This window comes from Emys orbicularis, chromosome 5 (genome assembly GCF_028017835.1).
Source record: "Emys orbicularis isolate rEmyOrb1 chromosome 5, rEmyOrb1.hap1, whole genome shotgun sequence".
In the NCBI taxonomy this organism is placed as follows: Eukaryota; Metazoa; Chordata; order Testudines; family Emydidae; genus Emys; species Emys orbicularis.
The window spans coordinates 10,219,594-10,291,189 of NC_088687.1; the positions used below are offsets into that span (position 1 = coordinate 10,219,594).

Genomic DNA, 71,596 nt, shown 5'->3' on the forward strand with positions numbered 1-71,596 from the left:
CCTGGAAACTCACCCCTTTAGATGAGGGTTTCCAAAACCTGCCTGTTGAGGACTGTATCTTGGCAGAGTCCTCCTGTCAGCCCACTCCTTCCGCTGCATTCCCCCTGGCTTGGACTCAGAACCTCCTTTTGAATCAGCTTCCCAGCCTACCAACCCCTTCATCCTCCCCCGGTGAGTCTAATAACCTCACACATCTGTCTGTGCTGGCTGGGAGAGAGAGGAGCTTTGCCCCACCCACTCTACACAGTCCCAGGCACTTAGAGGAACAATGGTCGCTCGGACAGAAAGGCCCAGACCCTCAGATGGTATTTAGGTGCTTAACTCCCATTGAAATCAAAGTTAGGAGCCTATATGCCTTTGAGGATCTGAGCCTAACCATTCCCCAGGACTCTCTCCCAAAGACTGTTTCAATTATTTTTCCAGCCTTCATCTGTTTTCCCAGGACACGTGGAATAGGATAACTGGCCTCCAAAGCTTCCTCCTCTGACCTTAAAGGCATTACCTGTTACTATGTTCCGTTCTAGTCACCTGTTTTTCAAATGAAGGCAGGCTACTGGTGTGTATAATTTCTGTTCTCTTTATCCCATCCCAGATACATCCAATAATTTTTTTTTTTTTTGGACTGATGCTGCACATTGAGGAAAGGCATTGGTGGAGCTGTCCACAGAGATCCCCGGTCCCAGGTGGTTACAGTTAACTCAGAATCTAGCCTGGCGTAGGAGTAGCTCACATAATCCCCTCCAATGTGCATTACTTTGCATTCACTACCTTGGTTAGGTCACTCTGAAATTGCGGAATCTAACTAGGTCTCGACACAATTAGTTAGGTTCATCATCTGCATATTTCACCACTGTAATCATCACCTCCCCCCTTCCAAATCATTAAATATATTAAACAAAACAAAACACAGTCCTAGCATCGACCCTCGTGGCAATCACACTTGAACTTGGGCTAGGATACAAATTGGCCCTTTATTGATTGGTTGAAGCAGAAAAGCTAGTTTCTGATCCAGGACAATATTTTGGCCTCGCACAGTAGGACTATTTAGGCTTGGTCTTCACTAACACAGCACGAGGTTATCTCATTGTAAAATCCTAAATGGGGACACAGCATGTGTCGTTTTTGCCACAAGGCAGCTTGGCAACGTCAGCACTAGAGAGTTAGTGACCCCACAGTAGAAGCCAACATTTTTGCCAGTGAAGACATCGCTTTTTTTTCCCAGTAGCCTTTTTTAAGGGACTCAGGCAGAGGCCCTTTGGAAATCCTAATTAATTACGGCATCTGGTTCTCCTTTATCCACTACTTTGACATGCGCAAAAAATTCTAAGAGGTGAACCCCAAAGAATGTCCAATTGAATCAACTGATTGTATAGACTACTACTGTACTATAAATGTGTATTGAGTAACATCGCTTATGAAAGCTGGTGCCACTCTGGGGATCAGTATCATTGTGAAATGCACGTATTAAACACTATGTGAGGAATTATGGAGGCTCACTGATATTAAGGCTTTGAAGTCTGTGCCCAAACAAAAGGAGAAGCAGGTTTTCTCCCAGACAGAAGGGAAGGTAGCTAGCTACCTGTCTTCAATGTAAATTAAGCACTATGGAATCATAAAAATGGAAGCCCTATATACAGAATGATCAGCAGGGGGATGGGAAATCAACAGGAAGGGAAGAACAGCAAGAGGTCAGCCTGCCTCTTGGAGAGAGAGACAATGAATTTGGGGGCATATAAAGACAAGCAAAAAGACATTTGGGGATCTGTCAGTGAGGGGACAAAGAGGGTACAGCACCCTTTGAGCCTAGCATCGTTGGGTCCTCTGGTCTGGAGGACAGGGGATGCTGAGAACTCAATGTAAGTAAGGAAACATGGAGGCAAAGCTTGTAACTTGTTAGAATTACATTTTAGTCACTAGAAAGTGTGTTTGGTTTGTAATCTTTCCTCTCTCTTTCACTCTTACTGGTGATCACTTCAACCTCTGGTCTTGATAGTAAACTTAGTCTTGTTTTATTACCAACCCACCTCAGTGCAGCATATGAAACTGAGTGGTGGGTCTTCAGCCCGGTTGGGGGGTGTGCTCTGTCGCTCTAGGGGCAGTGAACTTGAGAGCTTCTGTGAGGGCCCAGGGAGGGCCTGACCCCTGCAGAGGAGGCAGTTTTGGGGAGACTTGGGACTGGAAGGGCTGCTGGTGTCACGCCGCAAGGAGGAAGCTGGCTGGTGGGAGCCAGCGTCAGGCCATGGTGCTAGGAGCAGGTCTCTGAGCCAAAGCTGCCAATAATTCCATGCACTGGCTTCTTTAGACTGAACTCGTCGGAAGAGGGACACTCTCTTACCGTGAGTCCGTACAGCACCTTGCACTCAATCTCAGTTGGGGTCTCCGGGTGCTACTATGATACTAATAGGGGACATTTGCAATGACATCTTAGTATATAAATTTGCCATTCCCAGCAGCTGTACCAGGGGCCTGCTGGACATCCCATTGCAGGAGGTGGCATTTCGCCCACCGAGCAATGAAGCCTGAGCATTCCAGAGCCTCTTATAATTTCCACTGAATCACAAGCTGCATTTAGAAATATTAATAGCCTGATGCTGTCTCCACTTCCATCAACTAAGAATTTTAAGAGCCAAGCACCACAATGATATTTTCAACCTCCGTCCACTTCACTATCAACCTCAGCCTGAGAGGCATTAGTCCATTTCATTTAAGAAACAGGATCCATCTTTTTTCCCCCCTCCCAGGAAATGTTTTATAAAAAATGGCCTCATCATTCGATTATTGTCTGAACTACATGGGATGAGAGAGTCAGGTCTATATCCAGGCTAGTTTTTCATTTCTGCTATGTTATGTGGTCCATAAATTATACTTCTACTAAGCCATAGTTGTGTATAGCTCATAGGCTGTGAAGGGCCATGTATATGCAAAACATACTCCGATCTTCGCATGAAAAGCAAAAATACATAGAACTAAAGAGTACAATACTGTAGAACCTGCACTTACTGGACTGATTACACTTCTTTACCATGCGTCTCAAAAAGAGTGAAGGCTCAGGGAATGCACTCAAAAAAATCCCTGTGTTTGTTTAGGCCTTGTCTACACTTTGGATTTCCTGACAGCTTCCCACTTATATGTAGCATGAGCGGGAGTACTCATGGAGGCTGTTGCTGGTGTTTAGACCACTGCTATCTCCATCTGCTCTGAGCACGCTTGGACAACACTGGTTAAAATGCTGGTTGCCAATCTACGCTACCCATAAGGGGACTGCTTGGTGAAATCTTAAGTGCTAGTGTGAACAGTGGTAGGCCCTCTGCTACGAAGTGTGAGTACTCTATTGCAGGCAGCAAGACCACTCATTTGCATGAAGGTCAACATTTGCTGGATTAGCAAAAACAACGAGGAGTCCTTGTGGCACCTTAGAGATGAACAAATTTATTTGGGCATAAGCTTTGGTGGCCTAAAACCCACTTCATCAGATGCATGGAGTGAAAAATGCAGTAAGCAGTATATATATATATATATATATATATATATATATATATATATATATATATATATATATATATATATATATATATATATATATATATATATATATATATATATATATATCACAGCACATGAAAAGAGGGAATTGCCTTACCACGTGGGGGGGGTCAGTGCTAACGAGGCCAATTCAATTAATGTGGAAGCAGCCTATTCTCAACAGTTGACAAGAAGGGGTGAATATCAAGAGAGGGGAAATTACTTTTGTAGCTAACGAGGCCAATGCAATCAAGGTGGACATCAGCCATTTCCAACAGTCAATAAGAAGGTGCGAGTATCAGCAGAGGGAAAATTACTTTTTGTAGTGACCCATCCACTCCCAGTCCTTATTCAGGCCTAATTCGCTGGATTGAAGCCTTCTTTAATCCAAAATATTAAACCAGTGTCTTATCACGCATGAACCACTAGATGGCACTTCAGGAGGACATGACTCCGTATCAGAACTCCAGGTGGGGAGGCTACAAAAACTACATGAAGGTAGGGTTGAATAATGAGGTTGATTCATGCCATATGATCAGACACAGCAATCCAAGACTTGCAGGAGGAGTGTTGTAGAAACAGTGTTCGTGATTTAAACAGTGACCACTGAATAATGAAACTGGAATCAAGCATTTGAGTCTCATTTTTCAAACAGGCACGATACAAAATATGTTAAAAATAGGTTTTATTACTGGCCCTGCTGCACGACACCTTGCTACAGAATTAGTGCACAGCGTGAGGTGCCAATCTGTCCACTAGGTGGCACCTCTAACATCCTGCTTTGAGAAGAAACTTTGATGCTGCGAGTCTCTTTTAAAGGGAATGGCCCAGCTCCACTGCCCTTTTGGCAGCTGCAGGGGCCGGACGCAGATGGGTAGCTAGTGCCTCAAAGCGTGCGAACCTTCCTGCACCTGGCAGGGGGCTGACTTTCAGAACCCGGGCACTCATCTCCTTCTGACAGTTTCAAGGTGGACTCCCAAAGCCATTCTCTCTTGCAAACTTAAGCCAGTAATTTGGAAGAACTGCCTTGCCTAAAACGAGACTGATCATTTGAAGGGACACCTTGGTTCTTGGGAACATTACAAGCCACTTTTAGTCCAAACTGCTGACCGGCCCTCTAACCAGACACCGTGTTCTAAATATTATTTAGAACAAATAAAGCCCTGGGGCCAGCATATTAAACCTACTGTTCTTCATACCTTCGTATAATGAACCATGAATTACACTCCGGGAACCATATAGAAGCAGAACCTTAATATAAAGGGTTAGCAAATTTGATCAGCATGTTACAGGCATGAATAGTGTCCATTATAGATTATAAGCACAGTGATTGGTGTTCGGGTGGTTACAAGCAATTTATTCACGTCTAACAACCTGCAGCAATGGATGCCCATTCAGGGTGGTCCAACCTTTCCAGTGCTAGGTTTGGGGCACCTCCCCAGGCCACATACAGAAATATAAATCTACGTTCTAGAATCAGATCTTGCTTTAGGATTTAGCCATTACAGCATTCTTGGGGTGAAGAACTGAAAGAGGAGAGCTCACCACTCAGTGAGAATCCGGAGGAAAAGGTTCTCCTCCCAGTAGCACCCCAATGTCAATATTACTAAACTAGTCACAGTGGCGAGCTGGAGCCAGTGGCCAAAGGTGACCTGTCACGGCAATAGCACGTCCAGGCATTTTTCAGATGGTACATTTGCCACACTCACTCCTGACTTAGAGAGGAGCCTCTGCAGCAGCCTCACTCATTGGTGTTGCCAACTGGCATAATCCTGGCGGCATTTTCCTTTGGTAAGAAACAGATGGAAGCTGCCATTCTTATTTTCCATTCTTGCTCCGTTAACCGAGTGCCCAGTGCCTTATGCAGAGTGTAATTAACATGCCCCAGGTACAGAACTAGGGGCAACATTCTTTTTTATTAGCTGCATCACTCAGTCATAACCTGTAATTACAAACTTCATGACGGCCTGGTGCTGGAGATTAGACACTTAGATTATGGACGATGCATCGGGTTCTCTACAACTACAGGTCTTGGACCTGAGATTTGCCCAACGGATACCTGAGGTGCTGGTTACAAAGGCTCCTGCGTGCAGGGCTAGATTAAAATCTCTTATTTTTCGGTATCATGTTACTCTAAGTAGCCTCCTTTAACCCAGTGGGCCCACTGGAGAAGTAAGGTAATAGTCCATAACACTCAAGTAACAGCGTCCAGTCCTGAGGGAGGATGTTGAGATTCTGGCAGGAAGTCACTGGCTAGAAGAAATTGTTCTCTGGCACCGCACTACGATGAAGAAGGGCTGTGGGAAGAGGCTAAGGAGACAGAGCTAAGAGGCCCACAGCACCTGAGGGCAACCTAGAAAACTGGGCTGGGTAAGGGCTGCAGACCTGCTTTGAATTCATGAGAGGGCAGCACCGTTCCCCATCACGGCAAAAAAAAGGTTTTCCTAAGAGCTGGCGCACAGCAGTTCTCTCGATCCGCCACTGCAAAGGCGGAGCGAGAGTCAGCAGGGGTGGTTCAGAACCCAGCCCCAAAACTGGGAGCGGCTCCAACATTTGGATGTCAGGCCCACAGACAAGCCGTCATCACTGGAGTGACACGATATGGTCCTCACTTGTCAGGCTTTCCACCAAACCCTGAATTTACAGGAAGCTTTCTATGGCTTTTAGAAAAGAGATTGAGGGTGTTTGAAGCAAAGGAAACACTAAGGGAAGTAAGAGGCGTTACAGCAGACATTCTTCTGTCTGAAGAAACGACACATTGTTTATTGCAGACCGCTCAGAAGAATGGATTCAGCATGGGGCACAAAGTAAGTTCTTTTAAGGAGCCTGGAACTGCTTACCTAAGAACATATACACAGAATTTAAGCATGGGAAACTCTAGCAGCATAAACTCAACAGCTCCTTCCTGAAGATTTTTTAAATGCATGGAGGAAAAAAAATACACCCGGGCTTGTATTGCATGGAGTCTGCTCCGATGGAATCTCTCTGTGCTGGAACAGGCTGCATTATGGAATCAGTTGTCGCAGTGTGAAACATGACAAAAATGACTGTTTTAAAATATCCCACAGGGGAAACAAACAATAACTAAAGGTTACATAGGGAAGCACCCCAGAGAATCAGGAAATGGCAAATTTCATGTTGCCTGCCCCGTTGCATGTATTACCACAAAGTATCTCTCGCAGAACCCCCATAACCTTACCTTATGTGTAGCATTTTGTACTTCTGTGCATGATATTTCAGGAATGCCACACATTTCTATGAAAGTACTTTGCACAATAAACCAAATTGAGATGCAGCTAATCTCAACAATAGGGGATAAACTCACCATCTTAATTAATTAGCCTCTTCGAGTTGGTATGGCTACTTCCACTTTTTCATGTTCTCTGTATGTATATATATCTTCTGACTAGATGTTCCATTCTATGCATCTGATGAAGTGGGCTGTAGTCCATGAAAGCTTATGCTCAAATCAATTTGTTAGTCTCTAAGGTGCCACAAGTACTCCACTTCCATCACTGCTGTTGCCAGTGATTGAGAAACAATGGAAGATTTCCCCCAAATGAATAGCACAAATGGTGCAAGACTTGGGGGTTTCTTCTTCTTAGGTCCTCCAAATTTGGGCCTTGATCACGCCAATATAACCCCCCTACCTGTACATACCAGGTCAGCAATGGCTAGTGAACCAGGCTCCAGCTGCAAGTGGAGATCAGCCAAGCCATGTGCAGCACCCATTCAGTCCCTTGTAGTGCCTATTGCAATTAGTACCATACCACTCCCACAGCTGTTCCAGTGAACTAATTGCCTTACAGAGAATTGTCCCATTTCCCTACCTTAATAAGAGACAACTGCTTAAACAGATCTTTGCTTGAGGTCCTCTTAGTCCTAACCATGTACCACAGGATGCCAGCCTATGCATAGCCCTGTATTGCTGCTCTGAAATGGAATGGAATCAGTGGGTCATTCAGTGCGTTTCAGGTATATTTTGCAGCCATGAATCAGTTAAACCACCAGGACTGGCTGAATTCCCTCCTGTTGAGTTAAATTCAATAAAGCTTTTACTTCAGCAATCTAGCTAAGAGCATATGTAAGATGGTACATAAATCTGCATTTAGTGCAGATTGTATTGTGTGCATTCTTTGAACTTGCCAGCACCGATATGATGAAGACGGTATTGCGATGACACCTCTTCCACTGCCAAATGAATTTTTTTTGTGGGGAGGGAAGGGGGGGAAATCCGGGACAGAAGAAAAATGGCTTTACCTGACAGTACCTTTAAAAACCAACTCGGGTTTATAATGAGGCAGCTGCTTGCGTACACCATCCTTTGCCCCAAAATGATCCTGTTAGATGTAGCTATTGAATTTAACAGAAAGCCAAAGCCTGCTTTCGAAGTGGGTGTTCAGGACGGACTTCTTACATTCATCTAGTTGAGATTAACCACAGCAGCTTTCTGGAATCTTCCGAGTAGGGGCCCACTCCTTCCATAAAGCTGATTGTGGCTCACCAGATGAGGCACTCACACTGATTTCAGACCCTGGATTGAACAGGCAGGGTTCCTGGCTCCATATGCGAACAACACTCATTAGGCGTTATGCGATTGTGCTACAGACAGGGGTATTCAAAGAGTTCCACAGCACGACATATATTTGGAAAGTATTTTAAACATGAGATTTCTGCCTTTCGTGTTTTTCCTAAGACAGGTAAGTTTAAACACAAGCATACAGTCAGTCACTCTTCAAAGCCCCTTCACTAACTGGCACACTCAGTTCATTTATAAGGAACTGCTTGTAAGGGCCCTGCTTGTCTGCTACAAGCACGAATCACATAGCTCCAGCTTTTGCAGAAGGTGCTGAACAGAAAAACGAATATTTAAAGAATTGGGGGGAGGGATGCAGGTTCATTCCCCCCCCACACACACACTTTAATACAAATCTTGCATAAGAACAGGATACCAAAATGCTATTTAAATTAGCATAGACGATTACGTACATCTTTGGTCTTCTACAGTGACTACATGACACTGATATTTAAAGCAGACTGCACACAGAGATAAACAATCTGAACTGCCCAATCGCTGATGGACTTCAGTATAATTTACCTGTTAAGATAAACTGTAATACTGCACTTGCAGCTTTACTTTCCTAATATAGAGATTTGAAGACGCCATCGCACACAGAAGATGAACTTGTTCAGTTTCCGCAGTTCTACCCTTTAAGGCAAGAATGCACTGAATAAAGTACGTACCGCTTTGGGGTAAGTTATAACACACTATATTTGCCTAACAGTACGTCCAAACAGCATGTTAACAGCTGGTAACGCTTTCAGCGCTAGCGCCAGGAAAGGTTTCGCCGTAGCAATGCCAGCGTTCTCCTTTCAAAACAGGATTTGGTGCAATTGCGCAGTAGACGCTTGACAGAGTGAAGGAGAGATTCCCAACTAGAAGAGATGCCTTGGGAGAATTCTAAAACTCAGCCACAGAACATACAGAACACTTCGCAAAATGCTAGTTAAGATCCACCAGGCAGCAAAATACTAACAAGAGAAGGGTATTGCCTGTGATCCTTCAGAGCAGAGTTTAGTCAGTAAAGACTTCTGGTTTTCTTGGAGTAGGGAGCACAGAGCTCTATTAAACGCTATTGCTCACCAGTCTATTTCCATTACCCTCTAGAGCAGAACTATCAAGGCGCACTCTGTCTGCGCACATGTATCGCTGGCTCACAGAATAATGAAAATAAAGGCAAACTTTAAAACACATGTTGCACTAGTATCACTACCTCCTAGGCACGGCTGCTGAAAGTTAAAGCCCATCTATGCTTTGGGCTCAGGGTCATGAGGAATATCCCAACAGTGCAGAGGTCATCTACTGAACATGGATCAAAGGACAACGATGCAAAGCTCCTGTTCAGCAAAGGACTTAAGCCTGTGTTTAAAGCTGTATTAACAGATACACAGTTACTCCAGAAATAAAAAGTTACTTTAGACAATGTACAGTGTAAAGTTTTCCCTTGGCTTTAATAATACCTTTTATACAGCATTTTTCATCCATAGATCTTAAAACACTTTTCAAGGGAATTAAGCATTGTTCTTCCCATTTTACTGATGGGGGGACTGAGGCACGGGGCAGGGAAGCGATTTGCTGGAGGTCACTCAGCAGGCCAGTGACAGAGCTGGGAACAGAACCCTTGTCTCTGGATTCCCAGGCCAGGGTTCTAGCCACTAGGCCATGCTGCCTCTCTCTATGAAAAAGGAGTCTGTTTTTACTACTCTGTTGCCTACTGCATGCAAAAGGCAGCTCCTGTTTTTGTGGACTGATACCTGGTGTCCTTGAGAGCTTTGCCCTACTATGTACTGGAGCTCCTGTGTGTGCGCAGTGACCCTCACCGGCCACTAGCAAACTCTCAAAGCAGCACTGGAAGCTTTAAGAGTGGCAGCAGCACCCACACCGCAGCCACCAATTGTTCCCCTCAGAGGAGAGGGTCCCCACAGTTGCTCTGGACGTGTTCACCGCTCGGTTCCTTGGGGCACCTATTTTTAAGCATTTTGAAACCAAAACCTCTCTGTGGGACGGAAGCCATCCTGTATGGCACTCTGCCCTGGTGACGGTGTCTTGACATAGGTTAATGCCACTATTCCCTAACAGACTCTGCTTTCAGTGCGTACGTACCCTCGAGCGACAGCAGGGAAATCCCCCTCCGGAAGACGAGTCACCACACAGCGCCCGAAAGCCCAATGAGCTCCGTCCGACCTGCGAGAGCTCCTCCACAGAACGTCTTTTCAAAGCGATGGCACCAATTCATCCCCAGGGTAACTGGCTTCACCGGGACGGTGCCAGGGAGAAGCAACCCTGTGTGTTTACACAGAGGCTGGTCTCTAATGTGCTGTGAACGTAGCTGCAGCAGACAGCTCTACGACTGCATCCGCTCACCCATGCTTCAAACACATTTTCTTTGCCTGAGAGTTTACAGCGCTGCAACGGCCCACTAGCCAATAGCCGAATTCTCTTCCGTCGATGAGCCACTTTCATAGTGCACCAATCGACTGCATTCTTTTGGCTATTTTCTAGGCAATATTCCTGTGTGTTACTCAATATGCAGACAACCACTGAGGTGTCAAAAGTGCAAGTGTCCCGTTCATATCAATGAGATCTTGCCAAGTTAAAATAAATTACAGGTGGATTTGATCCCGGCCACCTATTGCTAAGCTTGGAAGGATGAGATTTTTTGCTGGTAACTGTGGGTAAACATGGATTACCTTGTACACGTGGGCAGCGGGTGAACGCGACCTTGGGGGAGGCTAGCCACTGGCCCCTCCCCCTCTGCCCCATCCCTTCTGCTCCCCTGCCGGAGCACACCACACACACCCCCACGTGCCCCCGGCCCAAGCGTGGTTCCAGTGCTGGGCGGGCAGGCAGGCAGCCCCACAGGAGTGCCTCCGGCCCCAGCGTCGTCCCAAAGTCAGGAGGACGGGTTTCGCGGCATGTCGTGGCCTTGTGCACCACGACCCCCAGCCGGCCTGCCCAGCCTCTCAGCCATAGAAGGGAACAGCAGGCAGGAGGGAGCCTGGTGGAGTGTGGGCGGGGCCATGCCAGGCGGTTTGGGGAGGCACAGCCTTCCCCTGCCGACAATACCCACCGCCCATGATTGTACACACTCAAACGGTCGAAAAAAATATATCCATTGATGATCATCTAAATTTACAGATAGGCAAGAAAGAAAAACACTGCTTGAGAACTTGGAGTTTAATGCAAGGATATTTACTTTGTATATTTTGGCATGTGATGTTGACAATGTGTATTTTAATGGTTATAAAACTAGCTTTTTGAATCTCAATGTCTATTGATTAAATATTTATTGTCTGGCCCCTCCTATTGTCTGGCCTTCCCATAATTTCGAAAAAGATAAAAATAGGAAAAAAATCTTTAAAATAAACATTTATTACCTGTCAAAATCATAAAAATAAAAGTCTAACTGTCATGCCTACCTATAGTTAAGGGTGCCTCCGACTTTCCATTATACGATAGTCTTACAAAGTTACAAGCAACTGAAAACAAACTGTTTGGTCTGAGACTTTCCATGCTGGGTGTTTCTATTTTGGAAAGTTTCAGCTAAAATGGTTCAGCTGTTTCTGATGACAAGATTAGGAACAATTTTGTTTTGCCCAAGTTAAAAAAATTCTTACAGCTGTTAAATTGACATGCTCTAGTGCCTCCGTGCTTCGGGGCGGGGACTACAGTTTTACAGCTGGGGACCCAAGGCAGAGAGATTAAGGTCATTATCAAGTGTCCACTAATTTTGGGTGCCCAGTTTGAGAGGCCTACCACCTGATCTTCCAGAGAACTTATTATACAGCATTGGAGATGTTGAAAGCACATCTGCAACACTGGTCCCAGGTATCTCAAACAGGGCACCCAGAAAACAAGGAACACAATTCATGGCCAACTGAACATTTTGGTGTAAGTGACTTGCCCAGCATCACATAGGAACTCTGTGGCAAAGGAAGGGCTAGAATCCAATTCTCCGGGGCAGCATCTGCCTTAACCAGGAGCCCCTTCCTTCTCTCCCTGTAATTCCTGCCTCATCCACTACACACCTTTCAACTGCAACAAGAGAGGCAGGGGCCCGACAGACAACAGCCCCCTTCACTACATAACCGTGTTTCTCTCCTAGTGCACAGTCCATCCTGCGCACTGAATGAGGCAGGGTCCTGTGGAAGCAATGGCATGTGATCAAACAGTAACATGGGTTGGGAACCCCTGACACAAACTATTTATTACATATGCCAGAACCATAACTCATTAATTTGCTGCTAAAAACTTATCGGTTATCCTGATAAACGTTAGCTACAATTGCTCAAACGTATGAAAGCTCAGAGATTTAGGAGAAGACTTTCAATGGCGCTTGTGCCCTTTGTTTTCACAAGACATAGCTACAAATAAACAATGTAAAAACACCTGTTATTCATCTGCCTTTATTATCCGGGCAATAGCCCTTCTGTGTCCCCCTCCAATAGAGCAAGACATTGTGCTGTTTGGAACCTGCCTGCAGGTGCCTTCAGTAACCTGTAGAGGTTAAAAGAGAGAGAGAGATGTATTAACAGCAGCATGAAGACCTGGCTTGTTAGAATTGTGTTACTTCTGAGTTAAAAAACATCCAAAAGTTTCTATGTGGGCGGGGGCAGGTCAACCTGCGTAGGGCCAAAACATGTGAAATGGGCTGGTGTGGGGGGAGGAATGTGTGAATAGCACCTGGATTGTACACAGACTTTGGGAGAACCACCCTCCTATCGCAATGCGACTCTGCCACAGGGAAGCCCGTAAGAAGGTAAAACAGGCACTCAGAACTCAGTGCAAGAGCACTTAGGCTTTAAAGGAGGGGGAAGATGTGTCTTGTGTAGGATTTTTCAAATCCCTCAGTGCTGGCCGAACTCTGCTTCCATTGGAGTTGGCAATAACGCTTCCACGGGAGCGGAGTTAGGCCAATGTTGAGTGCTTGGGGAGAGGAGGAGTTCAGGCCTGCCCAGAAGGGGAAGGAGGCCAGGGATGAAGCCAGGGAACCTTAGGAGCCAGGGGGAAGCCCACACAGAGCCTGGCTCACGCTAGCGAAGGACCCCCCTGGCCACGAGTCACTGGGCCCTGCTCCCACTAGCGGCACGTCTGTAGGAACCGAGCGGCTTTTGGCTCATCTCGCCCCGGTAACAGACTGAACACACACTCTTCAGACCAGGAACGGTCTCTAATTAGGGTGCCCAGTACAACGGGGACCTCGCTAACCCAGACAATTATTATTATAAACCCCCACCTCCGAGGGGGGCTGCAATTAGAGGAATTTCTGCCAGCACTAAGTGCCACAGGGATTTTCAGTGGACACCTTCCTGACCCCCAACCCTGGCGCTTCCCCAAGTACGCAGTGCCCCTCCACAGAGCCTGGGCCATCGCTCCCCTTCGTTCCCTATGTCAGGGGGCTTTTACACTCCTCTCTGAGTCAGAGAGAGAGAGAGAGACTGTGTCTATGTCTGTGTCTGTGTCGCAGCCAGGGAAACCATGCTGGAACCTGCTAACGACAAGCGTGTTTGAAGCTTGGCTCTGCTCTAATGAATGGGGTGCCAATGGTACCTCCTGTGGTTCTTCTTGGTGCCGTGGGGGGAGCGTCTCTAGTCAGTCGTATTTCCTCACTCTACTACCAGCACATGTCCCTCCTTTCACTCCCCTCTGCCCTCGCACAGCTGCAGGAGAGCACAGGGGATCCAGCCCTACTCACCCCTCTGCAGACCTTTCACTGGGTTCCAATCCCACCCTCCTTCCTGTCCATCCCCAGCCCCCGAATGGAGCTGCAGAGGGGAACCCGAGGGGTGACTCTGGCCTGCAGAAGCCCCATGTGGGACAGGGCAGGAGCTGGAAAGAACACCGCTTGGTTTTCACAGCCCAGCTTGGGTTGGCAGGGCTGGCTCTTCAAAAGGATCTAGTTTTTAATTTTAGACTGAGCAGCTCTGGTACGGAGTCACCGGGAGGCAAACAGAGAGATGCCCCTAGGGCCGTTTTTACAGAGTCACTCCTAACCCAGCTGCTGCATGTGGAGTTTAAACCGGACATCGACAGGGCTTCGTTTTCTGCATCCCCCCCAACCCCCAGCCTAACTCACCTTCATGCAATGTCCGTCTCTAGGACATCCTCCTGTTTGGTAGGCAACTCTTTCTCTAGCGTTTCCATTTCTTCTTCCTTTCTCCTCCTGCGGCGCTTCCGACAGTGACTTGCAAAGCAAAGTCAGCGATTAACCCAAGCTAGCTTGGTTAGTAGCAGAAATTCACTGTCTCTTTCAAATCAGACGTACTTCCCCCCCCCCACCACCACCACTTAAAGATAATATTTTAAGATCCATAGAGCACTTCTCAGAGCCCTGTATAAACCATGATCAACCCTCCCAGCACACCTAGGAGATCTTTAACTCGTCTCCACAATTTACAGATGAACAAACTTGAGGTCAGCTCTCCTCCAACCCCTATTAAAAATCCATGCAGACTCCCACTGACTTCAGTGGAGGCTGAAAAGGGCCCTGGGGCTCCAATTCAGCAAAGCACTGAAGCCTCAGGCCTTCCTAGAAATGGCTATAATTAAATCGGTACAAAAACGGTGCCTAGACCAGCCCTTCCAGCGGTCAAGTGAATTGTCCACAGCGGGAGTCCAGGGAAGAGCTAGACTGGAGTTCTAACCCATGTACTCAGACCCACTACCTCCACCTTCAATTCACCGGTCCCTCTTGGGAGGCGTTCGTGGGCCCCACTTCTCATTGCCACTCGCTTGTATACCAAAACAATAGGTAACTTCTGTCCTGCTCAGTGCTTGTTCCAGGGATTAGCAGGCCCGGTAGAGGGGCTACTCCTTTTGCAGCAGGCATTTGCATCAGTCAGAGGTTCTTGGTGGAGTAAGAGGGAGTCCACCATCCTCAAAAATAAATGTGTGAGATCTTTGGGGCAAGAACAGTCCTATTGTTTGCCTGCACGGCGCCCAGCAGATTGAGGCCCTGGACCGTGACTGGGGCTCCTAGACACTACCACACTACCAATCGCTACCCTGCAGAAAAATCCAATGCTGGCAGGAACCCAACAACAGTTTTCATCTGTCAGGTTGGGTCTGGCATCCCTTGAAATCAATGGCAAAGCTCCTAGCCACTGCAGTGCAGTGCTGCAGGATTGGGTCTTGAAAGGGGACAGGGCCAGCGTCAGCTGGCTTGGGCTTGAGGCGTGGGGGCTAAAAAGAACAGCGCAAATGTCCAGGCTTGGGCTGGAGCCCGGACTCTGAGATCTGCCCCGCCCGCTGGATTTCAGAGCCCAGGCTCTAGCCCAAACACCTACCCTGCTATTTTTAGCCTCACAGCCCAAGCCCCAGAAGGCCAGGTCAGCTGGACTCTGTGCCACGGGTCTTTTATTGCTGTGCTGATGTACCCTGGGGTTATTAGGAGCAATGAGAAATAAATTGTATTGCAAAGCCACGATGAGACCCATCATGAGCGCATCCCTTGACGCAGTCCTCAAAAGGCTACTAATAATGCCTGATGTTTCCTTTCCAGGCCAAACCCCCCTGTTGTAGAAGCGGTGGAGGAGTTAGACAGACCTTGCTAGTGTTCATATGCACTTGCACAACACAGAGATGCAAAACACACAAGCATACTTACTGACTGCACGTGCAGATGCATATTATCAGGCCGATCAGAGCCACCATGGCAACGATCAAGCAAATCACTGCAATCTGGCCTTGATCTCCTCTCAGGTAGAAGATGTCCACTCGCTCGCATCTTGCGCCCGTGTAGCCTTTCTCGCAACTGCAAGAGGGAGGGAAAGAGGGACAACATAAAGACTTGGCACTCCGACGAGAACACCCAACGGTCACAGGAACGGGAATCAAAGGCCAGGTCCTTCGAACGCGCACACGGACACAATCGTCGAGAGCTGCATCGTAAGTCCGCCAGCTGCCCTGTGCAAGGGGCAGCACATAGTCATGCTGTCCCAGGAACAGAGCCCAGCATGAAGTGTGGCTCCCGCACCGTCCCTCCCCCTCGCTCTGGGGAATGACTACGTTACTTCACTTCCTTTCCTACGGCAACCAGGGTTCCACCACCTGGCTCACAGGCGGGGGGGGGATCAGGCGGAGCAGGGGCCATGCACCTGGAGTCACAGTCTGAGCAGGGAGCAAGAGAGGGGTCCTGCCTCCCTGAGGCAGGGCTGTGACAATCCAGCCCTATATGAGCAAGGCTTTGCAGGATCGGGCCCCAAGTTACTATCCATTGCATCAAAACCCAGGGCCCAGAGGACCCTTTGGGTGAACCCTGCCACCAGGCTGCTGCAGCTGTGGTCAGGGATGGGTTAAAGCCGAGCATAACCTTTTTCAGCTTCAAGCTTGCTCATACATGCCTGGTGGAGCAGGTCCCACCCAAAGTGTTAATACGCCACCCCTGAGCGCAGGGTGCCCCTTGGACCCTGAACTCATCAGGGAGGGACACGGGCCGGTGATCAGAGACGGGTGGTTTGGTTTTTCCTGCAGGGTCTTGGGCTTTGGCTCTCCAAGGAGTGCCCCACTGAGAACACTTGCTGCCAGCGTCACTCACAGCAGGCAGGGAGAGCGCAAACCTGCCTGGAGACCACTCACGCGCCAACACAAATCGATACCAACCAGAGACGACCTCCTACTACAGCAGCAGGGCACCCAGTTTATTCTGGGAAAGAGACGGGCTAGTAAAGGCTCATTATCTTGGGCAGATTTTACTGTATTTTCAAATTTCTCAAGGTTAACTGCAGCATTCGCAAGGGTGCGGAGTTACCCTCGGCTTGGAACGTGGGGAGTCACTTTCCACCGGTGTGAAACGGCACAGCTGCCAAAAATCACCCTGGGCCTTGAAAATCTTTTTGCTGCAGAAATGGAACCTCATCCGCTGACTTGTGAGCCAGCCACTACAAGCCAAGTCCCAGTCCCCCCGATGAAGTGCTCTCCAAGAGTGGACTGAATGTAAACACCTCCCCAGCTGTCTGGTGAAGCCGATTCCATGCCTTCTGTTCAGAGGGGCAAATGAAATCCACAGTACGTAAGGTACAGACGTGAAGAGAGCACACACAGGGAGAGGGACTCAGGGCAAAAATCTTCATCCTGAATCTCTCTCCTTTCCTCCCTTAGGCATTGTGGGGTCAATCCACTGTAACGTCCCTCCATCACCAGCAGTGCCCCCCACACACTCCTGCCCACAGGAAGGCGAGCATCAGTGGGAGGTTGATCTGAAAGGGCCTGTCTACACTGGGGGGATTGCACTAGACTAGCGGCAGCGCTGGGTATAAGTGGCCTGCATACAGCAAATCGACCGCCCGGGGTTGAACCAGTGCCACAGCAAATGGTTTAGCTACATTGGGGCAATACAAAAACCATCCCTGCTCACACTGGGTCTTCCTCCCACCTCTACCCCCCTTTCCTACTGAAAACCCCACGCAGCGTGAGCATGCGAGAAATGCTGCACCTTTCGGCCTGCTGCCGGATATTTGCATTTCCCTCCAGGAATCGCAATACAGCACACTAAGTCACCTCTACCTTTCCCAGGGAGCCCCATCTTATCACCGAGTTACCTAGATGTGTTCAAACAGGGTTAGCTGATCCTAGCAGGATAAACACCAGTGGCCCATCTACACTCGCTCTCCCACGGTTCGTACTGGTGGAAGTGCTAGAGCAACAGCGTGAAAAGTCAGATGCACACAGACGGCAGGCGCTTCTGGCTGTATAGTCCCTGGGGAGGGACTAGATTTTGGCACCCGGCACAGGGCAGAGCAAACGGCGAACACTGAACAAATGCACAGTCACCATCAGAGGAATGTTAGTGTGGATTACGGTAATTAGCATTATCTAAAGCTCACTATTCCCCCAAATCACAAGCACCGAGGCACCGACATGAAGCGTGCAGCCGTCATTCTAACAGCCATTCCAGTGCAAAGCCCAGCCAGTTCGCCAAAGCTCAGCAGGCGAGGGGCTGTGTGAATGTTTGAGGCCAAAAGCTGAGACTCATACATATCCTGGCCCCACATTCATGAATGGAGGGTAAAAGGTTGTTCAAATCTTACATCCCACCTTCGCCATGTACCTGTGCAGCTGCCTTCTTGGAACACTTGGGGGGGAGGGCTTGCAAGGGGGAAGAACAGTGACCTTTGTTCCTACCCCCAAAATCTTCATGGGGCAGCCACCGACTTCCTGCCACCAGGTGTGCGAGGCCATGTCTACACTACCACTGCCGCAGTAATCGCATCGCTTGCACACGTACTTTTACTCCTTGTGTCGCCGGTGTGCGTCCTCACCAGAGCCGCGTGCCTCGATTGTACTGTCAGTGTGGTACGACTCCTGAACGCCATTAACAGTCGACAGAAACAATGCAGTGTCTACACAGACACTGCGGTGACCTAACTACATTGACCTTGACTCCACGCTGCTCGTGGAGGTGGAGTTAAGTCAGCGTAGTGGGGCAGTTACATCGGCGGGAGCAAAATTGAAGCATAGACACTTCCATAGTTAGGTGGACGTAAGCTGCCTTGCGTCGACCTAGCTCTGTAGTGCAGACCAGGCCTCGGTGTGCACACATAAGAGTGAGGGCAAGCAGGATCTCTAGCCCCCACTTCAGCCAGGTTCTTATGCCCTCACTTTAAGCACAAGTTGCTCCACTAAATCAGTGGAATTAGTCACGTCCTTAAGGCTAACCATGTGTTCTCTTAATATATGGAGATATACCTATCTTGTAGAACTGGAAGGGACCTTGAAGGTCATTGAGTCCAGTCCCCTGCCTTCACTAGCAGGGCCAAGTACTGTCCCTGACAGTTGTGGTGGGTTCCCCCCCAATCCCTAAATGGCCCCCTCAAGGATTGAACTCACAACCCTGGGTTTAGCACGCCAGTGCTCAAACCACTGAGCTATCCCTCCCTCTTGCTGAGGAAGTCCTGAATAGGAGCGGCTTGGTTTGGACAGTGGAAAACCTTTCCCCTACTTTCCAAAATCACCAGGGCAAATGCACAGCGATCAGCTTCCACAGACTAGGCCTTGGGAGATCTCGGGTTCAGGTCCCTGCGCCACACAGACTCCTGCGGGCCACGAAGATACGTGCACTAAAGAATGTGAAGCGCTCATACCACGGCAATGGGGCCAGATAAGTACCTAGACATCAGTTTTGAAAGCTACTTTTATTTCTGTGTAAGATGAAAGCTTAGATTATATAGTCAGTCACAAGCTTCTCCCGGATATCATTATTGCTCCTTACGGCACTCTCAATGCAATGGAACTGTATGTTGAAAGACTTTAAGCCAGCAAGGAAGAGTCGTCATGTGCAGGAGACCTAACGAGTAAAACTGGAGCGTTATGGGCCAAGTTTTCCCAGCAGGCAGTGGATATAAAATGAGGACACATTTTGAAGAGTGCAATGCCCAATATTTCCACCTCTCTCCCGTCCAATTCTTAAAATGCAAAAAAACTAAACAAAAAAAAAAACCACCAACAGATTTTAAGATATTTAAAAAAAAAAAAACCACGAGGATTTTCACTCCATGCACCTGAAGAAGTGGGTTTTTTACCCATGAAAGCTTATGCCCTAATAAATCTGTTAGTCTTTAAGGTGCCACCGAACTCCTCGTTGTAAGATATTTTTGTTCATCTTCATCATGGACAATTCACTCCAGGTAATTACAGCAAATGGAGAAATATATTGCACTGTGTGATAACACTGAATGAAGGACAAAACTGTGGTTAGAAAAACACACAAGATACCGGTGTCACATCACGCCCATATTCTTCATAGAAATATTGTTAGGATATGAATATGGCATAACTAAGCTATGTTTTATGCAAGATAGGTCCTGTGAGATATCATTGGAAAGGTTATGATCTACGGAATGTGTTTCCCCAGTTTGTATACATGTATCATTTCTGCATCTGAAGTTAGGAATATTGGCTATGTAACAATTACAACTGTGTGTATTTGGGGGAACGCCCACCAGACAGTCGGCAATCAGCCTGGATGAGCCATTAAGAAGAAGAACAAGACTTTGAAGATACTAATCTCCCACCTTCCTGAGATGTTGCTTTGGCACTGCAGGGTCATGTGATGATGTCACCTTGGGCACTGCTGGTATTTTTCCACTGGAAACAAAGGATTCCCGCCTTTTGTACGTTCTATTTAAGGCTGGGAAGTAAGTCAACCCTGGCTCTTCTCCACTGCTTCCCCGCCCAGGAAGGAAGACTGCTAAAAACACCTGGAGAAAGGCAAGGGCTGAGTCCAGGCTGAGACCGGGGTCTAACCTGTAAAGAGACATAACTGGAACTCTGAGCTGCAAAAACCCAGCAACCCGCCTACAACAACATGTAGGGTGAGAAATGACTATTTGTAACCTGTTTCTTTGGTGTATTAAGCTTAGTTTGTATGTTTTGTTTTATTTGCTCAGTAATCTCCTTTGTTCTGTTTGCTATCCCTTCTAATCACTTAAAATTTACCTTTTGTAGACAAACTTATTTTTTGTTTATTTCAAAACCCAGTTTGTTCAATTCATGGGAGGGGGGGGAAAGCTGTGCCTATCTCCTTCCACATTCAGGGAGGGGGCAATTTTTAGGAGCTTGCGCTGTGCAGATCTTTCCATACTGCGCAAGATAATATTATTTTGGGTTTACACTCCAGAGGGTGTGTGCACTGGAGTGCTGCCCATTCCCCTAGCTGAGTCCTCCCATGGAGAGCTGATCGCAGACCTTGGGTATGGCTACACTTGCAGCTGTACAGCACTGTGAGTTAAACCCGCCTCCCTACAGCTGAGTAGGGAAAGCGCTGCAGTCTGTCCACACTGACAGCTGCCAGCGCACTGGCGTGGCCACATTTGCAGCGGCATTGGGAGCGGTGCATTATGGGCAGCTATCCCAGCATTCATGTGGCTGCAACGTGCTTTTCAAAAGGGGTGGGGTGGAGTGTGACAGGGAGCGTGGGGGCAGAGAGAGTGGTTTTTGGGGTGCTGAGCACGCTGCCTTGCAATTCCGACCCCCCTGCCCTCCCTGCTTCTCATTCACTCACTCAAAGCAAACAGCCAAATGTTTGCTTTTTCTCTCTGGTACGGAGCTTTGAAACGGCACTTCCGCGTTCCTGGAGCCGATCACAACAATGAGAAGAGTGGCCACTTGAGAAGGGGATTATCACAGCGCAGCAAGTTAACTCCTCATTCACATTGACACCCGGGAGTTGTAGTCACTACATATTCCTCTCGGGGAGGTGGAGTACCTGCAGCGCTGTAGCCACGGAGATACAGCGCTGTACGTGCCTTGCCAGTGTGGACGGGGAGTGAGGTACAGCGCTGTGGGCGGCTTTATTGCGCTGTAACTCGCAAGTGTAGCCAAGGCCTCTGTGTGATTCTACAGTTGGGCATGTCCCTACTTGTGTGTGGGCTGAAAAGGGGCTTGACAGCAACACAGAACGAGGGAAGCCCAGGCTGATGCGACAGGCGGGCTCAGTGGGACCCCAGCACATCAGGTGGCACCCCAAAAAGGGCGGGGACCAACCCGTCACAACCTGGACACATCTGTGACCACTCCAATTCAGAGCGAGTGGATCCAGTGTCCCTTCCCGGCAAAGAACAGAAGGGCGGCTTTGCTGGAAAGCAGCAGGCTGGCCATATTTTAATGGAATTTAACAGCAGCTTCGCTAGAATGGCAGGGGAAAGATCAAACCCGTCGGGCTGCTACAGCGTGCGATCTTAGCCCTTCTCCGAGCTGCTCCAGGGAACGGATCCTGCTGCTGAAGACAGAGAGAGCTTTGCCATTAGCTGCAAGATGAGCAAGATCAGGCCCTTTATGAATAGTTTTGATCTCTAGTTAAAAATTTGTTTACCCCAGACTTGTACTCAAAGTACCTAGGAAGACAACTAGCCAAGCTTTCTATTTACATTTCCCATGAGAAGAAAGGTTTCACAAAAGGCTCCTTCCCACTATCATCACCTGTGGGCCTCTGTGTTACTGGAAAACCGAAATACTATTTGACACAGAAGGTTTTGCTTGCGTACTTTCAGCCGGCCTGGGAAAGGTTCCAACCTTGAACCAGATTCAAGACTTTCCTGCTCTCACGTTTCAGTAGGAGCGCCTGCGTCATCCTTTCAAAAAGCTCCTGACACTTTGGCACAGCCCCCCAGTGCCGAGAAAGCAAGTGGGGGTAACGTGGATCAAGTTAGTTAGGAGTCGGTGTGCCGATAGCTAAATATTTCCACTGTTTCAAGCCCCGGTTAGTGCAATTTTATGTCCTTCCCCGTGGTTTGGAAGTTTTACTTACACGCAAGCTGGCGTCTCTTCGGCCATGACATACCGACATCGCCCTTTGACACAGTAATGCTTGTATTCCTCGGGGCACTTAGAAAAGTGCCCTCTCCGCCTCAACTGTGGGATATTATCTGCAAAAAACAAGAGCGAGTTTTCAAAAGGACACAAAACCAGGTTTAAGCTATGGACGATCAACTTCACTGCCAAGCTCCTCACAAAACATTTCCATTCTGTATGTTATGTAGGTGGATAAAATGCTGGCCCGAACCCCAAAGGTAAAATTCCAGAGCAGCTATAAGGTGTCAGTTGAAGGAGTTAATTCAAAATAAGCACACGGTCAACCCCCTCATCGGATAAGCGTCCAAACCACTGCAAGAAAATTCAAAGCAAAGATCGGCGAGCTAGAAGACTTGGCAACTGAAGAGGGATTTGATCCAGCAGACATTATAGGAACATGGTCAGATGGCAAGAGTCAATGGGATACAATATCTGGCGATGGGACAGATTAGGTCAGAGGTGGGGGAGTAGCAACGTAACTAAAGGAGTCAATAGAATCTACAGGGGGAAATTCTGATTGCATGGGATCATGCAGTAGAACGTTTATGGATTCAAATCCCAAGTTATAGGAATACACATATGCTAATAGATCAGGAGAGAATGTTATAATGGGTGACTTCAACTTCTCAAAGAAACTGTTCCAATGTCATACCAGGGCAAAGCTTCCTGAAGCGATTTCTCAACACTGGTAACAACAGCTAGTTCTCGAGAGTGCAAAAGAAGAGGCTATTATCTACAGAGCCCTAAGTAACACAGGACTTGGTTCAATAAGTAACTCTAGTTGAGTCGTTAGGCTACAGTGACAGCCACATAACTAAGTTCCAGATCTTTCAGGGGGGAATCCTGCGAACTAAGTAGCTCAGTGACACTAAATGGTAGAAAATGATTCAAAGAGCCAGTCAGAAACCCCAAAGTCAAAAGGGAAGAAGGAAATTAAAATCTTAGGATAGAGGCTACTAACATGGCCATGAAAAACATCACAGCAGATATTCACAGCCCTAAAGAAACACATCCAGCTACAGCAGAAAAAATAAAAGCTAAAATTATGATGGCTAAGAGAGAATCTGAAGATCACTTCTGGGACACAGCTAGGTCTCTACATGGCTGAAAACAGTGTCTCCTGTTGTAATATTGGGCCAAACAACTGCTGGCCTTTCCGGGTCTATCCCCACGCTACTTACCATCTCATTTACTATCAAAATGTTGACTCCCACCCCTGCTCTCCAAGGATGCCAGTCTCCACTGCCCACTTGTTCAAACAAATCCCTCAGTGCATTCACCCAAGCTGCCCCTTATGCTTGGGAGGTGCTCCTAACAAACATCTGCAGAGCCACCTCATTGTCCTTCCTTCCAATCCCTCCTTCAAACGCTCCTTTGCTGCGATCGCTACAAAAAACTTGGCAATAGCTAGGCAGCTGACGTGCGGAGACCACGGCCAAGGACACCAAACACTACTGACTGACCGTTTCCGTAACCACTTGTCTATTTTCTTATGGAAGGGATCAAATTTTTGTTCTGGGGTTTTGCAGCACCTAAGCCAGTGGGGCTGCGATCCACAACTAGGGTTCCCAGGCACTACAGTAATGCAAATAACTACTACTGTGCCAGAGGTAGACCTCCGAAGCGTGGAAGCTTCAAAAGGCTAGTATAGTGGGAGGTGCACTACAGGCACAGAGAATACCCAGAGACTTGTGCAGCGATAAATGTTACATGTGTTTGTGTGAGTGAGGGATTGTATTCTAGCTCCCTGGGAGAAGGTTACGGTTTCCTCCAGGAACTAAAATCAGCAGGGGGCAATTACTACAAGTTTTCAGACAGGTAACCAGCTCCACTGAAGTACTGCCCCTAGGCAGAACTGCATAGACTGGGTTCAAGAAAAGAATGGGCTGTTGGTATAAAGGAGCAGTGTGAACTGACTCAGGGACCCCCGTTTGATCCTCAAATTGACGTCGGACTAACTGAGAGAGCAAAACCCTGTTCGAAGGGTTGGAAGGACTGGAACTTGCCAGCCTCTCCAAGTGGAAGATGGGTGACACGTGGTAAGCTTAGCATGTGTGTCGACTGTTTACTGTTGTGTGACGTTTTCTCTAGTTGCTTTTGTCCTAAGTAAACAGACTGTGCTCTGTAAATGCTGGCAGGTTGCTGGTAACGCTGTCACACACATGGGAGAGAGCAGAATTGCATGTGCTGGACTGAGGTCAGGCCTGCTGGGTGATAAGCACAGTGAATGGCGGGGAGATGCAACCCTAAAGCCACCATCTGGAGGGAGAGGGATGTGGATCCCGGACACGCTAGTAAAGCAGGTGCCAACTCTCGGCAAGCCTGTAGGTGTCAGCAGAGCACTGACAAATTCATAGCTGGAAACCAGCCCAGCTCCCCTCTATGTTACTAGCGTTCAAGGCAGGTGTTAGACTTGTAAGGAGGTGTTTATACTCTCGAAAATGCTTGTAAGTTGCTGCATTATCTTACTTGTAACATCTATATTCCATGCTACAAAGTACAATATACGTGTATTATAATTGTAAAAATGCCAGCCCTGAACTTGTGACTACAGACGGGAAGAGTAGCTTCCCCCGCCCATCCAGGAGGACTATTAAAATTAAGTGGGCCATTGTAGGACAAAAGCTTTTTCGATTGCCCAATCTACCCATGGAGAAGAGCATGCAGAAGGACTCGTCCCATTGGTTGGAATGTAGGAAGAGGGAAATAAAGACAGTAGACATGAAGATTGTTCATCTCTTTGCTGTTTGAACTCTTACAACGGCTGGAGTTATGCAACAAAAAGCAGAGATCCCCAGGGTCAACCTGGGTTAGCCCTGAAAAGACATTCAATGTCACCTTTTGGAACCACAGACTGAACTCATTTGTGCATATAGGATACCTGTATTAACCTATAAATAACTCATTTCTTTTTCCTAGTTAATAAATCATTCATTAGTTTCCTATAGGATTGTCTACCAATGTTGTCTTCGGTGTGAGATTTAAGGTACAAACTGACCTGGCATAAGTGACTGGTCTCTTGGAACTGGGAGAAACCTGACTATTTTGTGATTTTTGGGGTAAGTGACCATTTATCACAAAGTCCAGCTTTTGCCTGGGTGACAAGATAGACTGGAGAGCCCACAGGGACTGTCCGTGACTCCATGGTAAGACTGTCACAGGGATCCGGGAGTTCACATTTGTTACAGAGTTGGTGAAATCTAGGTATAGAACATACCACCAGGTTGGTGTGTGCACCCTGTGGTTGGCGCACTCAGTCGTGAACCACTCCAGACAGCATGACGACATCCACCCAGAGATGGCTGGAGACTTGAGACCCACAGGGGTACCCTGGAGGGGGGGCAGTTAACCCTAGAATTGATTTAACATGGTTAACCCTACTAACCATGTTACAACAGGGTCCCTGGACATGGCTGTCACTGGAACCCTGGGTGGGTACTTGGGGGCGGTGGGTAGGGTAAGCGAGCTCTTCTGGCCCGTATTTGAGCACAGCTCTATACACCGAGTAGGGTATCGAAGAGGTATTCCTACTCAAAGCCATATTGCTGTGTGAGCCAAGGAGCCGTCACACACATGAGCAGATGTTCCCCTTGGCTATGGCATGGCTCCACTTGACCAGGAGGGTAGGGTCTCATAGCACCACCCAGCACAAAGTGAATAATAAAAATTACTTGCAAAGAAAAAAAAGTAAGTGTACAGTTGTGACGGGGCATTAACAATCATGACCCTCAAGTCAGGAAATCCCAGCTGTCCAAGTTGCTCCAATCACAGCAACGGCTGCAATGAACATCCTACTTCTCCCACAGACAACACTCGCAGCGTTAATATTCTAAAGGTTACGTGTAAAAACCAGGAGTAGACATTATCACATAGGCACAACATGGCTTTATGGACCCCATATTAGGAGTGGGATTTCCTGACTCTGGAAGGCCTGATAATGCAGCCTTTGTTCTGTGTTAGAGAGATTTCCCTGGCATCTCACAGAAAGAAGGAAGAGGGAAATAATCTTGGCTGCCTGCCTGGGGAGGTTACCAGCTTTCCCAGCAGAACCTGCCAGGCTCCCCAGACTAGCAGCTCTTCCCTGGGCACAGCTCTTGAGTGCGGTAAGGTCCCGGTCACCGCAGTTCTAGTCGAGCCAGCTGCAATTTTGGCCTCTAACTGCTCCTAAGTTTCCTGGCGGGAAGCTATTCAGCCTGAGGAGGTTACAGGTTTAATCTGGTTAAGGTTACACTGACTGATCTCAAAAAGCACCTACACCATCAGGGAAGGCACACGCATACTTTTTTCCGGTCACTATTGTATAAAAGACAACAACATTGTTCAGTCTTCTAACGTTCCTGCTGGTAAATGGCCATAATTCTTACCAAACATAAGGAGCCTCGTCTCAACAGCCAAGCGAGTTGCTGCATAAATCCTCTGCCTACCAGCATGAACTCATCTGTGCTTCTACCCACGCCAAAGAACAGCCACCTCCCGCTAAACCATGGAAGCCAGACTTGGTCAGGGCAAGATGGACACCACACTCTTCTCCACTCCTCTGCCGTACCATCCATCCGTCCATGCCCACAGCAAGTGTCACTAACCGCGGTGCGCGAATGCTGCATTCCAATGGACCCCAGAACCTCTCCAAAACTACACCGCTTCAGGGACTCTTCCGAGTGTTTGGAATTAACCCTCCACGCTTTAATAATTCACTGTAGGACGAGTGTGATCCAGGAAAATGGCCTCTCTCAATGAGTCCCCCTGTTTTGGACACCTGCAGAGTTCCTCCAAGAGTTTAGTCAACTGGCACTGAACCCCTAATCTTCCCATGCTCTTCAGGAGTGGAAGCCATTACCAGAGACATTTCAGAGGAGGTCCCAGCAGCACGAAAGTGCTACCACACTGCAGGGCAGGGGGAAGAAGCTAGAGGAACAGAAGTTAGCATGGGAAGAAGAAAGGAGCAAAGGGCATGCATGATGGAAAGGGAGGATGCGGGATAGGGAGACAAAGGCACAGCAATAACCAACAATTTCTGTAGGACATGTCTGAACATTTTTGCTTCCATGAATATTCAAATGCCTGAACGTCACTATTGCAAGTACTCCTGGAAAAGGTATTATTTGAGTATTTATTACTCAATACCTATTTCAAATTGTACCTTAGGTTATGAGAGTCCCAGGGCGCACTCATTCGTGAAATGAGTCACCCAATCAGGGACTAGAAATATCACCACGGGATTGAAAGAACCATCACAGCTCAGAACACAATGAACGCAGACAACACCCTGCACAGACCGTGAATTATTCTTTGAAGAGATTCAGGAAGAATTTCAGACAGACATTCAAAAATTTGACAACCTGCTGCAGGACAACATGCCAACAGGGGCAGTGGGGGCGGGGGGGGACTCCACAAACATGTTGAATGCTATTCAGTGTGAATTATTTGGCCAGTTTAAGTTTTTAGAGCTTTTCTTTCTCCTTCCCCTCCCCCCCCCCCATTTTTGGTGTAATTCTTAATATTTAACAAGCTTAGAGTTTTAGGAAGGTCCTACCTGGCTCTGACCATCTGAGCTCACCAGCTGTTAACTTGTGTTAAGTATGCATGAAATGCCAAGCTCTCGTCATCTACTATTCACTAAAGCAACCTTACCTGCAAACTGAACTGTGAACACCTAAATTCCCTATCCAAGAGCAGGAGGCAAGCGATGTAGCAGAGCAGAAAGGAAGCTCTCCTCCCTCCCAGAAGTAATCATCACAAGGGTTAAAAGTTAATTCTAGTACAAAAGAATAATTAGTCTGGAGTGTAGCCTTACCATGCTGGTACTCACCAGCACCCCAGGGGATTATGTTCTCAGTGGCCAGGATATCTAACCCTAATTGCTCTCTTCCCTGTTTGCAAGATAGGGATGGTAGCCCAAGAGACTGTATGGGGGGCGAGGGGGAGAATAGCATGGCAGCCTCTCGGGTCAGTCTTGCTTTCGGGGCCATACAAGGCTTTTTGGTGGATTCGGTGTCCCAAGATCATCCATTTTAAGAATCTGCCTGACGACACGAGCACTGCTGAGCATTTTGATATATTGACGTCATCTCACTCTCACCACCCCATCATCAGTAAGCATTTGCATGATGTGGGGCATACAAAATCAAGGTAGAAGACTTTTAATACCTGAAATGCATGTATTTAACATTCGCAATATCAATCAATGACCATACCTATGTGAACAACAGGGGTACATGAGGAGGGGATTCGAGGGTTACAGCACAGACCTCAATCTTCATTTGAAACACTGCCCACTCCTTTTAATGTGAAAAATATTCAACAAATATTATTACACATACACAACGTTCTAATTCTAATAATAATTTTAACCAAATGCTTCATTTGGAATCATAAATGATTCTCTCTCATTCAAACTACAGTCGAGTGTCCTGATATAGAATCATAGGACTGGAAGGGACCTCCTCTAGCCCAGTCCCCTGCACTCATGGCAGGACTAAGTATTATCTCGACCATCCCTGACAGGTGTTTGTCCAACCTGCTTTTAAAAATCTCCAATGATGGAGATTCTACAACCTCCCTAGGCAATTCATTCCAATACTGGTCACTATTTGTCAATCAACATTCTCATCTGCGTTCCTTCACCAACAGAAAAACTCCGGTCAGTGTAGTGTGTCTATGCTATGGGTTTATATCACCATTGCATATACATGGCCAAAGAGTAGAGCCGGGCCAATAACGGATTTTTCAGTTCACTGGCATTTACAAATAGGAAAAAAAAATTATTTGGGGTCGAATTAACCATTTCATTTGATCTGAAACAAAATGTTCCATTTTGGTTTTGAGCTATTTTTCTTTTAAACTTTTATTTTTTAAATAAATTGAAGGAAATTTCTAAATGAAATAGAAGGGTTTTGGGGTTTTTTTAAATTTTGATTGTTTTCAGTGTTTGGGGATTTTATTTTTGTTTTTGAACAAACAATTCAGCAAAGTCAACAGGAATTCATGAAATGTTTCTGTGGACTGGAATTTGCATTTTTTTTTTTTTTTTTTTGGCAGAGAAAAAGTTTCAGATGAAAAAATTTTGCCCAGCTCTAATTAAGAGACCCTGGTTCTGCTCTGCTCTGTGAATTGCTTCTGTAGGGCTCTGGTGCATTTAAAGGCTCTAGAAAGGCAAAGGATAAGATTACATCATGGAATCAAGGGTCAGTGAGTGACACTTGCCACCTAACCCAATAAGGCTCCTACATCAACAGTGATGTGTGTTCCTTTTTTAAAAAAATGATTTTAAAAATCAAAAAGTAAAAAAAAAGTCACTTTTTTGTTTTGCCACAAGAGACAAGATGCAGAGATAATGTTAAAGATGGGTCTTGCAAAAAAGCACCAGACCCTCAAATTCTTGGGATGTGCATAAGATCTCCGTGGCTCAGACCCGCTTCCATAAACTGGATTTTTATTGGGGTGCCCAATCCAAATCTCTTTGGAAACATTCACATTCAGATCCCAACTTTGTGGTCTGAGTGCCACCGTTAGTCAGCATAGCTGGGATCTTATTAACGGGAACCTCAAACCCTCCCCTCTTGGGATCTCAGGGCAGGGTTCTACAATATTTCCCAGCTGTGGAGTGATTTATTATGACATGCATTACGGTAATACCAGGAGGCTTCAGCCAAGAGACGTGTGCTAGGTGCTGTACAGAGCCTAGTGAGACATACACCTCAGAAGCTTCCAATCTACATGCCAAGAAGGAGCAAGGGAAGGAGGTGAAGCAGAGAGGGGCAGTGACTTTCCTGAGGCCAAACAGCAGGTCAGTCTAGATCCCATGCCTTACCCACTTGACCCTACTTTTCCCCTTCCATAACGGGATTTGTAAGCTGCCTTCCTTACTGTTTCACTGGCCATCACCAGATGCTTTCCTTTCCTCTGGAGCTTGCTAGTGCTACGCATGTCTCCACCCAACTCTGGCTTAAACCCAAAGGGGAGGTCCAATGTATCAGGCTATTGGGGCCAGGAGAACCCCATGGCACAGCATGATCTGTTTAACCCAGGTGACAGTTAAAATACACAACGATCACAGCACCTGCTCAAAATGGAATTTGGTAAGAAACTAAACAGGATTCTGTTTATTTGGGCTGAAGCCCAATGGGCCTGCTAACCTGAGGATATAAGCAAACTGCCTGGGCATCTGTGTTTACCAGAGGAACCAGCAAAAAGGTGGTACTTGTAGATTAGCAAGCATGGGAAAGGAAATCCAGGATGTCTGTGTGGACGTACCAAATGCACTTTTAGCCCATGGCTTTGGAAACTAGCCCCAATAGCTGTATGAAAGCCTTAAGCCTACCCTGGCTCAAAGAGAGGAAGCCAGCGCCAGCGTCCGACGTAACAGTCCTTGCTCAAGGCTATGATGAAAGCCACGTTTTTCTGACCCTAAACACGAAGGGGAGAATCCCATCCTTGGCTTTGCACCAACAGCCCTCGGCATCGGAACCAGGGCACCAGGTATAGCGCGATGCACAGCTTGCAGGGCACAGGTGCCGGCTCAGGGCACAGAGAAGCCAGAGGGTTGGGTAGGGCTGGAGGCCCATCTGCCCACTATGTGCTGAGGGCTCGACATATTCTAGTGCCCTGTCAGCTGTAATGGTTTGGTCTAATTTTGGTGCTTGGGTTTAGCCTATGGGAGCTGGGTGGAGTTGGTAACCTGTGGCATGCAGGAGATCAGCCTAGATGATCTGGTGGTCCCTTCTGGCCTGAAACTCTAGGCTACGAGGACACATGTAGGGCCACAGACTCGGCCGTGCTAGCCATGGGTGGTTATGCAGCTTCTCAGCATGCCGGAGAGCAGTCTGACCTCTATGCACCCACCCAGCCCCACAACAGTCAGACCCACATGTAGCAGGAGAAGATTGACATCCAGCGTGACCCACCATTAAGGACAGACTGAGCTGCTTTCCCAGGTCACCCCTTCCAACAGGAGAGCAGGGAAAGCCGCCGTACCATGCAACACAGCCTGTCTGGCTAGTCACATTCACTCCAAAAATGGCCCAAAGTGATGCTCAACTGAGGACCAGCCAGCCTATAAGTTCATACGGGGCCAGCATCCACATCTTCCATGTGGGTTACTTCAGTGGTGTTTGAATAGGCTGGGTTTGAACTTGAATGGGACAAACCGTAGTTATTTTAGCTGGGTTACTGTCACTGGTCAGCCGAACTAAGCGTCTCGAATTCATTCTCCTGGGCAGACCGCTGCATCCCTGTGCTGGTGTTTAAGCAGGTCCATGATTAGTTGAATAAAGAGGACATAGAACTGAGTGAATAATGGATTTTTCAGCATGGCGGTCAAACAAAAACAAAACATCTGGCAAAACAATTCTATGATTTTTTAACTGAAACTGAAGTTTTTCCTTGCCACAGCAGAAAACAAATTGTCTCCAGTCGGACAAAACATTTTGTTCAACCCGAAATGAAACTTGCAGGTTTTCCCTTTCATTTTGGAGGGGGTTCACTTTTTTTTTTTTTTAATTGCTAAATTTCTTAATGAAATCCTGTTTTGAAATGAAAAGTCAGTGTTTCATTTTGAAACTGTCAAAGTGAAATGCTGACAGATTTGTCTTCCATTGTTTTTCCAGCTGAAACTATTTGCAGAATTTGATCCCACGTCACAAATAATTTTGATGGGCCCAAAAATGCATTTTTCAGCCAAAATTTGTATTCTCCGTTTAAAAAAAAAAAAAAAAAAAAAATCACCCAGCTCTAGGACTGAGAATAGAGTGACCAGACAGCAAATGTGAAAAATTGGGACAGGGGGTGGGGGGGTAATAGGAGCCTATATAAGAAAAAGACCCCAAAATCGGGACTGTCCCTATAAAATCAGGACATCTGGTCACCCTAACTGATAGGCGTTATGGCTCAGCCTGCTCCTTAAGACAGATAGGATAATCTCATGCGCATCTCAGGCAAATGAAAGTAAAGCTTACGTTACAACACCCTCTTGTGGTAGAATGACAGACCTACATGGCTGTAGCGTACATAGAAAATAACCCAGAAGTGATGTGCACCTCAAAGGACCCAGATCTTTACTTCTCACAGAGGACAGAATTGTCCTACTGGCTTGTCTAACTTCATAGAACAGGAAGCTCTCTGTAGTTAAAGATTACAACCAGGTTCTGGTACTAGCCCTAGTTTCAGATAAACCCTTTGTCCCACAAATTGACTTATGCAAGTGGTTTGGCTTGAAAATTGCTAGGCTTATTCTGACAGGTTTCAGAGTGGTAGCCGTGTTAGTCTGTATCAGCAAAAAGAACGAGGAGTACTTGTGGCACCTTAGAGACGTACAAATTTATTTGGGCATAAGCTTTTGTGGGCTAAAACCCACTTCATCAGATGCATGCAGTGGAAAATACAGTAGGAAGATATGTATATATATACACACACACACACACACAGAGAGAGAGAGAACATGAAAAAATGGTGTTGCCATACCAACTCTAACGAGACTAATCCATTAAGGTGGGCTATTATCACCTATTACCTTAATGGATTAGTCTCGTTAGAGTTGGTATGGCAACACCCATTTTTTCATGTTCTCTGTGTATATATATCTTCCTACTGTATTTTCCACTGCATGCATCCGATGAAGTGGGTTTTAGCCCACGAAAGCTTATGCCCAAATAAATGTGTTAGTCTCTAAGGTGCCACAAGTACTCCTCGTTCTTTGGGCTTATTCTGTAAATACCGGAGAATTTTTCAGCTGTGTTTGAAGAGAATCTGTCTTATTCCTCTGCAGTGTGGGGCACGGGTCACTTGCTGGAAGATCCTCTGCACCTTGAAGTCTTTAAACCATGATTTGAGGACTTCAATGGCTCAGACACAGGTCTGATACAGGAGTGGGTGGGTGAGATTATGTGGCCTGCATTGTGCAGGAAGTCAGACTAGATCATCATCATGGGCCCTTCTGACCTTAAAGTCTATGATTCTATGATTGTGTTTGAGTTACAGGTCACTTTAAAAAAAAAATTAACCCCAATAAGAAACTGACTCTTCTCTGTCCTTCATTTCCCACTAGCCAGCTAACTTTCCATATTGTTTACATCTCCTGGAAAACTTCTCCACCAGCTGTATTTGAAGAAAGTTCATTATAATTAAGCAAAGTTATTAATGCACCTACTTGTAGTGCTCAGAGATGTGCGTGAACAGTCTGACGGCTAGAGGGGAACCGTAAAGAACATATGGATTTGTTGGCCCTGTGTCACTGCTGCAGAGGTTTGGCCTCAGCTCAAAGGGCAGAGATCGGAGGTTCGAGGACCAGCGTACAAACCCTGGATTTGCACCCTTGGGTGGATTATTTAGTACTGGTGATTATTTGCAGAGGTGGATTTGTTGCAGAATGGTGCCCAGTGGTATTTTTCCTGCAGAAAAGGCAGATAATTGGTCAAGCTCGTCTTACGTCACCCTGATTAAGTGGTGGAGCCAAGAAACTTCTGAATGTACAATTTGCTTCAGAGGAAGGTTCAGCAAAACGATTCAATAAATAGTTATGGGACAACCTGCCCCTAGAGAACATTCCTCCAACCCCCACAAGTTAGAGAGGGACTTATGCCTTGAAACAAGAGGGTTTAGATTTCCCTTCCAACACTCATTTGGTTTCTTAGTATTTATTAAAGCTCTGGCTATTCTTCTCCATGTAAGTGTCTAAGCCGTGTTTCAATCCTGCTAAGCCCTTGGTTGCTGTGATACCTAGTGGCAATGAGTTCCACAGGCTCATTGTGTGAAAGTTTAGTACAGCTCTTGGGATTCACAAACATTTTGATTACGCAGAAGTCATCTGAATGCTCCAGTCTAATAAGACCTCATATGAAGCCTAGTGAACCAACCCCAGCATTCTGAGCTGCAAAAATATCTACACATCTGGTGTTTGTTTTGTTTTTACACTGGAACCAGTGACACCGGTGTATCTTCCCGCCAGCCAATTCTACTATCTGAGCTGCTGCATCCAAAGTGAATCTAATTCTTAAATGCCTGGGGCCCATCCTGACAACCCATGGGAATTAAGCCTGAGTAAAGACTGCAACTCTTCTCCTTTGACAGTGGGAGGGAGGAAAGCGATCAGAGAAGCAAGGGACAGATGGTGACCAACTGGGCAGAGTGAACCATTGCAGATTCTGGTGATGTCACCTAATGAGGACGCTGAAGCTGGTGAGGAGGTGTGGAGAGGAAAGGGAGGAGGACCTGTTAGGCTGAGGAGTCTTGGCTTGATGCCTTTGTTAAGAGGCCTCAGGCTGCTAAAGGAGGGCATCTGAGGGGAGCTGGAGCTCAACCATCATTATTTTTAATTGGTTGATAAATTAACCAGCCCTCCCACTATCTCAGACAGCAGCAGAATAGCCAGATTCTCCCAATTCCTGGGACGGGGCCAGCTGGCCACCCTACAAAGCCGTTGGGAGGAGGATGCTGGCTGCTGTGTACTCAGCAATCCCTTCCATGATCACTTCACCATGAGGGACACTTTACAGGCCCCCACTCAGCACCCCACAGAGATGAAAGGGAGTCAGGGATCTGTCAGGAGCAGGCTGGGAGGAGTAGCTGGGGGGAAAAGTTGTGACTTTCCAGGCTGAAGTTACACAGCTCACCCATTTCACAGGAGGGTGACAGCAAACCAGGTACTGGCTGAGTTTAGGTTGAATCTCCATGAAAGTCAGGGGCACCAGCTGAAAACAAACAAGGCTCATACGATATCCACATTTCACAGGGCTCTTGTAATAACCAGCCTGGACCATTCCTCCTTTGGCTTCAGGCCATAGCTACTTTACAGGAATAAAGTGGTCATTTGTGGAGTCTCAGATTCTCCAATGGGTTTCAGTAGAGTCTAAAACAGGCAATTTGCCCAATCAGACGAACCTGTACAGCTAATAATGCAGGCACGCGGGAGCTTGGTCATTCCCATCACTATAGCAAAGGATCGGAAATATCATGGTATTCTTCAGAATCATTTCCTCTCATTCCTTCTGTAGTAAGAGGAGGCCCTGAGACATAAACCCTTGTATCAGAGGCCTGGTATGAGGCCTGAACTAAAGTAATGGTCAAGACTTTGCTAACATAAAGCAAAGTTAAGCTGTGAGCCAGAGGCAGGCCCTGCTCACAGAAGCTGGCAAGGAAAGGGCTGATGCTGCAAAAAGAGACATACCTAAAAGGTACTGGACACCAGATATCAGAACATTTGCATACTTGTACATTCCACACACAACAAGGAACAGGCTGACCCATCCCAATGACAGGGCCAAAAGGGGAATATGATGAATAGTATTGTTTTGTTCGAACCAACATGTACAAGGTGAGAGGCGGCACCTTGCTACGTAGAGGGGTTGCACCTCAATACGTCAGGAGGGATGTGTAACTTGTTTGTATCTGTGTATAAGAATGCATCCCTGAGTGGATATCTTTGTCCAGCCTAGGGGGCAGTGGAAAGTCCCGCCACTGACTGAGCTGAGTCCATTGCCAGGGGGCACATATTCGTAGTACGTCCTCTAGAGTAAAGTTTAGAGGGAACCATTACTGTGCTTCGTTTGACAATAAACCTGGCCCGGGTGCCTTCGTACCTCACTAGAGTCTGTGGTCATTGGGGGTTCTCTCGGGATCTGCTGTGTCAGCGATCTGCGCAGAGCTGGGGCAGCACACAGAGGGAACATACGCACGCAGCCGACTGATATCAACATTGAACAGAGCAGAGCACCACACCGGGAGCGTCTGACAACACCTTCCTGCACGCTTCCCCCTCTGCTGACGATCCCGGACATGAACTACTAACAGCACCTGGGACCAGTGTGAATACAACCAAAGAAGGACATTGCTACAGGGCAGCGTTGTCAGCTCCACATCTTCTGTTCAAGCTATAATTTGAGGCGGATGATCTACACTGATGGAATCTCCTAACTTGTGCGGAAAGGGGAGCTCATTCAGTCTGATCCATGCCCAAAAGCCCACTGCTTACTCCAGTGTGTGGCAGGAAGTCAGACAGCCCAGTGGGGGCTGAATTTTAAAATGGAATCACTATGGCTAGAAACAAGCAATTGTAACCTCAGGAGTGTGTGTGTGTGTGTGTGTGTGTGGGGGTCCTGTGCCTTTCCTCTCCCGGTGCTGAAGGCATGACGCTGCTCGAAGAAAACTCCCCTATGGCTTGGCTGATGGGGCTGCGGCTGGTTTCCTACTTCTACTGCTCTGTTCAGCGTAGCCCATCCTAATCAACTCCTAGGGCTATTCCAGTGGCACACTGGACACCAGGTACGTATCAGCTGCCCCAGTCCTGGACTCTCCCCTGCCCACACCCCCTGCTGCCCCAGCTCTGGGCTCTCCCCCCACCTGCACCTCCTGCTTCCCCAGTCCTGGGCTCTTCCCCCCGCACCCTCTGCCGCCCCAGCTCTGGCCCCCACCCGCACCTCCTGCTGCCCCAGTCCTGGGCTCTCCCCCCCCCAAACCTGCTGCCGCCCCAGCTCTGGCCCCCACCCACACCCCCTGCCGCCCCAGCCCTGGGCTCTTCCCCCCCACCCGCACCTCCTGCCGCCCCAGCCCTGGGCTCTCCCCCCCCGCACCCGTTGCCGCCCCAGCTCTGGCCCCCACCCACACCCCCTGCCGCCCCAGCCCTGGGCTCTTCCCCACCACCCGCACCTCCTGCCGCCCCAGCCCTGGTCTCTCCCCCAAAGAAGGAATTGGGGGGACTAAATGGACAGTGCACCTCTCTATCTGAAGCCTAGCAAGGGAGGTATGTGGATCCCACTAGAATTTAAAATGAAAAGTAAGGGAGGGGAGGCTCTGGACCTGGGCAGCTTTAGATACAGTACCAGGCACTTAGGAGGATTTCCACTTCTGAGCCATGGAAGCAGAAATTGACTTTTCCTTTCCAGATATAGCTAATATTCAGAAAGGGAATCTAGCACCTGCCTTCCAGATTTGAAGATCCTCAAAATTCAGGAGTGCTCAAGCTCAATTTGGGCAGCTGTTACTTCATTTCCCACAAATCAAATATACTGATCCACTGTAACTTGCTGTAGAAAAAGTAGAATAAATTGAGCAAGAAATGCTTCCCAGTGGTTATTAGGACTGGAATTGCTATTTTCAACAGCCATTGTTTTTTTTTTTTTAAGTTTTAGTTTTATTTGTTTAAAAGGAAGACCGTGATAGTGCATTCCCCAGAGAAACAAAGAATGGAACAAAAGAATAATAAAGGCACCTCAACTTTTTCTCATTTATGTAGGACAGTCTTATAATATGCATCCAGATATCCTCCAGTCACACAATCTTCTGTTTGACTTTTGTTGCCAGTAACAGTATGATGTCATTTTGAATTGTTTTTCCGAGGTCGTGGGTTGTGTCCATTTCTTGGGTGGTGACTCTTCTTAGATGCTCCTGGAGTACAGCATCAACCTCACCCATCAGCTCCACAATTTTAAGGAAGTTTCCATTGTTTGGCACATGCAGCTGATCTGAAGTGCCACACAGTGCTAGGTTTTGGGTAGCAAGCATTCTCACAATGGCAACAAGCCTTTTCAGAACATTTTGCCAGTGAAGAGACTCTGATGCAATCTTCCCTTGATGCTGATCATCTATGGTGGTCTTTAATCTTATTCTCATCTCAAGCTCTTTCCACCTATGGAATGCTCTTTGGTGATTTGCTGCCTTCTCATGGCATGCCAGATTTCTCGCCAGATTTTTCCAGTCTTTTGTTCCTGTAGAACCCAATGTGGCTGGAACATTAGACTGGAAGGGTTTGCAACAAAAACAGTATGCAGCATTCTAGGTTTTTGAGTACATAAGCCATGGCCTCTTCACTTTGTCACCATTGGGGATTTCACACCAGTAATGTGTTGGATGGAAGCTACTATTTTCATTGTCTTTGAGGAACATGAAGTTTTTCACTTGCTGTGGCCCATGCAGTACAAGGAAGTCCCTCAGGCTACTGCTCAAGTGGGTCCACAGTCCTGGATCATCTAGACTTAAGGAACTAAACTCAGCAGCAGCTGTTTCTTGCACCTCCACCACACTCTTCTCTGATCTACACTTTTCTTCAGGAATGTGCATGGTTACACCCATTTGAGATGGAGATATGGATGCTGCAGTAGCTGCCAGGTCACCTGCACTCTGACTAACTGGAAGATCAGGCATCTCCTCACCACTCACATTCTCACTGGGGCTGGAAGGTTCACCGTGAACATTTGTGTCTGTATCTCAGGAGAGCTCCTTCCTGCTTAGATAGAAAAGCTTCCTTTGCTTTCTTTCTTTTTCTGAATGCTGCCCCAGAGGGACATTTTCTTCTTTCACTAGGACTGCTGTTCTGTGCCAGCTAGAGTGGCTCTCAACACTCAATTGAAGGGGACAAATAAGCAGGCTGGTAGCAGAGTCTGAGTGAGGGAAGATATCAGCGTCTTAAGGGCCTAACTGGCTCCTACTATTTCAGCTGACTGCCTGTTCTCCTCCAGTGGGTTCAGGGAAGCAGCAGGAAACAGGAAGCTCCCTGAGAAGCTGGTGTGAATCAGTCCAGGCTCCTGGGGGTGCTGGAGAGGTACATAAGAGGCTCTTCCTCCTCTCTCTCCCTGCAGCTCCTGTTGCTTTCTGTTATTCCCTCTCACCTTTTCGCCTGCCTCCCTGTTATGTCTCTTGTGCCCTCCTTCCTCCAGCACAGCACTCCACCATCTCTGTGCATCTCGAGCAGAGAGAATACATAGGCACCCGCAGCAGACACAATTTTCTACACTCTGGGTCCTAGTGGCGCCCCCCCACGGTCTGGCACCTTAGGTGGCCGCCTCAGTTCACCTCATGGTAAGACCAGCCTGTCCTGTGGGCACGGAGAACCTAACTCCCATTGAGGTCAGCTAGGGAGGCTGGATGTGCACATTACAGGAAATAGACTGTCAGGGCAGCAGAATCCACTGAAAAACCGCGTATTGCGAATTGCAACGCAGGCTCTCACTGGGTGGCTCTTTGTCCTGCCTCTGTTGGCTAGAGCGTGAGCAGAGCTTGATGAGACAGCTGCTGCGGCTGTAGCCAGCCATCGAAGCGAGTTTCCCATCGTCTCTCTTCTGGCCGTGGATGCTCGACTGCAGCAGCTCCGCAGAGGTCCCAGCCTCGCTCTTTAATGCCCATTCTCCCCGTGCTCGCATGGCGCTTCATGGACCATTGAGTAGCCTCATGACAACATCCCAGTTGTGGACACAGGCACCAGCAACCGATTCTCCAAGCCAAAGTCCCCTTGGCAATCCAGGGAGCCTTAGCCTGGGTTGTCTGGAGCGCAGGGTTTGGCCTTACCGTCAATTAAACCCTAACCCCGCCCCTTGACCCCTTTAAGCCCCTTGACCCCTTGGTCCCTCCCACCTGTCACCGGAAGTCCCCCCCATGGGGGAATTACTTCCGGGGTCAAGGTGCCACCTCACCGGAAGCAAGGTGGGTCATGTGACCCCTCTAAGAACTCCCCCCCCCTCTACCAATCAGGAGGGGTTTCATCCCGACAGGACCTCCCCGATAGGAGATTTTGACCAATCAGAGTGACTTCCAGGTTGGGGTGACCCCTCTGGAAGTGAGTCGTGTGACCCCACTAAGAACTCCTCCCAAGGGCCTCTGCCAATCAGAGTGCAGCACCATTACCCCATAAGTCCCAGCGCCAGACAGAGGAGGCGGCCATCTCTTACCCAGGACACGTGTTTTTGAAATCGCGGAAAGGCTGCTGAGAGGAAACATGGACTCCTTCACCACTCCCGTGAGAACTTCGGATTTTGTTTTAGCCCCGAGCACCTTTAACCATCCGCAGAGAAAACCCTTTGGCTCAGCCATTGCTGGATACGCCGGAACCTGACCCCGAAACCCTCGTGAGACACCCCGATGAGCGTGACGGTCTCTCTTTGTCCACCCCCTCAGAGGTGGAAGGCGATTGCGGCTCGCGGGAGTCACCGGCGGACAAGGCAAACGGAAAAGACGGCGCTCAGGTAAATGAATGCTTAAGAAGCGATGGTCGAGGAGGGGTGGGTAACTCTGAGGATGATGGCTATGAGGAGTTTAGGAGGCGGCTTGGCATAGAAATCGTGGAAAGGCTGCTGAGAGGAAACATGGACTCCTTTATCACCCCCGTGAGAACTTCGGCCTGGGTTGGCATAGAAATCGTGGAAAGGCTGCTGAGAGGAAACATGGACTCTGAGGATGATGGCTATGAGGAGTTTAGGAGGCGGCTTGGCATAGAACTAACTGAGCCAGTGCCACGTCGTGAGCGTAAAAAAGTCATGCGGACTATTGTACACGTTGCTGTTTATGCTATCCTTAAACACTGCCTTAGGGAAAAGCTTTTTGAAGATTGTGAGGGCTGTGTCATAGATGCGCCAGGCCAAAGGCACCATGACTGTGTGACTTGGACTTCAGTGGATATAAACTGCAAGCTCCGGGGCCTGTGTGCTGAGCTGTGTTTGGAAAGCTTATTAAACACTGTTATTGCCATAGGTTATGCTATGCAATGTCTGTGCCTAACCCAAGAACATTTAGCGCAAGGGGTGACCTTGATAAATGCTGTGCAATTCAGTGCAGACCCTGACCGTGTTCTAAAGAATATGACCAAACCGGAAGATGCCTGCTTACAGCGTTATATTGACCGTCTAGTCCGCACAAAGAGTTACAGAACCCTGCTTAAGAAAAAAACTATTTGTAAGAAATCTAAAAGGATTAAGTTAGAGAATGGTGAGGGGACAAACATGCGATATAAAACTTGGTAGCTGTACATTTTTGAAAAGGGGGTTTGTGACTATCTGTGTTTTGTTAGAAGGCCTTTGGCCTTTAAGTGAGCTAAAAGGTTTTAATGAAGCAGTTTGGTTTGTTTTCAAGGAGCTGTAAGTTTTTTAAATAAAAAAATTAATTGTTTGTGAGAATTAGCTCTTGTGTTTTTGTGTGTGTATAGCAAAAAGCTGAAATGTATGCTGTGGTGGGAGGGGAAAAAAAATCCTAAAAATGTGCTTACAATAAAACCAACAAGGCTAGTTCAGACAATAGAGTTAATATGGAGATATACCTATCTCATAGAACTGCCTTTACTAGCAGGACCAAATATTGATTTTGCCCCAGATCCCTAAGTGGCCCTCTTAAGGCTTAAACTCACAACCCTGAGTTTAGCAGGCCAATGCTTAAATCACTGAGCTATCCTTAGTCTGTTGAATTGGATGGGTTTAACCACACACACACCCCTCACTGAATAGCCAGGGTGACTGCAATTACTTACCCTCGTTGCTATAGGGTTACATTTGATGGGAGTGCACCCATAGTAAGGGGTGGGTGGGGGTGGATGGTGAGTTCTGCTTAATATGAAATGAAATTAAACCTCAGGAATTCACAGATGCTATTGGACACTTTAAATATAACCCCTGGGGTTGGTGGAACGCTATTGGACAGTTTAAATATGGCCCAGGAGTTGGTTGAATGCTATGGGTCATTCTTTCTAGGCAACAACCCCACCCCCCAAACTTTAAGTATGAAAGAAACAGGTTTTAAAAAACAACCAACCCCCAAGACATTCATTGATATCTGCAAAGGGCCCCCACTTGGAAATGGGTACTGTTCAATACTTAAGAAAGCCACAAATGTATTTTAACTTAAGGGGGGGGGGGGAAGCCCTGTTGTGCAGACAAAATGGTTTCACTACCCCAGATCACAAAAGGGAATGCTATGGGAGGGGTGATTAAATTAACCTGTTAGCAACTGTGTTGAAGTCTGTTTGAAACAATGGGCTAAGATGGTATAAAAACCTCAGGTATGCTGGAGATTGTCCTTTTCAACAGAAAACTTTCTTGAATAGCTGCTGGACTGCAAAAAGAGGTAAGACTTGCTGTCTTTAACGCTGAAACTATATATTATATAATGCCACTCTTTGCCCATGCTGTCTTAGTAAATAATGGTGCCTATGTTTATTGCAGTGTGATCTGTTTAGCATGGAACCAGTAACTTTAAACTGCATTTCACCACCAGGCCAAGGTAAAAACCATTTTAACTATAGTTGTGCTTAATACTGTTGAATTAAAAAAAAATAGTATTACACAGGCTGTATAGGGATTAGGGTAATACTAGCTAACACTTTTGCTTGTTCTTGAACCTGAAGGCCCAAACACACATGAGGGGGAACAGAACAAGCATGTGCCTGCAACACTTTATCCCATAGTGAAAGGTAACTTTATTTTTTATTTTTTTTTTGCAACAGGCTTTTAAATGCATGTGGGTTTTTGAAAAGTGTATGGCTGCAAACTTGGTTTGGTGTGTTTTATAAAGCTGCTGTTTTGTGTGTGTGTGAGGGGCCTGTGCAAGGCATAGGTTTTTGGTTTTTTTTTTTTTTTAAGTACTTGGTTTGTTTCAAACTAACAGGGTTTTTTTTTTACTGTGCATAATGTGATGGGTTTTTAAAAATGGGGTTTGAGGCACTTGGGGAGAGGGAATGCTACTAACTAACCCAAACACACATGGCTGGGGGGACACAACAAGCATGTGGCTTTTAAATGCATGTGGGGTTTTTGAAAAGTATTTGGTTGCAAACTGTGGGTTTTAAAGTGGTGGTATGTGTGTTTCAAACTAACAAGGGTTTCTGCGCAAAATGGATTTTAAAAGCAGTTTTGGTTTTTATCCTGCAAAATGAGATGTATTTAAAAACCTGTTTGTTGTACAGCCTGAAATGGATTATTTTGTTGAAAAGCTATGACTTTTTAAATAGAAAAACACCCTAATGAAGTAAGTGTGTGTGTGTGTGTGTGTGTGTGTTTACAAGACTGTTTCATGTGTTTTATAATAATGTTGTTGTTTGCTCCACAGTACAGTCAAAACATGAGATCCTTAGACCAGAGGGAAACCAAGCTGAAAAGAAAAAGGAAAGAGACAGCTGAAAAGGAAAATTCACCAGCATCAGTCACTGATGGATGGATGAAGCCCTGTAAATATATTTTGCTTATTGGTTTGGTTGTTCTATGAGGTTTTGTATTTTAAGTAAATACATAGGTGTGGGTGAGAGATGGTAAAGTTCAGTTTTGTAAAATGTTGTTTGTTTTTCCCCTCATAGGCCTGGGCAACTTTTCTGACAATGCTGTAGTCAGAGCTACAAGGACATCTCCTCCAGAACTGCCAACGAACCAGGAATCTGCTTTGAGACCTTTAACAACGCAAAACAGCATAGGAGTGCAGCTGAAGCATCCGGGTGGTCCAAACTTCATATACGTCAAACCCAAGGACAAAACAAAAGACTCTGGTAAAAAACAACCATGCCACCACAACTCCAGTTCCTCAGTGGCCACCACCACACCAAGCCCTGAGGAAACTGAGCGAAAACACCCACATTCACAAACCCAGAGCACGCACTCTAGGGGTTCTGAATGTGCGGAAACCCGGAGCATGCGCTCTAGGGGCTGCGTTTAAAAAACCAAGGACTAAAAGCTTCTGCAATGCTGAGGTATTGCAATCATACAATCAGCACTCTAGTTCCTCAGCGGCCACCACCACACCAAGCCCTGAGGAAACTGTGAGCAAAAATGCCCACATTCACAAACCCGGAGCATGCGCTCTAGGGGTTGTGAATAAAAAACCAAGAACTGACAAACCATTCTCCCAAAACCATAAGCTCGTCACAGCTCCCCTATATTCTAGTATTTGGGGAGGGTTTGATGCTTCCCTCAGAAAAGTGATGGAGGCTGTATCCTCAGGTAGTCTAAAAGAACAGGATTCTAGAAAGAAATGGGAAAAATATGATGCTTTGTTCAGAACCATGCTGAAAAACATGAGGGCTGGAAAGGGTGGCTCTGAGCAGGCATGACTAGTCGTGAAAAGGGGCCTGGGTAAAAGGGGCACCCTCCAGGGTACACATCAGCTCATGTGTAAACAAAAGGGGGGACAGCGCTTGGGGGATAAACAGATGGCTGCCAAAAAGTTCCAGGCCCGGGTTGTTGTAAAAATGTTAAAAAGGGCTAAAGAGGTAATGAGGAAAAAAAACAAAAACAAAAAGAGATGCCCCCTACTGGAGGCTCTCAAACTGGCTTGTCTGAAAATGGGGAGGCGGAATCAGACTCTGGTTTAGCAAATTCCCCAGAGGGCTCTCTAGACGGGTCCCGTTCTACTCCCAATGACCCTCATGGAGGCGCCTCAGAGTCTGACTCTCAAATAGCATCTGATGTAGAAGATGCCGCTAATGATCCCATAAAGGGAACCCCCAAGTAACCCCAAAAATGCCGAGGTGTATATGGAGAGAGTGAGAAGTTGGCAACGTGAATTATCCAGATTTGGGGGGTTGGTGTATCGTGAGGAATTTCGTTTTGTCAATCTTGAGCAAATAAATTTCAGCTCAGCAGGTTGTTGAAGCCATACACCGGGGAATACAGTTAGTGCTCGATGACATTAATGGTAGGGTAGGCCCTGATGATTATGCTCAGTTACGTTTAGAGAGCCGTAATTTAACTAACTCTGTTTTCAGTCAAAAGAACTAGGGATGAGCTGTCTGATGAGGATTTCTTAAATCAGACCTCAAAGCTGCTACAGAGCAATAGAGAGTTGCATGTCGACGGGACATTGCGCCTCGTTGTGACAGTTGTAAAAAACAGGGGTGGGGGCGCTCGTAGAGTTTTTTAAATTCTATCCTTAATAGTTAAATTATTCATAAAAAGAGACCATGCTTAGTAGACCTGACTTACACCGGTACCAATTTGTGTTTTGCGGGTGGGCTCTTGGCCGTCATGTCCGATCGTAAACCTACGGACACGGAATTGTTAGCGGAGGCGAGAAAGTTGCATGAGAAACTGGGGTGGTCAGATCAAAAAAATGTTATGCTCAGTGACGTAGCAAAGTTTGAACAGCATTTAGGAGTTAACATACAGGTGGTGCTGTATACGGCGAAAGGCGGCTGGGGCTTTTTTAAAATGGGAGGCACAGTGTACCCAAAGACTTATTTTATCCTGTTGCACGATGAGCATTACTATGGGGTTCTGGATGTAAAAAAGTTGTTCAGAGCGAAAAATTATTGTGAGTTTTGCCACACGGTGTACAGCCACGACCACTCTTGCAGGTATCGTTGCCGCCTCTGCTTGAGCGTAACGTGCTCAGACAGCGTGGGCGTGCAGCAGCGATGTCCTAGCTGTAGACTGTATTGTCAGTCCAAAGAGTGTTTAGACAGACATATCGACTGTGCATCAAAAAACCAAGTTGAATGCCTGTCTAAAACTTTGTGTGAGAAGTGTCAGTCTTACGTGGACAAGCGGCATAGGTGTAAAGGGAGACGGTGTAAGCAGTGTCAGGGTTTGATCGTTGGTGATGTAGACGGCCACCTCTGTTTTATGGACAGCCTTAGAAAGCCCGATTCTTCAGAAAAGTGTATATATATATTTTAATGATTTCGAATGCACGCAGGAGACCGGGTCGCACACTCCCAATTACATTTTTGCTATGTCCCTAAAGCCAGAAAAATCCTGGGAATTTAAGGGCGATGAGTGTCTTTCTGTGTTTGTTAAGACCTTTATTGGCAAAGAGTTTCAGGACTACACGTTCCTAGCACACCATTCTAAAGGTTATGATGCGTACTTCATTGTTAGACAGTTACTCAAGGAAAAGATGGGCCTAGAACTGATCACTCAGGGTAGTAAACTAATGTGCGTGGAAGTTAAGGCCCTGGGCATTCGTTTTATAGACTCTTTAAACTTCTTGCGCATGAAGCTTAGCAAGCTACTGCAGGCGATGGGGGTTTGAAGGGTGCAAAGGGTATTTTCCACACTTTTTTAACACGTTAGAAAATCAAAATTACGACAGGCGACAGAGCTGGGGTCTTGTAATTGTCTATTGTGAAACACCATGTCTGTGGCATTTTTGTTTAAAAATTTCATCATGCTTTTAGGAAACAACACACTGTTCAGGGGGTGCCCATATGAGTCAAAAAAACTCTCCACCGTTACGCTCCGCCAGATACAAGGCGAGCCCGTGTTCACCCGGTTGGTTGTGTGGATGCGTGTTCACCACCAAGCCTAGGGGTCTCTGAGACACCTTGCCTCCTGGGAGCCAATCGCAAGGGAACACATCTTTTTTGTGTAAGGGTCCGTTGATAAGACACGTGAGAGCTGCACGGTGTCCATGTTCACATGTAGTCAAACAGAACGTTTCTCCTCTGATTTATTTCTATGACATTGTCAAAAACCCTATACACAATCATATTGACGGTAACCGTTAAAGCCTTCCCAAAACGTATTTGTGCTCTCAGGTTCCCGGTTTTAATCAGGGAATAGTGATCAGCGCATTCCTGGTCGGGAGACAGGTCAAAGGCAAACAAGGTGTAACCCTGTGCAAACTCCTCACGGTTGATTAACAGAGAACAATCTTTCATGTGTTTACCAGCCGTCTGTACCAAATTCATGTATTCTCTCACGCAGCGTCCTGCCTTGAAGTCCGGTTGCAGAGGCTTGGTCGGTATCTGTTCACCATCCACATACAAGGCCACAAAATTAATATCGTAATGTTTAAAATGAAAGGGATTTTTAGCGTAACGTCCGCTAAAGGCATCGTTATCCACAAACCCTAGGACAAGCATTTTGGGTAATTGTCCCAAGAACAGGTTCTCCTGGTTACTGACCCTGCTGCCCGCGGGGATGCTAAACACTTTCATTCCCACACGGTCCACGGGGTATTTAGCATTAGCGGTAAGCCGGGCCTCCACGTGCCCCAGATGGACTCCCGGGGCCACCCGTACTTTCTTCACAAAAAGGGACGCTGATACAATGCACAGTTTAAAGCCTTCAGCCGCACTGCCCATTAAACAGAAAGTGTCTTTATTGCGTGTCAGTTTAATTTTCACATCCACTCGGTTTAACAAAAGTTTTTCTTGAAAAAACAGGTTGCTGTGTAAATGGCCCAGCAGCTCTACCGTTCTGCTCTCGGCCGTCAGCTTTGCACGCCTCACAAGCCCTAGATTCCCTCCATCCAACTCTGTTTCTTCATGTTGTCCAGCAGTGTCTTTGTAAAACAGGCCGGCGGAAAATTGCGTGGCGAGGGTGTCGTCGCTGTAATTGAGCACCGATTCTATAAAGGCCCTGTAAGGGTAACAGTTGTTGCTTTGGCTTATGAGGCGGTCTCCCAGCGTGACATCCAACTGACTGAAAATAGAGGCCACGGGGTAATTCACCAGACCCACTTCGGCGTCCATGGCGAGTTCAGTTCCGTCTCCTTTTACAATCTTGCAACACAGGTACAGCAGCGTGTTGTTTAAATCCATATAATCTATGCCATTCCCTGCTATAGAAAAGTCAATGGGGGCAGACTCCGTAATGGCCGATGGAGGCGGCACCTCGGTGTAGATGCTTTTCTCGATGCTGGCCTGCGTAGGGGCTATTTGAAACAAGTCTAGTTCGGATTTGGCGCACTCTTCAGACCCGCAGTGAACAAAAGCCATGTTGATTAAAATATGTCTCTTTTACCAGGCAGAGCGCGTCTCCTCTTTCGCCCAGGCTTCCTCTTGGACTTTCGTTTATGGCCGGCCCTGCGTGTCAAAGCCCTTCTTTTAAAGGGTTTCGGGGGACCTGTGCGTCGCGGGTATGACGTATTTCTCTTTCTCTTCCTCCTTTTAATGTACATCAGCCCCGATCCTTCCTGTGAAGCTGTATTCCCCACCTTCTCCAGAACAGCACGGGAGACATGACCTACCACATCTTTAGCTATGTTTTGAGCGGCGGTTTTTATATGGGGTTTAATAATCTCTAGCCCCCTCCTCAAAAGCGGTACGGCTTTTCGAAAGAGGCTACGACATATTCCACCCACACCCGCCCCATACATCACGGGGGCCCCATGATATCCAGGAAGGGCGTATCCAGCCTGGGCTTTGTAATAGTTCCTGTAGATGGTGGAGTCGCCATAATTTTTTGGGATCGCCATAATAGGGTTTTGCTTTTTTAGAAACCTCGCTCTCTCCGCGGCCGCAGATGCAGCTTGATGATCACCTTGCCGAAGCAAAATGAGACATGTCTGTTCTGATCTGTCTTTATTTCAATGGTGATGGTGTCGATGTGGTGTTTACTGACAGGTACGTAATGAGGTTTATCGTAGGTCAGGCCTGCACAACACGCGGCCCGCGGGCCGCATGCGGCCCGCGTGGGCCCACTGTGCGGCCCGCGGGCAAGCGGTGGGGAGCGGTTTCCGGGTTCACCCCCTGCCCGGGGGGCCCGACCTCACAGCCCCGCGCGCCGCGCTCTGACTGCCCTGACAGTCAGAAGCGCAGCTGCCGGGTTCGCCCCCTGCCGGCGGGGGGGGGGGGGGGGCGACCTCAGCCCCGCGCGCCGCGCTCTGACTGCCCTGACAGTCAGAAGCGCGGCTGCCGGGTTCGCCCCCTGCTCAGGGCAGTCAGAGCGCGGCGCGCGGGGCTGAGGTCGCCCCCCCCCCCCCCCCCGCCGGCAGGGGGCGAACCCGGCACCCGCGCTTCTGACTGTCAGGGCAGTCAGAGCGCGGCGCGCGGGGCTGTGAGGTCGGGCCCCCCGGGCAGGGGGTGAACCCGGAAACCGCCCCCCACCGCGGGCTGTGAGGTCGGCCCCCCCCCCCCGCACACGCGTCGCCATCTCCCGCGCCTCCTGCCTGGCGTCCAGCGTCACTTCCGGGGCTGCTGAGGCGGGAAGCGCTGGCTGGGCACGAGGCAGACCTGGTAAGTCCGAGCGAGGGGGGAGGCAGGAGGCGCGGGAGATGGCGACGCGTGTGCGGGGGCTGGGGTCAGGGGGATGTCCGGGTCAGGGGGATGTCCAGCTCAGAGGGGCTGGGCTCAGAGCTAGGGGTCAGGGCTGCGGGGGGATGGGGTCGGGGGGGGTGTCTGGCTCAGAGGGGCTGTGCTCGGAGCTGGGGGTCAGGGCTGCTGGGGGATGGGGTCGGGGGGTGCTTAGCTCAGAGGGGCTGGGCTCGGAGCTAGGGGTCAGGGCCGGGGGGGGCTGGGGTCAGGGGGTGTCCGGCTCAGAGGGGCTGTGCTCGGAGCTGGGGGTCAGGGCTGCTGGGGGATAGGGTCGGGGGGTGCTTAGCTCGGAGGGGCTGGGCTCGGAGCTAGGGGTCAGGGCTGTGGGGAGATGGGGTCGGGGGGGTGTCTGGCTCAGCGGGCTGTGTTCGGAGCTGGGGGTCAGGGCTGCTGGGGGATGGAGTCGGGGGGTGCTTAGCTCAGAGGGGCTGGGCTCGGAGCTAGGGGTCAGGGCTGTGGGGAGATGGGGTCGGGGGGGTGTCTGGCTCAGAGGGGCTGTGCTCGGAGCTGGGGGTCAGGGCTGCTGGGGGATGGGGTCGGGGGGTGCTTAGCTCAGAGGGGCTGTGCTCGGAGCTGGGGGTCAGGGCTGGGGGGGGATGCCCAGCTCAGAGAGCCTTACCATGCTGCTAACCCCCGTCTCCCAGAGCCTCAGCGCTGTCCAGGAGCGGCCCTGGACAGCGCTGCAGCGGCCTGGCTCCAGCGGGACGTGAGCTCCCGCTGCTCGGCTGCAGCTCGCAGCCCCGCCCTCTTACCACACGGCTCTGAGCGGGAGGAGCTCAGCCCTCTCTGGAGCAGCGCCGCTGCAGCGCTGTCCAGGGCTGCTCCTGGACGCGGCGCTAGGATGACCAGACGTCCCGATTTTATCGGGACTGTCCTGATATTTGCTTGTTTGTCCCACGTCCTGAACGATGTTCGGTCGGGACACTGGACAAACAAACAATTTTGCCCTCTGCTCCGGCGCACAGGCGGAGCCCGGAGGGGCTCTCACCCCCCCCCCTCGCCCCACTCCGCCTCCTCCTTCCCCCATTGGATCCCTCCCCAAATCCCTGCCCCCAGCCCCGCCCCCTCACTGCCCCATTGGATCCCGAGCCGGGCCTGGGGAGGAGATGCCCCTGTGCAGCAGCCTGGGCACACGGGCCATGGCCGGCCGGGGCCGGGAGCGCTGCAGTGCAGCGCGGCGGCTGCTCCAGCCCTGCAGCCCACGGGGCAGCACGGTGCGTCCGGGGGCAGCGCGGAGCGGGCAGGGCCCGGGTGGGCGGCGCGGCCCGGGAGTGTGGGCCACCCATCACAGACACGCGGCGGAGAGGGGCTGCCGGGGCGAGACTTGTCCCAGGCGGGGCGGCCGGCGTACAGGGGCGAGGAGCCGGTCAGGGTCCCCCAAACCGATAAACTTCCCCGCCGCTGCCGGGGAGCCCCACACCTCTCCCGCTCGGCTGCGCTCCAGCGGGCCGGGGGGCCAGAGGCTCCGCGGGGAAGGCAGCTAATGCCCCCGGACCCTGCGAAACTTTTTTTTTTTTCCCCTCCGCCTCCATTTTTTTTTTGCCACCCCCCCCACGCGCGTCCCGATATTTCATCCCTGTGATCTGGTCACCCTACGCGGCGCACTGAGGCACCGGGGGATGGGGGAAGGCGAAGGCAGAGGCGGGGTGGAGCCTCCAACATTCTCATGGGGGATCCTGCGGGGCCTGGGGCAAATTGCCCCACTTGCCCCCCCCCCCTCCGGGCGGCCCTGTGTGTGTGTGTGTGTGTGTGTGTTGCACCTGCCCTGCCCCGACTGCTGCCCCCTTCCCTGGTCCAGGGACCTTACCCCTCCCTGGACCCTATCACATTGCTCCCCACCCCCCAGGCTCCCTGCAGCCCCTGTGTTTGTGTGTTGGACAGTCACATCCAATCCCTTCACACTGCCCCCTTTCCTCTCCCTGGCTTAGTTCATAGCCCCAGAAAATCCCTTCAAACTGTGCCCATTTTCCCCTCCCCTTATTTCATGGGGGGATGACGAACTGAGAGGGTGGGTGGGCAGGTAGTGGCGGCAAGGCTTTATACTTGGGGGGAGGTGAGGAGGCGAGCGGCGAGTCGGTGGCTGGAAGGAGGCATCCATTTTCAGTATTTTAATTTTTGGTACTGCTGTGTGCAGTAATATAGTGACCCCTGGGGATTAAAGAGGGGTGTAATGGTGGGGCTGAGCAGGGAGGGGGCGGGTCCTATTCTACTGCTGTGATCTGGTTACCCTATGCGCACCGTTTCTTTCCCCCTCTACAGGCTTCCACACACTGTCAGTGCCTTGCTAGTGTGCCACGCGCCGTGAGAGATCTCTTCTCTTTGTGTGTGACTGAGTGTTTTCCTTGTGTGTGAATTTATTCAACAAAATCTTGAGCTTCATAATGGCTACCATGAGTGAAAAGAAAAAGAGAAAAATAGAATCAGAGCACAGAGTTTTCAACACTGAATGGACAAATAAATACTTATGTACTGTTTCCAAAGACAAAATACTGTGCCTTGTGTGTCGCGAAACGTTAGCCGTTCCGAAAGAATACAACCTTCGGCGGCACTTTGAAACTAAACATCCCAATCTCGCCAAATTGAACCCAAATGAAAAAATAATTAAAGCAGCCAGTTTAGTGAAAAACCTTAGTGGAGAACAGCAAATTTTCAAGAAAGTGAGCACTGAGAATGATACAGTTACTAAAGTAAGCTTTCAAATTTCTAAGGAAATTGCTGCTGCTGGGAAATGCTTGACAGAAGGCGAGTTTTTAAAAAAGTGTATGTTGATTGCTGTATCTGAGTTATGTCCAGAAAAGAGGGGAATATTTGAGAATGTCAGTCTATCACGCATGACTGTACAGAGAAGAATAGCTGACATTTCTACTAATCTAAGTGATCAGTTAAAGCAGAGAGTCAGTGAATTCTGCTTTTACTCCCTAGCTATGGATGAAAGCACCGATTTAAAAGACACCGCCCAACTTCTTATTTTTATTAGAGGTATTGATAAAAACTTTGAAATTACTGAAGAACTTGTTGGCATGTGCTCCATGATGGGTCGCACAACTGGAAAAGATATCTCCAGTGAAGTGATAAAGTGCATGAATGATAAGTTGGGAGTAGATTTCACAAACTTGGTGGCCATTTGTACTGATGGTGCTCCAGCTATGTGTGGAAAAAATGTTGGAGCAGTTACTCTTCTTGAAGAATTTATCGGGAGACAAATAACCAAACATCACTGCATTATACATCAGCAGGTTTTGTGTAGCAAAGTCTTAAAATTTGAGCATGTAATGTCAGTGGTAGTTTCCATTGTAAACCTCATCCGTTCTAGAGGACTAAAACATAGGACATTTTGAGCCTTTCTTGAAGGGGAAGACGCCGAGTGCAGCGACTTAATCTACCATACGGAAGTGAGGTGGTTGAGTCGAGGAAGAGTGCTCCAGCGTTTCGTTGCTTTGAAAGAGGAGATAGCAAAATTCCTAGAAAATGGGCCAATAAAATTCCCGGAGCTTGAAAATGAGTCCTGGAATCAAGATCTTTTTCTTTTGTGACATTACAGCACACCTGAAAGATCTCAACATTCAACTTCAGGGAAAAAATCAACTTATATTTCAAATGTGTGCAGCAGTGAAAGCTTTCAAAATGAAATTGAAACTTTTCAGAAGTCAGCTGTCAAAAGGTGAAATGTGTCACTTTCCCACTTGTGCACAGCGTATCCCTCAGAACAAACACGCCGAGTTAGGAGAAAAATACGCAAAGCACATCAATCTTTTGATTGAAGAATTTGACAGAAGACTTACTTTGTCTAAAGATGATGACATCCAGTTGAAGCTGATTGAAGATCCCTTTTCTGTGGACCCAGAGGAAGTGACACAAGATTTGCAGTTGGAGGTTATTGAACTTCAATGTTCGGCAGTTTACCGAAATAAGCACAGAGAAAGCAGCCTGTGGGACTTCTACAAAAGTCTGGACGATGAAAAATACAAGAATCTTATTGAAGTTGCACTGAAAACGTTCAGCATTTTTGGAAGCACTTACATATGTGAACAAACATTTTCCATCATGAACATGAATAAAAACAAGCAACGTTCTTCTCTGACTGACGACCATTTGGAAGACATTATGAAAATATCCACTTCAAATATGACCCCTGAATATGACAAGCTTGTTGCCGAAAAGAGATGTAATATCTCTCATTAAATTTGCAAGATAATTATGAAAAGTACAAATGTTTTCTTTCAACGGAACAGGTGTCTTTCATTTTTCCATGATTCATAAAAAAAATTAAAATAATTAAAAAAATTGTTTGCTTTAATTGAAAAATTCTTAATAAAGTATCACACTCTTCCCCCCCCCCCCCCAAAAACCCCTTCCTTTTCGGCCCACAGCTGTTTCGGCAGGGCGGCGCTGGGGAAGGAGGGTTTGTTTCCGCGGTGAGGGCGGCGCTGGGGTGGGGGATGTGTTTCGGGGGGTGTAGCAGGGTGGTTACCCCGCTCCTGCCCTGAAGGGCTTAAAACAGCCTTGGGAGAGGGCTGTGGCAGGGGAAAAGCTGAGCTGATTGGGGAAGCCGCTTCAGCTGGGCCATGCCACAATCAGGCCCCAGCTGGCCTGTATAAAAAGGCTGTGAGCCAGAGGAAGTCTCTCTCTGCTTGTAGAGAGAGAAGGGTCTGGCTGCTAGGGAGTTGAGCAGGGTACTGGGAGTGGAGCAGGGCTGGGGAAGGCTAGAGGAGCTGGGGAACTCCAGCCTGGAAAACCCCCAAGCTGCGGACCTAGCTAAGGGCCTAAGACCAGTACCAGGGCTGCAGAGGGGCAGCCCAGCTATAGAGGGAGGCAGCAGGTCCAAACCCAACCTTGCCTGTGATGAGTGGCTGATATACCCCAGGGCGCGGGGGCTAGTTAGTGACTGGCAGTAGCCTTATACTGAGGTGAGGTGGGGATTAGAGGATTGGGGGTTCCCCAGCGAGAGGAGACCAAGAGCCAGAGTGTGGGGGTATTGCCAGGGGGCAGCACCCCAGATCAAAGGGCACCAGGGTCCAGGAGGGACACAGAGCCAGCGGCAGTGGGACACCGGCCTGCAGAGGTCGCTCCAACGGCTGGATGAGCTAATTCCCGAGAAGACCAGCAGGAGGCGCCGCCGGGGTGTGTCCTGCTTGCTTACACGGGGGCTGGGCGGCGCTGGGGGGGGAGATGGGGTTCGGCGGGGCTGGGTGGCGCTGGGGGGGGGGTGTTTCAGTACGGCCGGGGGGTTTCGGCCCTCGGTTATTTTCTTTGGAGTAATATGGCCCTCGCCGCTTTACGAGTTGTGCAGGCCTGTCGTAGGTGATGGTAACAAACTCGTTGTTCCTTCCTCGGACAGGGACGCAGCGTAACAGGGGAACAGAAAAGTCCCCCACAAACTGGTGTTCTACGATATCCGTGTATAGATACAAGGAGTTAAAACCTCCTGTGATGTCTGCCGAGAAGGGGAATTTTTGGACGTTGCGTTTGGGGCCCAAACCCAGAATGTTAGCTAGCTCCCCGCCAGTAGAAAACACATACATAAAATCGGTAGATTTAAGTCTCACTTTTCTACCCACAGGGTCGTAGTTCATGACCACTTCAGGCGGTCTGGGATGACGAGCCACATTGCTGTTCATATGCTCCAGTAATTCGGGTATGCTCGAGTAATAACCTCGTCGTAGGATGAAATTCCACGTTGTAGCTCCAAAGGTGATTTCGAAAGGGGTGTCTTCGTTGGTAGTATTCCAGCTGTGCGGGTATTGTATTTCCACTAACCCCACCTCCCAGGCACCTGGAGATCCAAGGGCTTAATTAGCCGTATTGTAAAGTTCGAGATGGTGTTTTGGGGAAAAACTGCAGAGCTGGCCTTGCTGGGCAAAGTAATGTAAAACCCGCCGTCGCTCATTTCTCTCTCTGTCTTTGCAGAAGGAATCTTTTTTTGTTCGTGTCTAGATGTCACAGAGTTGAGAAGCTTCCACCCCGCTGATAAACTTATTGGGCCACCCCAACCATTTCACCAGTAGCTGCTTTTTTCTCCCTTTTCCTTTCTCTGCTAGAACTTTTTCAATCCTGTAAATCCTGTCTCGTTTGGGGTTTACTTTTTGTAATTCTTCAGGGTAAAAAGATCCAGTAACAGCCTCACCCTCGTAATCTTTTAATCGGTATACAGCTCTCTGACCCCTGGTTAAGGCTTCATCTACTATGAATATCTCATCGGTAAACGTCTGTTCATAACCTTTTTCAAAAGCGCCTTTGGTTTTAGTCTCACGTGGTCACCTTTTCTAAAAGGGGCAACAACCGGTTTTATTTTAAAACCATCTCCGTAAACTGTTTTCCATACCTTCAGAGAATTTGAAGGGTTAACATCAATGGGTCTGGTACGTATAGTTCTGTGAAAGCTCTGGTTGTAACTCTTTATAAAGTCAGGTAAGACGTCAATGTAGCGAAAGGTGTTATGGGCTGTAAAATATCTCCACATCCTAGTTTTTAAAGTTCTGTTAAATCGCTCCACAACCCCTGCTTTGACTTCATTATTGGTAACAAAATGGTGAACTCTATGCCGCTTTAACAATCCACTTAAAGGTTTGTTTAAAAATTCTTTCCCCCGATCGGTTGGTAATTTTTGAGGCACGCGACCTTCACTGAAAATAGCTTTAAAGGCCTTGGATACCTCACCACTTGTCTTGTCTTGTCTTTTAGGCCTAAGGCCCAGGCATATTTGGATAGAATGTCTATCACTGTGAAGATGTACTTAAAACCGCTGTTGTGTTTGGAGAACCGGTGCATATCCACCAAATCTGCCTGCCACTGCGCATCCACATCTGAAACAATGGTCTTGTTTCTTTTAAAACGTATTTGAGCCGGTTTGTGTAAAGTGTAAGCATCCTGGTCTGAAAGCCATGCTGTTACCTGTCTTCTGTTTAAAGTTTTACTATGCTTTCTGGCCACTTGAAAAAGAGGGTTGACCCCGCCGAAGCTCCCAACTTCCCCGGGGCATAATATATTTTCTTTAACAGAGCCGTCTGTGTAGACATGACTGTTACTGGTACCGTCTTTTACTACCACGAGTATGAAAGGGGACACATTCATATGGACACATTTAAATAAGTTTTATTAATCGCCTGGTTTAACACAACCTTTTACAGCCGCCTGTAAAAATGGATGCCATGACCCCCTACCATAAGGGAGTCTCAGATGGTTCATTCTTCCATTTTGTCCTTTTCGGCTTGAGATCTGTCTCTCAGACATGAGCAAAAACAGCTGACGCACGATATATTTACTCCAACAGGGCTTCCGATGTGGAAGTTCTTAAAGGCCTCTAAAAAGGCATCGTTGACCTGTTGAGAGATTTTCAGAAAAGAAACCGTGTAAGCACCTCCACTACTTGTTTTTTAATTTACACAAACCCCGGTTCCTACCCCCTTACCCACCCCTCCTTGACCGCCGCTTCTTAATCATTCATTTTACCTGAGCTCCGTCTTTCCTGTTCGCTTTGTCCGCCGTTGCCTCCCCCGAGCCGCGATCGCCTTCCACCTCTGAGGGGGTGGACAAAGAGAGGCCGTCACGCTCAGCGGGGTGCCTCACGAGGGTTTTGGGGTCGGGTTCCATCGTATCCATCAACGGCTAGGTCAGAGGGTCCTCCTTGGAACTGTCGCTGAGGTAGCGCTTTCTCCCCATAAGTCCAAAGGTGCTCGGGGCTAAAACAGAGTCCAAAGTTCTCACGGGGGTGGTGAAGGAGTCCATGTTTCCTTTCAGCAGCTTTTCCGCGATTTCGAAAACACGTGTCCTTGGTAAGAGACGGCCGCCTCCTCTGTCTGGCGCTGGGACTTATGGGGTAATGGTGCTGCACTCTGATTGGCGGAGGTCCTTGTGAGGAGTTCTTAGTGGGGTCACACGACTCACTTCCGGAGGGGTCACCCCAACCTGGAAGTCACCCTGATTGGTCAAAATCTCCTCTCGGGGAGGTCCTGCCATGACGAAACCCCTCCTGATTGGTAGAGGGTGGTGGGGGGAGTTCTTAGAGGGGTCACACGACCCTCTTCCGGACCGGTCACCCCCGCCCCAGAACTCACCCTGATTGGTCAAAATCTCCTCTCGGAGCGGTCCTATCGGGACGAAACCCCTCCTGATTGGTAGAGGGTGGTGGGGGGAGTTCTTAGAGGGGTCACACGACCCTCTTCCGGACCGGTCACCCCCGCCCCAGAACTCACCCTGATTGGTCAAAATCTCCTCTCGGAGCGGTCCTATCGAGACGAAACCCCTCCTGATTGGTAGAGGGTGGTGGGGGGAGTTCTTAGAGGGGTCACATGAAACACCTTGCTTCTGGTCAGGTGGCACCTTGACCCCGGACGTAATACCCCCATGGGTGGGACTTCCGGTGACAGGTGGGCGGGACCAAGGGGTCAAGGGGCGGGGTTAAAGGGGTCAAGGGGCGGGGTTCGGGTTTGATCAATGGTAGGGGGCCTGGAGTAGGGCTAGAGAAGGGCAAGGAGAATACGGAACCAGGGTGGGTAGCCAACATCTGGAGCCAAGAAGGGTCACGCCGAAGTTATAACCAGAGACCGGAGCCAAGGGTCAAGCCAGAGTCAATTGCGAGGAACCGGAGGGCAGGGCAGGGCACAGTGGTGCATGCAGGCGGGAACCAGGATGACTTACAGGTTCTCCTAAGCACTGCCCAGCTGGAGCTCTCAAGACCCCTCATTGGGGGACTCCCTTCCTAGGAATAAAAGAAGGAGAGCAAGATGACAAAGAGGTCTCTTACCCTGGGGTCCAAGCCAAGGGGAGCTCCCACTCCGGCATAGTGCCAGGACCCCATCACCCTCCTGGTTCCTTTCACACTCGGAGACCCCCTAGCAGGAGGGGAGAATAAAGGGCAGAAAGCGAAGGTGCCCCTGGGGGAAAGGGACTGGCCTGGGACCCAGTCCAGTTCCCAGATCTACCCCCAGGAGTGTGTGACCAGGAGCACAGGCCTTCCTCTGGGTCTCAGACCCCACCTGCCACATGGGGAGGAGCTTTCCTTGCCCCAAGGTGCTGGGGGGAGTTTCATTCCTGGCTGGGAAGGGTTCAGATACCGGCTGGGTGGCTTGGGCCCCAGGTGGGGGATGGTCAGACATTCACTGCGACGGGGTGACACGGGCCATGGGAAGGTCTGAGCCGTGACGGCAGGGGAGGGGCTCCACGTCGGGCCACCCCTCCCAGACTGCAATGGTTCCTGAGGATAACCCCTGGCTCTGCGGATGCTCTCATTTCTGGGCCAGCCCCACAGCCCTGACAGCCTCATGCTTCCGAAACTGGCCTCTGGGCATGGGGGCAGGGACCGTATCTGGCCTGGCCGCAGCTCCAGGGGTCGGGGAGGGGCATGGTGGTGAGAGCGAGGTGCTCGGCCTGGGTTTCTCTCAGTGCTGTGGGGTTTATGTCCACTCCCCCCAGCCCTTCTCCCCCAGGCCCAGTGAGACAGAGCAGTACCTGGGGCAGGGAGTGGGAGCTTCTGGTCATGCGAGGGGGGAGAGGGGACTTCAAAGGTGTCCCACTGCGCACAGCCCCTGCAGTGCTTTGGGCACCTGGCGCAAGCACCGGATGTAGAACAGGTGCGCCGTGATTGTTGCTGTAACATCCTCCTGCTGAAAGGGAACAAGAATCAGTCAGAGACTAGACACCCATGGCAACGAAGGGCATTAACGGCAACGGGAACCGGCAGAATTTCCACCCCACCCCTCCCCCCATCCGTCTGAGGGACGGATTCCCCCACCCAACCCCCGAGACGAAATCTTGTCTCCTCTCTAGTGACCTCCAACCCCTCTCTCACCATTGTGGAATGAATTCCTGCCCCCATTCCTCTCAGTCCCCCCGTGAGAGCTGTTCTACCTCCCACCCCAGCTGGGGGTTCAGCTCCGCTCCCCAGAATCCCCTCAGCCACCCTCAGCCACCGTCGCCCCCTCCACCTGAGGGGCTGGGAGGCTCTGGGCAGTAGTGCCGGGGGGTGAGAGGATGTGGACACCTTTTCCCAAGGGACGCCCCTGTTGTTAAGATGACGCCATGGACAGTGGCTCTGGGGAATGGGGCACTTGAGCAGCCTCTGCTGACTGACTCCTTCAGTTCTCCCAGAGCAGGTGGTGGCTGGGATAACACGATACCAGAGCCCTAGGAACCGGCTTGAGGCCCTGAGGGGTGGGAAAAGCTCACAGTGGTCACATGGGGAATTGGCAGCCCATAGCATGAGCAATGGCAGCGTGTCGTGTTGATGTGATGAATGTTAGGAAATAGCCTTGCTGGAGAGCTGGGTCTGCCCTGCTTTGAGCTGCTCAGGGGACAAGCTGGCACCGACCAATGGCACCTGCATGGGTTCATCCTCTCCTTGCTCCCAGGTCAGCGCATGGGGATGGGATGGGAATGACTTTCAATGGCCTGGAGGTGAAAGGCCCTGGGGCTCCCTCCCCAAGTGATCCTTCTTTGGTTACCTCATCCCCTATCAGCTGGCCGGCTTCCCCCAGGATCGAGTACGTTAGCACCAGCCCAGCCCGGCTGACACGGATCTGGGGGTCATGTATTGCCAGAAGCGCCGCCTGGAGGAAAGATATTCTCTGGCCTTCTGAAAAGATCTGTCCAAAGACCTAAAACCAACAGCACCACAGCCCTTGTCAGTTGCCCAGAACCAGGCTCCAAATCCCTCTAGTATCTCACAAGGTGAAGAAGAGTCCTGGGGCAGCCAACCTTTGGGGTCCCATGGACCAAGGAACCTCCGTCAGTAAGAGGTTGCAGGCACTGAGGAATAGCTCTTTCTGGAGCAGGATTCACCGCAGGTGCCATGACATGCTGGGAATGTGTCTGCGCGCTCTGGAACCAGCTCACACAGACAATAAAGGATCCCTACTGCTCCCAGCAGCGATATCTCACCCGCTAGAGGAAAGGGCCTTTTAGATCTGCTTCCATTCCCGCTCCTCACCCCACTGACATTCCCACGAGCGTCATGGTGCAGTGACTCAGCCCAGGAAAGGGGCTCGGTGTCACTCTCCCCAAGGCCCAGCGCAGGGGCAGGTTCTGCTCCCTGACTCGCCATGGTGCTGGGCAAACCCCACACCCAGCCTGTGCTTCCACAGGGTGCAGGGACTCCAACGGGGATCTGGTCTGGCGATAGCTGGTGTGAGCTTCCCAACTCACTGACCCAGGGGCTCCCCTCTCAGACACCAGGGTGTCAGCCAGGGAGAGTGAGCGGAGCCGGATCCCTGGAGATACAATCCTCCATTAACTCAACCCCCCAGGGGATCCCTTGTATGCCACGTAGACATAGATCCATGGAACACACACAAGCCTGGACCGTTAGCAAGGCTCCAACCCAGAGTCCTCAGCCTCTTGCAGCCGAACACTGTCAGCTGGAAATAAGTATCCTAGAATATCAGGGTTGGAAAGGACCTCAGGAGGTCATCTAGTCCAACCCCCTGCTCAAAGCAGGGCCAACACCAACTAAATCATCCAACAGATTTTTGCCCCAGATCCCTAAATGGCCCCCTCAAGGATTGAACTCGTAACCCTGGGTTTAGCAGGCCAATGCTCAAACCACTGAGCTATCCCTCCCTCTCCATAACACACTAACTGCAGGGGGAGACAGCTCCACACCTGAGCTGCTGCAATGCACCAGCGGAGAGTCCTTACCTCCCCCACCCTGGCCATATGTCTGTAGGCCAGGAGCTCGGTGTCCTGGAGCCTGTCCCGGCACCACAGATGGCTCGCCTCTTGGATGTTCAACCCTGGGGAAGAGAGACACACCCATTGGGGAGGGTTGGCATCCGGTTTTAGTGCCTGTTTCCTTCTGTTCCCTTTGCTGGGTGAACACTGGCCGGGGTCCTCGGGGCACCCAATGGACCAGGCGGTTAAGTAGCTGAAGGGGGATTTGTCTCATTCATCACAGCAATCATGGACCCTTATGGCCATGGTGCTCTGGGAGTGGGCGCCTGTTAACAGTGGTGTCTAATACTGAGAACCCCCCCTCCCCACCCACTGAAGTCAGGATCTGGCCCTAGCTACCCAACTGGTGACATCCTACAAGCTTTGTGTCCTTCCCCTGTGGTCCCTGCCCCTGCCCTCATGGTGGGCTCTTTCCCTCCACGTGTCTCAATAGCTCCGTTCCTGTCCCCTCACCAGCTGGCTGCCCCCTGGGTGGGCTGGGGGACAGAGCCAGGCTCTGAGGTAAAGCTGCCAATTTCCCTGGCATGTTCGTCCCCTTCCTCTCTCCCTGAATTAGGGAGATGAGTGTGAGACATCATCTAAGCTGGGGTCGGTCTCAGAGGAGGGGGCTTCTTTCTGTAGGGTCCCTTGGCCAGCAAGTGGGGGGCCCAAAACAGGGGCCTTGTTTCCATTGAGGTCCCTCTGCCCTGCTGCAGTTGGTCTAACAGAAGAGACCTTAGTTCTATGGGTGTCCCAATGGCCAGCTGGAGCTAGTCGCCAAGGGACTCACTTCTATGGGGTCCCATTGCCCAGCTGGGTTTCTTACCCCTCCTCTGCAGCAGAAGCCTCTGCATCCAATGTATCCCGCTCCTGGCTTGCTGGCTGATGTCGCTGGCTGGGTCCGAGATGTACAGACCCAGCTGCAGCACAAAGTTGCCCGCCTTGGGGAAATCGGAGGAGGTCTGGTGGGAGGAGAAGAGGGGAATCCATCAACATTCTCCCTTCAGCTCCCCAGCTCCTCTGGGCCAGAGCTCTGCTCCCATCCATCTGTAGGAGGCGCTGAGGGAGAGGAACTAGAGCCCTCTTTCTCTCTGACCCCAAAGGAGCTTGAAGCAAAGGGACCAGGGCAAGGGCCCTCTATGAGCACTCGCTGCTCCAGAATAACAAGGGCCCTGAGGCCAGGCACGACCCTGCCAGCCCGTGGCCTATGGAACGCAGTCCCTCACGGACCCAGGGCGGACCAATTAGCCAGGGGATGAGGAACTTGACTCAAGCCCTGACTCTGCAGGATGCTGGGGTCAAAGGTCACTTACGTCAAATCCGGGCAGGGAGGTGGCGAATTGGAGCAGGGCAGTGCTGCGCCGTATGGCTCTAACTCGCTCCTGGGTGTTTTTGGAGTGGAGCCAGAAATGGACGTGCTGAGGGAGAAGGAGGCAGGGGAGGGTCAGCGGGCAGGCGTACATGCTCTACAAACGAGCCTCTCCCCCTCCCATGGGGCTGAGACCTTGTGCTCAGGGGGGAATAGCTGACTTCTCATGTGGGGGTTCATGACACTGCCCACGTCTTGCTGGGCACAAGCTCATTGTCTCTCCAGGCTGGGACAATGTTCGGTCTTAGGGCTGGTCTATTTGCTCTGAACTCCTGATCCATGAACAGCACGTCAGGATCAAGGCACATGCCCTGGACCCCAGACCTCGGCTGCAAAGGCCTTGGTAGGATGGATGGAGCGGCCGTGAGGACAATGCCTCCGGGAACTGCAGTGTCCCTAGGACAGAAGAGCTGATTCCCTGAGGCTCCTCCTGTATCTCAGGGTCTCCCTAGAAAGGAGCCAGAGACTTTTCTCAGAGGCCCATGTCCTGCATCTCACAGGGGTTTCAGTCTCTCAGTCCCCAGCCAGGCCTGGTGCTCACTGTTAGTGCGTAATGCTGCCATGCAGAGCTCTGGCTGACACTCCCAGCTCCTTCCCCTGCTCCCCCGCGCCTCCGCCCCGTGAGGCGTAAGGGTCCCAACATGGCACTGCACTGACAGCTCTGGGAACGTGTGGCCGCTTGGGTCCAAGCTGGGAGGACACAATGGAAACGTGACTCTTCTAGTCTCTCCTTTGCAGCCCTCCCACGGGGTTCAGGGGAAATCCCGCCCCAGACCCTCCCATTCTACTCACCTCCAAGAGGTGCTGCAGCTTGTCTGTGGTGGGGGTCTCGGTGAGCAGGCACCCGAGCATGGTGTCCAGGCCCTGTGAATAGGTGTTGTGCAGAGCCTGCAAGGAGAAGGAGCACCCGTCAGTCATAGGACATGGGGCTACACCAGTCACGGGACCAGGGGGGTTCTCGGGGGAGCCCTGGCCAGACCCAAAAGGCACATCCTGGCCTCTCCCATTCCCATCACTCCAGGGACACTTAGCAAGAGTTCATGGCCGGATGCCTGCTGCCTCTTCCATCCTTGCTCTTAGCAGTTCTCTGCGCAGGGCCTGGTACCCAGCAGACTATGGAACAGCCAAACCGCAATGGGTGGGAGGTAGGATCCCCGGGAGAGTCCAGGCAGCAGAGCAGAGAACGAGGAGAGGGAAGGCTGGGTTCAGCCACAGAGGGGTAACACAATCCCCCCTGGAGGGAAGGGGCCCTCCCTGAGAGTTTGTGTTGTCCCCCCTCCGCCCTGCCTGGGCCTGTTCCCAGCTCTGCTCACCCCTCCCCTATTCTCAGCAGCTCCATCAAACCGAGGGAGCAGGGACCAGAGGCGGCTCCTGCTCCTGGGACGGGAGAAGTAGGATCATGACCTACCTGGAAGTGGGTGGTATACCGCTCAGTGGTCATGGCGAATATGCTGTAAAGAAGAGCCCGCAGGAGGCGTGACTCCAGCTCCAGGGCAAGCGGCGGCTTCAGTTTGCTGGCAGGAGAGAGGAGCCCGTGTTATACTTGGCAGCACCGGAGTGGCGCTAGCACTGACAGGGACATGACCCCCCTCCCCTGCAGTGATCCCCTCCCTACGGCCACTCTAACGTTACTGGAGTGAAATCACCCCCCAGCCAGGAAAGAGGGGACGTTCCCGCCTCCTCTGCTGGGGGACGCGAACAGCCACGGCTGGGGGTAATCTAGGCCAGAGAGGATCTGGGACTCCCGGCTCCGGACCCGCTCAGCACCAGGGTTAGGGCAGCTGGATGGGAGGGTCCTGGTACCTGAGGCTGCAAACCGCGGCCATGGAGCTGGAGATGATGGAGGTTGGCTCTGGCAGCAGGGGCAGATTTTCAATCAGCTCCTGAGAGACCCCAAGAAGATAAAATCGCATGTGAGACTCAGGCCCTGCAGACCCACAGGCGCTTCCCAGGGAGGAGACCAAAGGGCTCTGCAGAAACAGCCAGTGTCACCCCCACCCCCAACCAGCTGGGCCCCCCATTCCGCCCATCCGTCAAACTTCCTTCCCCCTCTCCCACCCAATTCCTCCCTCCCCTCCCCTTCCCTCCCCTCCGGCCTTACAATTCCCCCACTGCCAGCTCCCGGTCGGTGTCAGAATTTCCCCCTTCCCTGCTCCCCAGCCCTCAGCCCCAGGAACCACTGTCGTCTGCTCCCCACTCCAGCCCCACTAACTCTTCTCCCATCTCTGGGTCCCTCGCCCCAGGGGCCAGGCACGGGGGCCCACTCACCGCAATGCTCTCCACGAGGGCCGCTTTTGAGAAGTGCGGCTCCAGGGTGTCCCGCCCATGCTGCTGTGCGAAGGAGCACAGACGTGGGACAGCATGGAGGAAGCAGAGCTGTTTGGCCAGGTCCTCCACCAACTAGGAGTGGGGTGGGGGAGAGAGAAAGAGAGAGACGGTTAGGTAGGGACCTCCCCACACCACCTAGAGCAGCTCCAGGGCTCAGGAACCCCATGGGGTTGGACAGGGAAAGCCGCCCCGCTTCCCGAAACCAGTGTCGCCCTGCACAGACTGGGGTTGTAAGTGGGACAGTGTCTGCGGGGAGCGGACACCTTGGCCTGCGTGAGACAAATGCCCCCACTTTGGGGTGCCAGGTAACAGGGGAGAAGTGCCCCCCATTGGGGGTGAGGGATTCTCTGGGACAAGACCCCCCTGCGTGGGTGGGGATGGAACAAGGGGCAGGACAGACACGGGGGCAGCGCAGCTGGGGGATTTTTGTACCTCAGCTCTGCCCTGGAGGTACCCCTGGATGATCCTCATGATCTCTTGTTCAGGGGACTCATCATCCTCCTCGTCCTCCTCCTCCTCCTCTGCCTCTGCCTCCTCCTCCTCCTCCTCCTCGTCCTCCTCCTCGTCCTCCTCCGCCTCCTCCTCGTCCTCCTCCTCCTCCTCCTCCGCCTCCTCCTCCTCGTCCTCCTCCTCCTCCTCCGCCTCCTCCTCCTCGTCCTCCTCCTCCTCCTCTGCCTCTGCCTCCTCCTCCGCCTCCTCCGCCTCCTCCAGCTGGGCACTGGGGCTGGACTCCTGGATCCTCTGTTTCCTGTACAGGAAGCCGCAGAGCCACCGTGCCCGGCTCCCGCCCTCTCCGGGGTCCCTCCGACGTAGCATGACCCTGGGCCACCTCCATTTGGGACCAGAAGGTGCCTCAGGGCCTGCTAAGGAAGCTGGTGTTTTCCTCTTCCTCCAGAAGTTCAGGGAGCTCCTCCAGTTTGCCAGGCCACAAGCCTCTTCCCCGCCCGTGGGGACAGAGGGGCCGCTCTCCTCCCGGGCAAGCCGGACGCTGCTCCCTGCTGGCTCCGGAGCCACCTCCCCAGCCTTCCGCCTCAGCATCTGCTTCAGCCGCTTCATTCTGGAACCGAGTGGGGAGCAGTCGTGAGTCTGGGCTCAAGGCAGCCTCTCATTAACGGGCCTGACTGCTCCCCTGCCCACCTCCCCTCCGCTGAGGCAACTCCCCCACACCGCACACCCCACCCCAGGGCATGGGGCTGCCATCCACACACAGTGGCAGCAACTCACAGCACAGGCAGCTCCCAATGTTCCCCCTCACCAATGGGGCCCTGTGATACTGGGAGAGTCTCGTCCTTTCAGAGCAATGGGGCTCTCCGTTAGTTTGGACAAGCAGCTCCCTCCACCCCAGTAGGCCCCATTCCCTCCCAGGCCAGAGAAAGAGCAGAACCCGGAGAGTCCCCAACAAAAGTTCGTTCACAAGGTGCCAATCCTAGGAGGCAGGAGTCGCCCTCAGTTCCCACTGATTTCACTGACTGCGGTTGTGGGTGTTCAGCACCTGGCAGGTTCTGCCCTTCCCAAAGACTCTCGACGTGGGGAACAATCTCCTGCAAGGGAAGGGCTGGGAGCCCTATTGTTGGGCCATTCCCACCACACTGGGGATGGCTCTGGAGAACTCCACTCACTTGCTCTAGATGGGAAAGAGTTGGATGGCAGATGCTCTCTTCCTCGATCTCCTGCACCCAGGTGGGCTGGACAGGGTGCTGCCCAATGCCCTGCCAGCAGGGTAGGAGGTAGAAGCCAGGAGATCGAAAGTGGCTGTGAAAACAAGATGATGGTTTATTGCAGGGGATGGATAAACTCAGCCTAGCAACTGGGGGTTCACAACACTGACCTACAGCCAGCAGGACACCTCCCATCTCCAGGTCTCCTAGTACCTCACGTACATTCCTGAAGCGTGACGGCCCAAGGGCTCTAGGGTGGTGTCCCCAGCCCCACTGATGGAAACAGAGGCCTTGGCAGGAGAAGCCACTGCCTCAGGGTCGCCGAGGGAGTCAGGGATAGAGTCGGGGATGGAGCCTTTGTCCAGGCTCCCGTACTAGCCACTAGGGGAACACTCCCTTCCAGAGCTGGGAAGTGCCAGCGGGACTCTATTCCCAGACTCCCTGGCTCTGAGTGTGACTGAGGCAGGGGGTTGGGAGTCTGGACTCCTAGCTTTCATTGGCGGTTTTGCTCTATTCCCAGTCTCCCTGGCTCTGAGTGTGACCTATGGAGGTGGTGGAATCTTCATCCTTAGAGATTTGTAAGGCCCAGCTTGACAAGAAAAAAATCATCTATTTTAAATTAAGGGCAAAATTTATGACAATCTCTTAAATAATTTAAATAGAAGAGGAAAAAATAACATGAAGTGGAACATGTTCACTGCCAAGTTTTTAAGGCAGTCACACCACTGACGTGATAGCTAAGGCCCTGGAAGCAAAGTTAGCTGAAAAGCTAACCCAGCTTTGGACAGCAATAGCTTCCTGGAAAGGGGTAGAAAATATTTTCTTCCGTTCTTCGTTGCAGTTTATTCAAATAGTTCAGTTCAATTGACTAGTTGGTTGAAATTCAAGAAAGCCATTGGGAGTTCACAAAACAGGCAAACTTGTTTTCCTCCATCAATCTATGCATAAAAACGAGGTGTGAGGGGATGGATCTACTAGTTCATAAATCTAGTGTTGTATCCTTGGGGGCAGTAGGTTTAAGAAGAAATTACTGGAGACCAGAGAACTGTAAGCCTTAAAAAGCAACCACTGAACTAACCAAACCAGGCAAAACTGGCTGGCCTATCCCCTAATAATCTAACTCAGTTGCCATAGCAACACAAGATGCTATTACCAGGGCAACCAAATACACAACATCTAGAAACACGTGGAGACCAGAATGTATCATTTCAGTTCACTAACCACACATCAAATTTCCTTTGTTTAAGAAATCAGTTAGTTTGAAATGCAAAACATTTGGATACAACTTTTTTCTTATGCTTCTCTTTCTAGCTCTAGCATGACCTTGGTGTGTGACCAAAGAGAAGTCACTTCTTTTCTCTTTCCCTCTGTATCATGGGGATGGAGAAAATTCTCTAAGTCCTAGCAGGAGAGAGATTTGAGCACATCAGGCGTGTTAGAGCCCTTGTGCTCTAAAGGACACTGAGTGATTGTTGTTTGGGGGCAAGAATCCCAACGGATTTGATACTTGTCCCCCATCCAAAGCCAATAACACAGCTCTGTATTTTCAATCATGAGTTAGACATTCTCAGCACCCCTCTGTCTCCCGCAGCCCTCAGGTGTCCCTTGGATTACGGAGGCTTGGTTGCTAAGAGGACTGGAATTTGTGACTGGCTCTTTGGCTGTTCCTAGCGAATGAGTGTCTCATTCTGGCCTCCGAGTCCCACACCCCCAGACACTAAAGATCAGGGTGGATTGATTTCATTCCAAATGTTTTGTATTTGTATTTTTGAGTTATTTTCCTAATGAAAGATTGATTCTCATGAAATTCTTAGTGCTGGCAGATGACAGAAGAAGGAGCAATGGCATCAAGTTGCAGTATGGAAGGCTTGGAAATTAGAAAAAACTCTTTCACGAGGAGGGTAGTGATGCCTTTGAATGGATTAACTAGGGAGGTGCTGGAATCTCCATCCTTACAAGTTTTTAAAGCTCAGCTTGACAAACCCCTGGCTGGGATGATTAACTTGGGGTTGGTCCTGCTTTGAGCAGGGGGGTGGACTAGATGACGTCCTGAGCTCTGTTCCAGCCCTAGTCTTCTATGATTCTATGAATAGGTAGCCATTAAAACATGTTGACTTGCTGGTTTTGCAGGATACATAAAAACAAAAAGGTTGACTGAAACATTTCTTTTTTCATTTCAAACAAACGGAGGTAAAGACGTATCTCTAGTTAATGCATTGAACTGATTGTTCTTGGTCATAATCGTCCATCCAGATTTTCGAAGTAGTAGCTTACATCTCCTTCTCTCTAGTGTTTATTCATATATTACAAGAAGAATAGAAACCTTCATCCTTTTTCAACTGCCAATCAGTTTTTTAAATTGGAATGAAGTAGCTGCATCAACTGAAATGAAGAAAATATTCTTTCTGCATCTGCAGAAGAAGCTATTGCTGCCAAAATCTGGCTATTTCAACAACTTCTGGACCCCCAGGTGCTTAGCCAATGACTTCCAACAGTTCAGTGATTTGACTTCCTCTGAAACTTGGCAGCAAACATGGACTCCTTCATATATTTATTTATTTATTTATTTATTTAAATGAGTTTACTAGGCTAGAGCAACTCTAGGCCTTAACGTAGCTTGTCATAGTTTCAAATTTGATCCCCAATAGGTTTGTTGAAGAAACAAACTGTTTTTAAATTTATATTTTAAAAATCCAGTATAAATAAAAAAAATCCCTTTTGGGGTTTTTTGGTTTTGAAATAGCCATTGATTGGTATTCACCTTGATTTTAGAAGAACTACTTCATTCGAGAGAATCATAAACTGCTCATATTCTCTTAAAGGAGAGGAGGCAGCAAAATTCATCATATCAGTAATTTGTTGTGCCTTATTGCTCAGTCTTAAGCAAACAGGTGTCCGGAACTCTAGTTAGTCTCTTTTATGGAGGCCAAACTAAGAATCATAGAATCTTAGAAGATCAGGGTTGGAAGGGACCTCAGGAGGTCATCTAGTCCAACCCCCTGCTGAGAAGTGGTAAGAGGAGCAGGAATGTTGTCTCCATCCCTGAACCAGTAGCAATTGCACCGGAGATTGCCACAAAACCTACATTTTATTGCCAAATTGTCTAAGCCATTCCTCTTCTGCGCTTCCTGGTTTATTCGTTTCAAATCTACAAAACCTTCCCCTGGACAGTCCCTGCCCAGGTGGTGCAGCAGGCAGAGGAACCTGAGCAGTACCACTGTGGCACCAGAGGTAACTCAGCCACCTGTCGCTCACTCACTCCACTAACCCTGAGCATCAACCCTAAGCCTGAGGCCTGCCTTGGGCATCGCTCCCACGGAAACCTGCAGGTTCATTTACTGACTTATGCAAATCACCTGTGGAGAGTTCGCACTGACTGGCTGAATTCACTCTCAAGTCACAATGCCCTTCAGCTCACAGCACCAAGGTAAGGGGCACAGGTGGAAATCAGGCTTTTCTGGTGATGTTATTTTCCAAATGTCACCAAAATTAACAAGCTTCTTCCCACTGATGCCTAGAAATTCCCTGAAATTTTGGATTCAATTGGATGTAGCCTTCAAAAATTATCGCCTTAGCGACAAAGAAATGCCGTTGAATTGAGTCTTAGGCCTCACTGCACTCAGCCAAGAGTGCCTGAGTTTCCTCCCTATTAACTCAGCAATAGCCCCACACTTGGCCGATCAGTGTGGAGACTCTCAGACCTGGAGGCGGAGCATTCTCAACACACGGGCAAAAGCACTAGTCACCACAGGAGATCACTATGGTGGAGATCACCATCAGTGCACAATTCCAGCCCCACCTCTTTGTGAGGCCTCCTACAATGACAGCTGGAGCACAGCCCCACCCTCCCAGGAAGAAGAGCAGAGGAAAGAAATGAAAGAAGAGAAAAGAGAAGAAGTGTCAAGAGGGAAGGAGGAAGAGGGAAGCAAAAAGGGACAAATTCCAAATGCCCCCAACAAGTCTCAGATTCATAAATTCCAAGCCCAGAAGGAACCACACTGATCTGAATTTCTTTTTCACATCGGTCATAGAACGTCCCTCAAAATAATTCCCATAGGAATTAGAGCAGATTTTTTAGTAAAACACCCAATCTTGATTTTAAAATAGGCCAGTTGTGGAAAATCCAGCACAACCCTGAGTGAATTGCTCCAAACTCTGATGTTAAAAATGCTCGCCTTATTTCCAGTGTGTATTGGTCTAGCTTCAACTTCCAGCCATTGTCCGCTCATCATTCTTGTGGCTCTTCTGTGAACCCTCTCTGATTTATCAGCATCTGTCTCAAATTGTGGACACCAGAAATGGACACAATATTCCAGGAGTGGTTGCGCCAGTGCCCAGTACAGAGATATCAAACCTCGCTACCACAACCTGAGAATCTGCTAGGACAGAGTTCCCTATCTCGTACATAGAGCCTATATTTTTTCTTACCTTCTACACAGATGACGGTTTATTTCCAAAAAATCCACACAGAATGGAAAAAAATCCAACAGCAACTCCACACAAACTCTTGGTCCTCAGGGAGAGACCGCGAGATGGAGGCTTGCTGCAGCAAGGCTACAGGGGTCTCCGAGGTTCCCCCTGCCCCGCATCCCTGTCCTGCCTGGCTGTTGTCAAGGGAGCTCTGTGAGGTTACAGCCACCTCATCATCTTTGCCCAATAGGCTGAGTTCCTGCCAGAGGCCTTTGTGAAGTCATTGCCACACTCACCATTCCCTGGCAGGCCTGATGACTGCCCCCGGCCAGCCCGGTTGGATGTTTGAGCTGCACCCCGGATCTCCCCACTTGCTCATTACTGATTCTGGAGAGCAACCAGGCCACCCAGTAAAACAGCAGAGTCTGTTCCTCACCCCACACTGAGTTTTCATAGAGGCATCGGTTGTGAAACAATTCAATCTCTTAATCTGGCCTCTATTTCACGGGCTATGAAATGTCACACTCTCAGCACCCTATTAAGCCCAATTGCTTGTAACTCACTAAAAGGCCCCTTCCAGAATGACAACCAGTTGTGATGGTAGGACACCAGGAAACAGAGACTCCAGCTCTCCCCTGGGGAATTTGTTCCAGTGGCTAGTCTCCCTCACTGTCAAAAATGGGTGCCTTGCTTCTTATTTGAATTGCTCTGGCTGCAGCTGACAGCTGTTGGTTCTTGTTGTGCCTTTCTTGGCTAGATCGAATTAGCCCTGCCCCGTGAAATCCGATCTCCCTGTCCTGCTGGGATCCCCCCAGCCAGAGAACCCAGTAGGGGCCTCCTAGCTGTTTGTCTGCCGGGCTGGGGACAGGACTTCCTCTCCGTGGGGATATCAGATGCACCTGCAGAGGCAATGCAGAAGTGAGTGCGCTGCATCAGCCCGGCATTGGGCTCAGGGCTTTGGCCTTGGCAGCTTCTGCTCCAGTCACGTCTCTGGGCAGCGGCGGCTCCAGGCACCAGCACTCCAAGCAAGTGCCTGGGGCAGCAAGCCACGGGGGGCGCCCTGCCGGTCCCTGAGAGGGCGGCAGTCAGGCAGCCTTCGGCAGCAT

General features: G+C 49.5%; 1 protein-coding gene across 1 annotated transcript; it reads right to left on the reverse strand.

Annotated features, from left to right (window-relative positions):
- Positions 1–12,526: 12,526 nt before the first annotated feature.
- On the reverse strand, positions 12,527–39,498 carry LOC135879201 (probetacellulin-like). Its single transcript, XM_065405108.1, has 5 exons — positions 39,309–39,498; positions 22,329–22,446; positions 15,690–15,836; positions 14,160–14,267; positions 12,527–12,580 (listed from the first exon to the last, which is right to left on the reverse strand). The coding sequence occupies exons 1-4, from the start codon at positions 39,496–39,498 to the stop codon at positions 14,162–14,164; spliced, it is 561 nt and encodes a 186-aa protein (XP_065261180.1). The 3' UTR covers positions 12,527–12,580; positions 14,160–14,161.
- Between the last annotated feature and the right edge of the window lie 32,098 nt (positions 39,499–71,596).

Excerpts from the sequence above, each read along its gene's own strand:
- LOC135879201 (XM_065405108.1), bottom strand. The coding sequence starts at position 39,498 with ATGCGAGCACGGGGAGAATGGGCATTAAAGAGCGAGGCTGGGACCTCT. Across the intron at positions 22,447-39,308 it reads GCAGGACAAAGAGCCACCCA|ATAATATCCCACAGTTGAGG; the intron begins GTGAGAGCCTGC and ends TGTTTTTTGCAG. Across the intron at positions 14,268-15,689 it reads TGCATCTGCACGTGCAGTCA|TCACTGTCGGAAGCGCCGCA; the intron begins GTAAGTATGCTT and ends TTGCTTTGCAAG.